The following is a 70,419-nucleotide window of genomic DNA, read 5'->3' as shown; positions in this document are numbered from 1 at the left end:
AATACGGCGATGGACGGGCAGAGGGGTGTGTGGGCATTGCCAGACACACACGACAGCTGGGCAGAGAGGCCGGGCGTGCGGGAGGGAAATACGGGGATGGACGGGCAGAGGGGTGTGTGGGCATTGCCAGACACACACGACAGCTGGGCAGAGAGGCCGGGTGTGCGGGAGGGAAATACGGCGATGGACGGGCAGGGGGGTGTGTGGACATTGCCAGACACACAGGACAGCTGGGCAGAGCGGTTCTCTGTGCCTTACATATTGAGTCTGTTCTGGTCTGGCTATGGATGGGCTGAAGAAGTGGGTCTGTCCCACGAAAGCTCATCACCTAATAAATTATTTTTTTCGTCTTTAAAGTGCTCCTGGGCTGCTGTTTGGTTTTGACCGTACATAGACGAGCACGGCTCTCTCTGTTACTAGAAAGGACGTGGAGGGGAAAGTCCCTCCCATCCAGGTGGGTGACCGGACATGGGAGGAAGAGTTGGGGGAGGCCGAGCAATACTGAGTGAGTGGCTCGTTCCAGGGCGGGGGGACTGCTGTCACCTGGGGGAAGCTGGTCTGAATTCAGGAGTCAGCTCAGACCCCAGCCTGCTGGGCCGGCAGCCCAGCCACAGGGGAAGGGGCTGGCTATGGAAAGGTGGGTGAGAAGTTCTGGGAGATGCTGCCCTGCTGCACCGGTGATGGGGCAAAACTTTCTGTCCCTCTCTCCTGCTTTGGGAACGTCCCCAGGGCTCAGTGTGGCGTTCCCCAGGCAGCCCCCTCGTTAGTTTAATTGGAGAAGGGGGAGGGTGAAGCTCGAGTTAGATAACGACATTCGAGAGCTGACTATAAATGCAGGCAGAGAGATGGGAGAGCTGCATCTCTGGGCAGAAGGACGGAGCTATGGAGCACATGCAGATCTCAGCTACAGGGGTGTAGAGACAGAACCAGCCTGGGTAAGTGAGAGAGATTCATGTCGGGCTGGACAGATAACAAGAGTCAAAAGCAAATTCAGTGCCCAGATTTGATCTAATCCTTCGTGAGGTAAATCTTTCATCTCCTCCACTGAGACTTTGCCTGACTGGCGGCTGAGTGAAAAGCAGAAATGGCCGGATCTGGGCTCAGGGCTGATCTGGCACATTCACAAAGGGGTGAGGGAAGTTTGTGCCTTTGCTCTGTCGGCGCGAAGGGGACGGCGCACTCCTGGGACTGTCAGCTCAGCAGACTGGTTTCTCAGTTCGGAGATCAGCGCAGGTCTACGCCCTCGGGGACTTTGTTTTTTGTTATTTTGCTGCCGTTTCTGCACTTCCTTTTTCTGTGGCTCAATTTCTCTCCTTTCTGGTGGTTTTTGGGCCTGTCCTTCACATTTCCTTTCACACCAATCTCCCAACCCTGGGGCACAAAGTGAGCCTCACGCGGCTAGAAAAGTGCTCCCGAATCTCCTTCTCTGCAGGTAAAACCCTGCAGCACAAAGGGTGTTTGGGCCGCGCCCCAAGAGCGATGTTTGCTCATTCCCAGGTTCATCACTCAGCTGGGGGAGAGGTGAACACGTCGGTGTGTCCAGAGTGACTCAGACCTACTGCAGGGCTGGGCCAAAAGAAGTTGATGAGGGTCAAGAAGGATAAGTGCAGCGTGCAGAAGAATCGCAAGTATTGTTGCAGGCTGGGGAGTGACTGGCTAAATAAGAGTGCGGCAGAAAAAGACCTGGGGGTGATAGGAGCAGAGAAGGAGCCGTGTGAGTCTACACACTGTCAAAACAAAATATCAGTCAAGTAGCACTTTAAAGACTCACAAAATAATGTATTAGGTGATGAGCTTTCGTGGGACAGACCCACTCTGGGGATTACAGTGGATGAGAGGCTGGATGTGAGTCAAGATCGTGCCCTTGCAGCCAAAAAGGCGAATGGCATCTTGGGGTGTATTAGGAGGAGCATTTCCAGCAGATCTAGAGAAGTTATTATTCCCCTCTGCTCGGCACTGGTGAGGCCACATCTGGAGTCTCGTGTCCATTTCTGGGCTCCCCAGCGTAGAAAGGATGTGGATGGATTGGAGAGGGTCCAGCGAAGGGCAACTGAAAATGACTGCGGGGCTGGAGCACATGAACCACGATGAGATGCTGAGGGATTTGGGCTTATTTAGTTTGCAGAAGAGAAGAGTGAGGGTGGATTTGACAGCAGCCTTCAGCTTCCTCACGGGGGCTTTAAAAAAGATGGAGAGAGGCTGTTCTCGGCAGTGGCAGATGACAGAACAAGGAGCAACGATCTGAAGTTGCAGAGGGGGAGGTGAAGGTTGGCTATTACGAAAGCTATTTCACCCGGGCGGTGGTGAAGCACTGGGCTGTGTTACCTCGAGAGCTGGTGGAATCTCCATCCCTAGAGGTTTTTAAGTCCCAGCTTGATGATGATGATTTAATTGGCTGGGATGATTTAGTTGGGTTTGGACATGCTTTGGGCAGAGGGCTGGACTCAATCACCTCCTGAGGTCTCTTCCAGTCCTAGGATTGTATGAGTGACTTGGCCGAGCTCTTCCTTAACCTGCGCCTTGTTGTAACAAAACCAAACAGCAGAAATGTGGCACTTTAAAGACTAACAAATTGATTTATCAGGTGATGAGTTTTTGTGGGACAGACCCACTGCTTGAGCTCTGCCTTGTTGTGAAATGGAGACTCAGATTCCCCAAGGTGACATTGTCAAAGAGAATTTGCAGGTGAGCTGGTGAGGACCAGGAATGTCTGTGCTCTGGGACGTTGAGTTCTGTGAGTTCTGAGTTGGAAAAAAGGAAAATGAATTATCACCATTTCCCACACAAGTAAAACTCCGGGGTAGCAGGGTTTTGGCCTCTACCTCAAAGCCCAGCTTCACTTCCTCTTCCTCACTCTGCAACAGAGGTCAGAACATCTGTCGCCCGACAGGATCTAGGAGCAGGCGTCTCACTCCCTTCCCAGGGGACTTCTGCTCCGAAATCAGTCTGACCCCATTGACAGTCTCTCTGCCGGGTTTTGCATTCAGAAGGAAATGCCTCGGGTAAAGCTGATTCCCCTTTTCAATCAGTAGTATTGTATTTTAATCAACCTGCTTTTGGTAGGATGGGCGGACTGGTACGGTCGTGTGGTCTGACCCGAATGGCAAATCAAAACAGCTCTAATAATAACGTACAGGGAGGAAGGGAAGTTAAGGGAAATTTTCTACCCTGTGCTGTGCAGGAGGTCAGATTAGAGAGGTTCTAATCAATCTCTCTGGTGCAAAACCCAATGAAATGTTGTTGTCTCTCTGTTTTCTTGTACTCTCCCATCGCTCTGTCTCCTCCATCGATTGTCTCTAGTTGTACCTGGAGACTGTTCAGCCTTCAGGGAAGGCAGGGTCTCCCAGTTCTGTGTTTGTGCAGTGCCTCGCGCAGAGGAGGTCTGGTTACTAGCGTCGATGTGTCCTGTGGCTGCTTGGCTCCACCACAATAACACCAAAGATAAATACAAGTAATAAACAGTACAGGTATTGTTATTGTATCAAAGGTTTGTAACCCAGAAATATTCACCAAAGCCAAAAGACACAGGTGTGACCCCTTAAAGAGAGCAAGGGACTCCTGTGTTGTAAGTCAAGCATTTGATTGAGGCATGGTCAACCCTTGAAAGAAGGGTGACCATAGCTACATGGGTCAGAGGTGGGCAAAATCCACATCCCTGACTAAGAGAACTATGCTGCAGAGCCCCAAAGAGTGGCCATCCCTGTGCTGATGGAAGAATGGTTCCCTCTACACATCACCTCTCACTTGGGGAGGTCGTATTTCTACACTCACAGAGAACTTTCTCCCGGCGTAGCTGGTGCCGTGCTGCTCGAGCCATGGCCAGGAACCTGCCCACTGCAGTTTCCATCGTGTAGACGTAGCGTCAGGCTTTGCAAAAGAGGGGAATAAGCAGCTTAGCACAGCGTGATTTTTTAATGGCAACAGATCATTTCAACCGCTGTTTTTAAACCTTTTCAATTGTTACCACCTGCAGTGTTCAATTTTGGAACGACCCTAGACATTGAGATTGGGAATCAAAGCAGCGTGACTGGTAAAACACCAACTGTGAACGAGGAAGTCCCAAGTAGCATTTGTCCTACTTCACCAAGCTGTAAGTTTCAGTTATCAGTGGAAATAGTTTTTCATCATTGTTCACGCATGTGGTGAAATGTACATTTATCATGTGCTGGGATTTCCTAATAAAAACACAAATTCTTGTGTGGGCAGAGGTGTCTACATTGGAAGGTGGGGGTAGGGTCCACAGTGCCCTAAAAGATTTGGAAGACTGGGCCAAAAGAAACCTGATGAGGTTCAGCATGGAGAAGTGCAGAGCCCTGCCCTTGGGATGGAAGAATCCCAAGCATTGTTACAGGCTGGGGACCGACTGGCTAAGTAGCAGTGCAGCAGAAAAGGACGTGGGGATTACAGTGGAAGAGAGGCTGGATGGGAGTCAACAGTGTGTCCTTGTAGCCAAGAAGGCTAACGGCACATTGGGGTGTATTAGGAGGAGCATTTCCATCAGATCTAGAGAAGTTATTATTCCCCTTCATTTGGCACTGGTGAGGTTTTAAGAGGAGGGCGAGAGGCTGCTCTCAGTAGTGACAGACGGCAGAACAAGGAGCAATGGTCCCAAGTTACAAGGACGTGGGGGGAAGGTGGAGGTTGGATATGAGGAAAAACTCTTTCCCTGGGTGGTGGTGAAGCACCGGAATGTGTTACCCAGAGAGGTGGTGGAATCTCCATCCCTCGAGGTTTAAAGTCCTGGCTTGACAAAGCCATGACTAGGGTGATTTAATTAGGGTTGATCCTGCCTTGGGCAGGGGGCTGGACTCGCTGAGCTCCTGAGGTCCCTTCCAGGCCTGGGATTCCGTGATTCAATGATTCTAACCCAGGGGTTCTTGAAATGGGTGGTTGGGAGCCGTCAGCCCCCACACAAGCCCTGCTTTGCCTCCAGTATTTATGGCTGGTTCATTATCTAAAAATGCCGGTGGTGGAGACGGGGGGAGGCAGGAGGAGGTTTGCTGTGGGAAAGGGGCTGCGAGTACCAACGCTGGAGAACGGATGTTCTAAGCCTCACAGTAAAAACCCTTACAAGTGCAATCACCCAGCACTTGGCTGGGACACTGGCAGGATGTGAAGCCAAACCCCAGAAAGTGGCTTTGTTCTTCCTCTTCTCCTACAACTGCTACTGATTTCCTGTCCCCCAAGTGGATGTGAGAGTAGCAGGCAGTGAAGTGAACAGCAAAGGTTGATCTTCTTTTTAGGACACTCATTTCAGTTTGGGTTTGATGGAAAATTGATTTTGTGACCAAATGAACTTTTTCAAGACAGGTGACTCGACTTCCCATGGAAATTGTACATCTTTGACAAACGGAAACACCATTTTGGCTTCAAAACAAAAAGCAGGCAAGTAGCACTTTAAAGACTCGCAAAATAGTTTATGAGGTGAGCTTTCGTGGGACAGACCCACTTCTTCAGACCAGAGCCAGACCAGAAGAGACTCAATATTTAAGACACATAGAACCAAAAACAGTAAGCAAGGAGGACAAATCAGAAAAAGATAATCAAGGTGAGGAAGTCAGAGAGTGGAGGGGTGGGGGGGAAGATCAAGAATTAGATTGAGCCAAGTATGCAGACGAGCCCCTGTAGTGACTCAGAAAGTTCCCATCACGATTTAAACCACATGTTAATGTCCCGAATTTGAATATAAAAGTCAGCTCGTCCACTTCTCTCTCTAAAACGGTGCAATAATGTCTCTTCAGTAACACACATACCTTGAGGTCATTGCCAGAATGCCCCATTGCATTAAAATGTTGACTAACTGGTTTGTGGATCTGGAGTGTCTTGATGTCTGTTTTGTGCCCATTGACCCTTTGTCTAAGGGAGTTAGAAGTCTGTCCAATATACAAAGCATCTGGGCACTGTTGACACACGATGGCATATATGATGTTACTAGGGGAGCATGAGAAAGTGCCCGTGATTCTGTGAGTAACCTGGTTAGGTCCAGTGATGGTGATTTGCTCACCTTGATTATCTTTTTCTGATTTGTCCTCCTTGCTGACTGTTTTTGGTTCTCTGTGCCTTAAATATTGAGTCTGTTCTGGTCTGGCTCTGGTCTGAAGAAGTGGGTCTGTCCCACGAAAGCTCACCTCATCAACTATTTTGCTAGTCTTTAAAGTGCTACTTGACTGCTTTTTGTTTTGATAGTGTACAGACGAGCACGGCTTCCTCTCTGTTGCCATTTTGGGTTAAAATTGAAAATTTCCAGTTTTGGGAGTTTCTGTTCCCATGAAAAGGGAAAGTGTGGTATGAACACACCCCCTGAATGCCCCCATTTATGTTCCTACACGACTGTTTTCTAGTGTGCCAAGACCACAAATCCCCTTGAGATTTCATCCCTTGGGGTCCTCTGAAAGCGCTGCCCAGCTCTGTTTGAATGGCTCAGGGACAGCTGGGTGAAGAGTGGGATACTAGGTTTGATTATTCAGAGAATCACGGAGTCAGAGAACCCTAGAGCTGGAAGGGACCTCAGGTGGTCATCGAGTCCAGCCCGCTGCCCAAAGCAGGACCAACCCCAACCAAACCATCCCAGCTGGGGCTTTTATTGGGATAAATTGACACAGACCCAGCAGTGGCTCATTTCATAGATCCCAGCCCAGTCGGGGGCAAACTGCAGTTGTCCAGATGCACCCGACCCGTCAGGGTCATTCCCTGGGGGCTGTGAGAGCTTTAGCTGAGGTTGGCCGTCCACACGCCTGGCTCCCAGATCTCCCACTGGCTGTGGTTGTTGGTTCTCAGCCAACGGGAGCTGCAGGAAGTGGCAGCCAGCACAACCCCAAGGCCCAAGCTGCCTCCCACAGCTCCCACTGGCTCAGGACGGTGAATCGTAGTCAGTGGGAGCTGCGGGGCCAGTCCTGTGGACAGTCAGCAACAGCAAAAGGCCTTGTGGCCCACCTATGGGTGTCCCTGAGGGGCTGTGTGCAGCCTACCAGCCACAGGTTGTCCACCGCTGGTTTAGCCTGAAGTCCTGCGTGACACTGGCCTTAGAACCTCCCCGGACCAATCCAGGCTGGCACGAGAGCAGGTGTGTGAGGGGGAAAACTCAACCTGGCTTTAAAAATGGCAGGTGATGGAGAACCCCCTGAGCCTCACTGTGAAAGACGTCCCCATTGCTCCGGGTTGGAATTTCTCTCGCTTCAGAATTCAGCTGTTGGACGGTGTCAGACGGGTTGAAACTCTCTCGTCCAGCAACTTCCCGCATCCGGCAGGACCATGGATGCTGCTGGGCCAGGGATCTCCAGCTGTGCGGGTTGCAGCAGAGCCCTGCTGCTGGCAAGGAGCCCCTGCTGGAATCCTACTCTGGGGAGCCTGGGGGACAGCCATGGGGTTAGGCAGCCAGGTCAGGGAGACCCACTGCTGGGAGCCTGGCTGGGGTTGGGGAGCCTTACTGTGGGGAATCCAGCCCCAGCTGGGAGCCCTGCCAGCAGCCCACAGCCCCGAGGACCCCTGGCTGGGGTGGGGAACCCCAGCAGCCCCATGGCACAGGGAGCTGGCTGGGGAAGGGATCCCCACCAGCAGCTCCACAGCTTCAGTGATCCTGGCTGGGGTTGTGAGGAACCATGAAGGAGTAGGGCCTCCCTCCAGGAAGGTTGGGAGCTTAACTTCCCTTTGTCCGGTAAATCCCCATGGTCGGGAACACTCTCATCCTGAGGGTGCCGGGTGAGGGAGGTACAACCTGTGGAGTAGATCACAGAGCCCATTATTATAGAGACCTGTTTCTCATATAGGCTACGTCTACACGTGCAGCCAACATCGAAATAGTCTATTTCGATGAATAACGTCTACACGTCCTCCAGGGCCGGCAACGTCGATGTTCAACTTCGACGTTGCTCAGCCCAACATCGAAATAGGCGCAGCGAGGGAACGTCTACACGTCAAAGTAGCACACATCGAAATAGGGATGCCAGGCACAGCTGCAGACAGGGTCACAGGGCGGACTCAACAGCCAGCCGCTCCCTTAAAGGGCCCCTCCCAGACACAGTTGCACTAAACAACACAAGATACACAGAGCCGACAACTGGTTGCAGACCCTGTGCCTGCAGCATAGATCCCCAGCTGCCGCAGAAGCAGCCAGAAGCCCTGGGCTAAGGGCTGCTGCCCACGGTGACCATAGAGCCCCGCAGGGGCTGGAGAGAGAGCGTCTCTCAACCCCCCAGCTGATGGCCGCCATGGAGGACCCGGCAATTTCGACGTTGCGGGACGCGGATCGTCTACACGGTCCCTACTTCGACATTGAACATCGAAGTAGGACGCTATTCCTATCTCCTCATGAGGTTAGCGACTTCGACGTCTCACCACCTAACGTCGAAGTTAACTTCGAAATAGCGCCCGACGCGTGTAGACGCGACGGACGCTATTTCGAAGTTGGTGCCGCTACTTCGAAGTAGCGTGCACGTGTAGACGCAGCTATAGACATTTAAACTTATTTCTCCCCACAATGCAGAGGAATTCAAAAAAAACTGTGGTAAGAAAGAGCTTAAAATGCTCTTTCTTTCTTTCTTCACAGACCCCCGGGCTCACGATGGAGCAGGAGAACCACACCCGAGTGCGGGAGTTCATCCTTGTGGGATTCCCAACCATCCGGGAGCTGCAGGTGCTGCTCTTTGTGGTGTTCCTCACCATGTACCTGCTGACCCTCCTGCAGAACATGGTCATCATCGCCCTGATCTGGACCAACCTCCACCTCCACAAGCCCATGTACTTCTTCCTCAGTCACCTCTCCTTCCTGGAGGCTTGGTACATCTCGGTCACCGTCCCAAAGCTGCTGGTGAATTTCCTGGTGGTGAATAAGAGCATCTCCTTCCTGGGCTGCATGGTCCAGCTCTACTTCTTCCTTGCCCTGGCGGGCACTGAATGTGCCCTCTTAGCTGTCATGGCCTATGACCGCTATGTGGCCATCTGTAACCCTCTTCAATACCCAACCATCATGAGCCACCGGCTGTGCCTGCAGCTGGCGGTGGGCTCCTGGCTGACCGGCTTCCTCATGTCCATACTGAAGGTCTTCTTCATCGCCCAGCTGTCGTACTGTGGCCCCAACGTCATCAACCACTTCTTCTGCGACATCTCCCCATTGCTCAACCTCTCCTGCTCTAACATGACAGTGGCAGAGATGGTGGACTTTGTCTTTGCCTTGATCATCCTCCTCATCCCCCTCTCTGTCACTGTCACCTCCTACATGTGCATCATCGGCACCATCCTGCGCATCCCCACCACCCAGGGCAGGAGGAAGGCCTTCTCCACCTGCACCTCCCACCTCACTGTGGTCATCATCTTCTTCTCAGCCACCCTCTTCATGTACGCCCGGCCCCAGAGGATCCAGTCTTTCGACCTCAACAAGCTCGTGTCCGTGGTGTACACCATTGCCACCCCGATGTTGAACCCCTTCATTTACTGCCTGAGGAACCAGGAGGTGAAGGGGGCACTAAGAAGGATGCTGGGTGTCAAGAGTGCTGACCCCAAGGTCTCCAGCAGTGACCACTAGGCTCCTGTAGATTCGTCAGATCCAGCGAGCACATTATCTGTAAGCCATTGGAAGGTGTCAAGGGCATTGCACAGCCTGAAAGGGGGAACCTGAAACTCGTGCAACCCACCATGTGCAATGAAGGCTGGACCTCTCCTTGGCTGACTCATCCAGAGGTACTTGCCATTATCTCTAGGTTAAATCTGAGATGGAAATGAACTGGGTGTGTCCCAGCTTCTCCAAAAGTTGATCCATGCTTGGAATTTGGATGAGTTACAGCATTTAACTCATGGTGGTCCACGCCAAAGCACATTTCTCCTTTTGGTTTGAGAACTGGGCCCCCCACACAGGCCCGTGCACTTTCAGAGGGGTGAATTACAACCATCTCTAATGTGTCCTTGATTTCTACAGCAGCTTTGGCTGAAGGAGCCATTTGGTGGGGTTGGCCTCTGATTGGGTGAGCATAACTCGTGTTATGGAAGTGTTCATGGCCAAGGCTCATGGAGAGGATTACCTCTCCTGCTCTGCCCTGGCCTTTCCCCTTGTAGCAGGCTCCTTCAGGCCACTCAGCATCTTCCCATTGGGCAGTAAGCTGAAGAACCTTGAATTCTTGGGAATAAAAGGCCTTTAGAGAATTACACTGCTACAGCTTTTGCTTAAGGTCAGAGTGTGGATGGCTATGAGGTAATTAACTGCACCTCGGCACTCTTGGAAGGTGAACGGTCTGTCCCGGGATGCTTCCATTGTATTGGCCTGTGTAGCCTTCAGGACCATGACTTGCTCATCTACGCTGAAGGACCATCCTCTGGAGTGTTTATCACACCAGGCCTTCTGCTCTGGTGGAGCATGCTGCAAGTTCTGTTGCAGGAGGGTTAAAGAGGCTCTAAAGGTATTTTGCAGATTGTGTACAAAATCCAAAATATTAGCTCCTGGCAGAGCGGTTCCTCATTGCAAAGGCCCAAAACCTCACAGCCTCCCTCGCAAGTTGAAGCCCAACCCCTTCTCCCCCAGGTGGCGTGGGGGGTGGGGCGGGAGCAGGGAACTGCGCATGGGACGCTGCCACCGAGTCCCTGCCACAACATGGGGCAACTTAACTGTAGACCCCAAATTAAAAAACATACTAAGAGACTGAAAAAAGAGCCACCAGGGGTTAACGCTCATGTAAAACAAGCCGTGAGGGATAAAAAGGCATCTTTCAAAAAGCGGAAGGCAAATCCTAGTGAGGTAAATAGAAAGGAACATAAACACTGCCAAGTTAAGTGTAAAAGTGAAATAAGAAAAGGCAAAAAAGATTTTGAGGAACAGCTCGCCCAAAACTCAAAAAGTAATAACACAATGTTTTTTAAATACATTAGAATCAGGAAGCCTGCTAAAAAACCAGTGGGTCCCCTAGATGATACAAATACAAAAGGAGCAATCAAGGATGCTGAAGCCATTGTGGACAGACTAAATGATTTCTCTGAGTCAGTCTTCACGGCTGAGGATGTTGGAGAGATTCCCAGACCTGCACCGTTTTTTGTGGGAAATAAAATTGAGGAACTGTCTGGCATTGAAGTGTTATTAGAGGAGGTTTTGGAACAAATGGATGATCTTAATATTAACAAATCACCGGGACAGGATGGCGTTCATCCAAGAGTTCTGAAAGAACTCAAATGCTAAATTGCAGAACTATTAACGCTAGTTTGTAACCTGTCCTTTGGATCAGCTTCCACGTTTAACGACTGGAAGACAGCTCATGTGACACCAATATTTAAAAAGGGCTCTGGAGGTGATCCTGGCAATTCTAGATCGTTAAGTCTAATGTCAGTTCTGGGCAAATTAGTTGAAACAATAGTAAAGAATAAAATTGTCAGACACCTAGAAGAACATAATTTGATGGGCAAAAGTCAACCTGGTTTCTGCAGAGGGAAATCACGTCTTACTCATGTGTTAGAGTTCTTGGAAGGGATTAACAAACATGCAGACAGGGGAGACCCAGTGGATGTAGCACACTTAGATTTCCAGAAAGCCTTTGACAAGGCTCTTGTGTAAATGAAGTTGTCCTGGGATAAGAGGGAAGGTCCTTTCCTGGACTGAGAACTGGTTAAAACCCAGGAAACAAAGGGTAGGTATAAATGGTGAATTTTGCGAATGGAGAGGGGGAACTAGTGGTGTCCCCCAAGGGTCAGTCCGAGGACCAGTCCTGTTCAATTCACTCATAAATGGTCTGGAGAAGGGGGTGAGCAGTGAGGTGGCTCAGCGTGCAGAGGACACGAAACTGTTCAAGATAGTCAAGACAAAGGCCGACTGTGAAGACCTTCAAAAAGATCTCATCAAACTGAGTGATTGGGCAAGAAAACGGCAAATGAAATTTCCTGTGGATAAGTGGAAGGTAACGCACACTGCAAAAAATAACCCCAGCTGTACCCACAATACGATGGGGGCTAATTTAGCGATGACTAATCAGGGAAGAGATCTGGGAGTTATCGTGGACAGTTCCTTGAAAACATCCAGACTGTGCAGAGGCCGTCAAAAAGGCAAATAGGGTGTTAGGTATTATTAAAAAAGGGATAGAAAATAAGACAAGGAGTATCTTACTGCCCCTACATACATCTATGGTCCGCCCACGTCTTGAATAGTGTGAACAGAGGTGTCTCCTCACCTCAAAAAAGATCTCCTGGCACTGGGAAAGGTTCAGAAAAGAGCAACTGAAATGATCAGGGGCTTGGAACAGGTCCCGTATCAGGAAAGGCGAGAAAGATTGGGACTTTTCGGTTTAGAAAAGAGGAGGCTGAGGGGGGACGTGATCGAGGCATATAACATTATGAGTGGTGCGGAGAGGGTGAATAAGGAAAGTTATTCACTTGTGCCCATAATACAAGAACTAGATAACACCAAATGAAATTAATGGGTAGCAGTTTTAAAACTAAGAAAAGAAAGTTCTTCACTCGGCGCATACTTAACCTGTGGAACTCCTCGCCAGAGCAGACTGTGCAGCCTGGGACTGTAACAGAATGTAAGAACGAGCGAGATAAATTCCTGGAGGTTAGGTCCATAAAAGGCTGTTAGCCAAGGGTAGGAATGGTGTCCCTGGCCTCTGATTGTCAGAAGCTGGAGAAAGATGGCAGGAGACAAACTGCATGATCATTGTCTTCGGTCCCCTCCTCTGGGACACCTGGCACTGGCCATGGTTGGCAGACAGGCTACTGGGTTGGATGGACCTTTGGTCTGACCCAGTGTGGCCGTTCTTATGTTCTTATCAACGAACCCTGGGACACCCGATTCTCTGTAACGGGATGTCTGCTGCTGCAGGCGTCTGGAGCTGTGAGGTGTGAGGGGTTCGGGGCAGGGTTCAGGCACAAGGCTCCCAGCCCCCCAAGCACAGCTGGGGCCAGTCTGTTCGGGTCCGTCTGGATCTCTCAAAGCAGAGGTAGACGAAACACCTGGAATGCAGCCACCTCTGGGGTGGCACAGAGGCGCTATATAACAGCACCCAGCAACGCCACAGTGTGCTGCAGCTTCGGGGTGAGAAAGACTCCATGGCTGGTGAATTGCAGGGTGGGGCCATTGCCTGAGGACAAGGGCTGAACCTCACCCCTGCTTTCCTCTCTCCGGATGGCATCTCCCAGCCGTAACCTCCTGGGGAGACAGATGGGAAAACAGGCCCAGACCTGGGGCAGAACCTCAGCCAAGGTCGCCCAGCGAGTCACGGCAGGGCAGGGCTGGGCTGGAAGCCGCTGTCCTGTCACTCAGCCACAGACCTTACCCACAGTACGATCCATCGCACACAGGTCTGTGCTGGGCCCGGAGTTCCCAGGGCAGCCGGCAGGGTCTGGCCCGCTCTGCATTCCCCACACCGGCAGCACGTAGCTCTCCCCCGCCCAGAGTCCCCGGCCGGCTCCGCTTTCTTGGGGCGAAGGGGCTGAGGGAGGGGAGGACGATCCAGGCGCAGGAGAGCAGCAGCCCCTGCGAGGAGCCCGAGGGACAGAGGTGTCAGCTAGTCCCTCCCATCCACGGTCTCCTGGCCCCAGGTGTCTGAGGAGGGAGCTGAACCTGCCCCAGGTGCTAAGACGGAGGCTGATCCTGCCCTGGGGCTGAGGCGGGGACTGAGCCTGCCCCAGCGAATATTCACATCCCCAACTGTTCCTGGCCTGTCTCTCCGACAGCTGGGATGGACGTCTGAGCATCCGATTTCAACCCCATTGCTCAGCCCAGGCCACCTGACCCCTTGGGCTGCTGTGGACAACAAGTCCCACATCTCTGAGATGTGTATTCGACGTCTGAGCCTGGTGTCTAGCCCAGCAGCCTGCCTCTGTGTGTGTGTGTGTGTGTGTGTGTGTGTGTGTCACACCCCCTAGTGTGACTCTCAGCGCTCAGACATTTCTAACACAGCTACAGAGCCAATGTGTGTAACTTCTCACACGCCTACGGCACCGACACACAAGTCACACCCAGCTTCAGGGCATCTCCAGCTTTCATCAGACCCCTCACTTGGCCCCCCAGCCCCAGGGTCGGTGCCGCTCTACACACCGGTGACAGAAATGGCTTCCACAGCCAGGGCACAGCTCCAGTCCCGACACAGAGGTGCCCCTGCCCGGCTGGGCTGGCGTGGCCCTTCTCCCAATTGCAGGAAGGCCCAGCCCCTGCATGAGCCCCGCAGCAGGATGAGGTTCCATCTCCACCATCAGGACACCCCAGAGCCTGTGGGATTCCCTGATACAGGACAGCCTGGGTGGGGAGAGGGGGCAGCGGGGAGTGGAAGGGGCTGGGGGCTGGCTGGGTAGCACCACAGTTATCCCTCTTCCTTGCAGCTCTCTGCTTGAGACCCGCTCCCCTGGCCCCTGGGAGCTTTCTCTTTTCTGAGCGAAAGGAGCCCAGGTCTGGCCGGCTCCCCCACAGCTCATGTTCTCTGCACCTTCCACCAGCCTTGGGCTCTTCTCCGCACCTGCTCCCCCTTCTCCACAGCCTTCTGCAAATGTGGGGACAGCCCTGGGCACAAGCCCCACGGAGGCTGCTCAGCGCAGAGCCTGGGGAAGGAATTGCTGCTCCTGGCTGGCTCCCAACACCCGGCAGTGCCGCCCACAAGCAGGTTGGCGCTTCTGGAAACAGTCTCACCCTGTTGACTCCTCTGGAGCTTGTGCTCCGCTCTGAGCCCAGATCCCTTTCTGCAGGACTCCTTCCTCGACAGCCACTTCCCCGGCTGGGTGTGACACGGATTGTCCCTTCCTTAGGGGAGCACTTTGCACTTGGCCTTATTCAGCTTCATCCCATCGACCTCAGGCCGTTTCTCCAGTGTGCCCAGATCATTCTGAATGACGACCCTGTTCTCCCTCCCAGCTTGGTATCACCTACAGACGTAAGCAGCGCACTCTCCATGCCCAGATCCACATCGCCGAAGATACTGAGCAGAGCCTGTCCCAAAACAGACCCCTGCAGAGCCCCCCTTGTTCTGCCCTTCCAGCAGGGCTGTGAACCATTAATAATGACTCTCTGAGAACGGCTGTACAGCCAGTTATGCACCCACCTTACAGCAGCCCCATCTCAGTTGTACGTGCCTAGTATATTGAGAAGAAGACATGCCAGACCTTATCAAATACCTTACTAGAATCTAGGCTTACTTCATCCACCCCATCTCCCTTGTCCACAAGCCTTGTTCCTGTCACAGAAAGCTATCCGACTGGTTGGCCATGATTTCTTCTCTGCAAATCCATGCTGGCTGTTACCCAGCCCCTTATTTTCTTCTTGATGGTTCCAGATGAATTCCTTAATTACTTGCTCCATTACCTTTCCTGGCACAGAAGTTAAACTGACTGGTCTGTAACTTCCTGGGTTGTTCTTATTTCCCTTTGTAGAGATGGGCACTTTATTTGCCTATTCCAGTCTCCTGGAATCTCTCCTGACTTCCAAGACTTTCAAAGGTGAAAGCTAAAGGCTCAGATACCTCCCCTTTCAGCTCCGCCAGTATTCTAGGAGGCATTTCATCAGGTCCTGGTGACTTGCAGACATTGAACATTTTTCGGTCATTTTTAACTTTTTTTTTTTTTATTTTGTCTTCTGATCTTGCCCCCTCCCAACGAGCTTTCACCATGTCAGGTATTTCTCCATCAGACTTTTTGATGAAGACCAGAACAATGAAGTCATTCAGCAGCTCTGCCACTTCCAAATTTCTTGATATTGTTCCTCCCTCCTCACAGAACAATGGGCCTAACCTGTGTTTGGTCTTCCTCTTGCTTCTAATATATTGCTGGTAGGCCTGGCAGTACAACTAGCCCCTTCTCGCCTCCTCCTGAACTAAGTATCACGACACGCTCACACCTCTCCCCGTCAGCATCCCACATGGTATCGTCAGGAGCAAAGGGGGTAGTCAGGAAAACAGCTTCTCACAGTCTGACCTGGGAAGGACACAGTTCACAGAGGTGAACCTTCAATGAAATATCTCTCCTTGGACGCTCTATTTTCTTTTGACATTTCCAATTTTCAAGTTTGAGAATCAGGACCAGACTTTCACTCAACGGAGTCCTTTGTTTTTTTTTTCTCAATGAATTACAAATCAGGGGAAACCGTTCTGCCTTTCGTATTTCAAAAAAACTTAGACACTTAAAATTCTGGGGTAATTTGGCAACAAGAGTTTCACTTCCCATTTTCCAGACAGGACAAAGTCTTTCAAAGGAACAAAAAAATTCAGAGTCATTGTGAGAAATTCAAAGAAATGTTTATGAATTTCCCTTCACTAGTGCCCCCCCACCCCAATTTTGACTAATTTCACTGCTCAGTCTCTAGTTTCTCCAGTGGTGAGAAAAGCTGCTTTTCTGTACAGTTTTTCTCAAGGCTCCTTTCACCTCTTTGTTCCTCAGAGTGTAAATTATGGGGTTCAGCACTGGAGAGACGATTGTGTTCAATAGGGAAATCAATAGGTCACTCTCTGTAGTGGAGCCAGTGTTGGGCACCAGGTAGGTGATGAGGTCCGTGACATAGGACACAGTCACCACGGTGAGGTGGGAGGAGCAGGTGGAGAAGGCTTTACGCCTTCCCTCCGCCGATGGCAGCTTGAGGATGGTGGAGATAATGCGGATGTAGGACAGGAGTGTCAACAGGAAAGGGCACAGGGCGAAAAGAACTGTCACCGCGAGACATACAGCCTCAATCTGCGACATGTCGGCACATGCCATGTTCAGCAGTGGTGGGAAGTCACAGAAGAAGTGGGGGATGCGGTTGGAGCCACACAAGGGCAGGCTGAAGATCCACATGGTCAGAGGAACTTCCACTGAGATTGCAGTAGCCCATGAAGCCCCCACAAGCAGAGCACACGCCCGGCCACTCATGATGGTTGTGTAGTGCAGGGGGTGACATATGGCCACGTAGCGGTCGTAGGCCATGGCTGCGAGGAGGCAGCATTGTGTGTGGGCCATAATGGCACTGACGTACATCCCCGCTGCACAAGCTGCAATGGAGATGGTCTTTTCCTCCACCAGGAGGTGAGCCAGCAGCTGAGGGACCACACTGCTGGTGAAGCAGATTTCCGAGGCAGACAGGTTCACCAGGAAGAAATACATGGGGGTGTGGAGGGAGGAGTTCAGCTTTATCAGCAGGATAACGAGCAGGTTCCCAATCAGGGTGAGCAGGTAGATGACCAGAAGCACCACAAAGAGAAGGAGTTGCAGTTCGTTAAGGTACGAGAACCCCACCAGGACAAACACATCGGAGATGGTCTGGTTCCCTCCAGGGTTGCTCTTGGAAGAGGTCATCTGTAGGGGGACAAAGAGACGAGGTCTGAAACACATCAGAAATGTGACTGCAAATTAAAACATTTGTCCTGGTTTCCTTCCTGTTGGGACCCTTCTGACTAACACCTGCTGAAATTTCTCTGTAAATAACAGCGACTGACCCAGCCTTGCTCAGGGCTTTAAGCAGAGTCAGGGACATTTGATTCGTGTGCTCAAGGGGTTGACTGTCTTCTTCTGGCTCTTTCAAGTCAGGTTTCTCTGGGCTCCTCATTGTCGTTGGAACTAGCTGTTCATTATTCACGACTGTCTGATGGAAGAGCCGCTTGTCTCTGTCTCTGTTTCCAGTCCATGTTGTCTGTTCGTTGCATTTCCAACAGCTTTCGATGGGGCCGTTCTGTGTGACTGGGATGGAGCTGGACCTGACGGGGGTCTAATTCCATCAGTGAATGTGGCGCTGTGTAAGTTGTGTCACTTCCATTGGGAAAGTGCATTTCCTGCTCTGCGTCTCTGCTGTCTCGCTGGTCTGAAAGGCGTGGTGAGAAGGAATGGTGCGGTAGGTTGAGCCCGTTGTTGTGTATCAGCCTGGTGCAGCCCAGGAGTGAAGGTAACAGCTGTGTATTTGAGGTACTCTTGTATGGGCACCCCCACCCTTGGGGGGCTCCCCATGGGCTGTGTAAGATATGTCAGTGGGGGTGCTGGCAGGGGTCTGAAGGCTGGGGGGAGGGAGTGTTGGGGTGTGGGAGGCTGGAGAGGAAGGGGTGGGTTGTGGAGGAGGATGGAGATGGGGAGCTGGGAGGGCTGGGGGACCAGGGCAGGGGGCAGAGGGTGCTGCAGTGAGGGCAGGGGGCCGCGGGGGAGGCCTAGTTGTGTGTGGTGGTGAAGGACACTGGATGGGGTTGCAGAAGTCAGGGGGCTGGGAGGACTCAGGGCAGGGGATGGGAAGTACTGGTTGGTTGCACACAAGGGAGATCATTATCGACAGGGAAGGGCCTATGTGGGCAGGGATGGGTCAGGCAGAGGGTTTGGGGGGTGGGAGGGTCGGGGGTGAGGGCAGGAGCTGGAGGTGCAGATGTCACAGCAGGGTTTGCTGTGGGGGATCTCAGGACAAAGGTGGAGGGGGATGGAGTGAGGTGAGGGGGGTCAGGACAGAGGGTTGCGGGTGCGTATGGGCAGGTGTTTGGGTGGGTTGTCATTGCCGGGGTGTGATGGAGTATGTGCAGGGTCCAGGAGTGTTGGGGCAGCTCAGGGCAGGGGTTGGAGGGAGCCAGATGGAGGGTGCAGTGTGGGGGTCAGTGCAGAGTCTGGGGGTGAAAGTGTAATCGCAGCCGATTTCCCCAAATACGATTTCTCAGACGAGGGCACATTCTCCTCTCACTCGTATGTTAATGATACGAATAATCACACCAGTGCCTGGATTCCCCTGCAGTGACACCTCACACCAGCAAACGGACACTGTGGACCCGAAACACGCTGGAAACCGTTTTCCGATGGAGAAGCCCCCTGGAATCTGAAAGCAGTGGGGGACTTTGGCCTTTTTGCCCTGCACAGCGTTATTCTTCCTTCAGTGTTAGTGAACGACCCAAATCATTCCTGCCTCCCTCACAGCCAGTTCTGCAATACGTTGGTTTGTGTCGACATAAGAGACGAGACCCAGGGCCAGCTCCTCACATGGTGTAAATCGTAACAACGCCAGGGGTGTAAAAGGAGCTGCACTGAGGACAAGGAGCAATGGGCTTAAACTGCAGCAAGGGAGGTTTACGTTGGACATTAGGAAAAAACTTACCCGCTGTCAGGGTGGTTAAACGCTGGAATAAATTACCTAGAGGGGCTGTGGAATCTCCATCCCTGGGGATGTTTAAGAGCAGGTTAGACAGACATCTATCAGGGACGGTCTGTGCAGTGCAGTGCAGGGGACTGGTCGGAACAACCTCTCGAGGTCCCTCCCAGTTCTAATGTTCTAAAAAATGGAAACTGGGACAAATTACAAAGAATGAACACAGGCAAATAACACAGGAATGCAGGAGTAAAATTAGAAGGGCTAAGGCACAAAATGAGCTCCAACTAGCTACAGGCATAAAGGGTAACAAGAAGGCCTTTTACAAATATATTAGAAACAAGAGGAAGACCAAGGACAGGGTAGGGCCATTGCTCAGTGAGGAGGGAGAAACAGTAATGGGGAACTTGGAAATGGCAGAGATGCTTAATGACTTCTTTGTTTCGGTCTTCACAGAGAAATCTGAAGGAATGCCTGACATAGTGAATGCTGGTGGAAAAGGGGTAGAGTTAGTTTTTGAAATAAAAAAAGAACAAGTTAAAAACCATTTGGAAAAATTAGATGTCTGCAAGTCACCAGGGCCTGATGAAATGCATCCTAGAATCCTCAAGGAGCTGATAGAAGAGGTAGCTGAGCCGTTAGCTCTCATTTTTGGAAAGTCATGGGAGACAGGAGAGATTCCGGAAGACTGGAAGAGGGCAAATGTAGTGCCCATCTACAAAAAGGGGAATAAGAAGAACCCAGGAAATTACAGGCCAGTCAGCTTAACTTCTGTGCCAGGAAAGGTAATGGAGCAGGTAGTTAAGGAAGTCATCCGCAAGCACTTGGAAGGCACTAAAGTGACAGGGAACAGCCAGCATGGTTTTGTAAAAAACAAATCACGTCAAAACCAACCTGATAGCTTTTTTGACACGATAACGAGACTCGTAGATAAGGGAGAAGCAGTGGATGTGGTATACCTAGACTTTAGTAAAGCATTTGATACTGTCTCGCATAATATTCTTATCGACAAACTAGGCAAGTCCAACTTGAATCGCGCTGCAATAAGGTGGGTGCATAACTGGCTGGCTAATCGCACCCAGAGAGTAGTTGTTAATGGTGCTCAATCCAGCTGGAAAAGCATAACAAGTGGGGTTCTGCAGGGGTCTGTTTTGAGACCAGTTCTGTTCAATATCTTCATTACTGATTTGGATATTGGCATAGAAAGTACGCTTATTAAGTCTGCAGATGATACCAAGCTGGGAGGGGTTGCAACTACCTTGGAGGATAGGGTCATAATTCAGAATGATCTAGATAAATTGGAGAAATGGTCTGAAGTAAACAGGATGAAGTTTAATAAAGATAAATGTAAGGTGCTGCATTTAGGAAGGAATAATCTGTTTCACACATACAGAATGGGAAAAGACTGTCTAGGAAGGAGTACAGCAGAAAGGGACCTAGGGGTTCTAGTAGATCACAAGTTAAATATGAGTCAACAGTGTGATGCTGTTGCAAAAAAAGCAAACATGGTTCTGGGATGCATTAGCAGGTGTGTTGTGGACAAGACACGAGAAATCATTCTACCACTCTACTCTGTGCTGGTTAGGCCTCAGCTGGAATATTGTGTCCAGTTCTGGGCACCCCAATTCAAGAAAGATGTGGAGAAATTAGAGAAGGTCCAAAGAAGAGCAACTAGAATGATAAAAGGTCTGGAGAACATGACTTATGAAGAAAGGCTGAAAGAACTGGGCTTGTTTAGCTTGGAAAAAAGAAGATTGAGGGGGGACATGATAGCGGTTTTCAGATATCTTAAAGGGTGTCATAAGGAGGAGGGAGAAAACGTGTTCTTCTTGGCCTCTGAGGAGAGAACAAGAGGCAATGGACTTAAACTGCAGCAAGGGAAGTTTAGGTTGGACATTAGGAAAAAGTTCCTAACTGTCAGGGTGGTCAAGTACTGGAGTAAGTTGCCAAGGGAGGTTGTGGAATCTCCCTCGCTGGAGATATTTAAGAACAGATTAGATAGATGTCTATCAGGGATGATGTAGATAGTGGTCGGTCCTGCCATCGGGGCAGGGGACTGGACTCGATGGCCTCTCGAGGCCCCTTCCGGTCCTAGTGTTCTATGATTCTATGATTCTATGATAATCCTATGAGTCTCTGAGTTACACCACTTGTGAAGCTTTCTCCTATGATGGTAACACAAGGAATTTTACAAGAAAGATCCTACGATGGCGGAGACATTTCCTACACGTTTTACTTCAGGCTCATTTGTTGAAAAGGAACTTCATAATCACTGATGTGACCATAAAGTGACAGTTGAATTAAAAATGAGACACAACAAATGGATTTTGCCTGCGCTTAACTTCCTCACTATGGGGCTCTCACAGGACTGCAGCAAATAACAGTGAGCTCGTAAGTGGGAACCAGCGTGACAGAAGAGACACACTGAGTGGGAACGCCCAGAACTGGAGACTGTTCTTCTGACTCTCAATGACACACGCTCTCCAAGAGAACAAAGAGAGAACATGAAATCACAGGAGCAAAGGAAAGGGTGGGGCTGAGCTACGCCCAGTGCACATCACAGAACCTTTTCAAACAGCTGTGAGCGATATTTTCTAAACATACAAAAACGGTGAGAATTCTTGTGTCTGTCCTAAGAGCTCTTTTGAGGAACCTTCACTGACATTACGAAGGACTTTCCTCAGCACGACCATGGCACTAAATGCAGAGCTGGCCGAGAAATGGAATTGGCATCCTGTGAGAAATGCCAGTGTGTGTTTTCACCCTCAATCAATATGAAAAGTTGAAGCAGCAAAAACACAAATTTCAGTTTGCAAGAGTCTGTATGAACTCAAACATCCAACACAAAATGTTTTCTCAGTGTTTACTGATGGAAAATATCCATAGAGATTAATTCTTTTTCCAGAATGGATTTTGGTTTCTGTTTTTATTTCTTAGTTGACATTTGGACAGGCTCTAAATAAATGGAATTATTTAACTCTTTGGCCTTATTTAGTTTGCAGAAGAAAAGAGTGAGGGGGGGATTTGATAGCAGTCTTCAACTTGCTGAAGAGGGGCTCAAAAGAGGGTGGAGAGAGGCTGTTTTCAGTAGTGACAGACAGGAGAACAAGGAACAAGAGTCTTAAGTTACAGTGGGGGAAGTCTAGGTTGCATATTAGGAAAAACTATTTCCCCAGCAGGGTGGGAAGCACAGAAATGTGTCACCTAGAGAGTTGATGGAACCTCTATATCAAGAAGTTTTTAAGTCGCCCCTTCACAAAGTCCTGGCTGGGATGATTTAGTTGGGGGTGATCCTGCTTTAGGCAGGGACCTGGACTCAATGACTTCCTGGGTTCTTTTCCAGCCCTGGCATTCTACGATTTACTCATCACTGAGAATAAGGTCAGGTGAGATTCCTGTCATTGAAAGCTCAGTGGTAATTTCTGTGCTCTTCAGGTCACCCAGACAGTCCCTTTAGAAACAGGAGACCATGCAATAAATTAACAAAGCCCCATTGTTCAACGAAAGGGCTCAGATAAATTCAGCTAAGAGAGCCCACCTCTGAATTAGTGGGCTTCACCTGTGGAGCATGTGCCATGGTCGTATTCCGGAGTGGATATTCTCATGAGAAGAGATCAGATGGAGCCCACCCAGCCGACTGTGCTCAAATTCATAAACAGCACACAGCTTACGAAACAACAGCTACACTCAAGAGTGAGTTGATAATGAGGAGGAGGAGGAGGAGGAGGAGGAGGAAGGATGGGGAGCAGAGTGGAGAAAAGACGAGAGATGTGAGAAGAAAAAACACCAACAACACAACAACAAAAAGAATTAGGCATGGGGAGGGAGGGGGAGGTGTGGGGCTCATCTGTCACTCTGCTGGGCACTGTGGAATGAGGGGACCAGAACTTCACGTAGTGCCAATGACCCCCACGCCCTGAAATCCAGCGTTTGGCCTCACCCCAGATGGTTACATTAGATAAATTCTGAATGCAAGACAGGCAGACAGACAGACAGACAGACAGACACTCAGGTTCTCCACACACATATATGGAAAATTCAGATGAAGGAAGCAGTGAGGTGATTTGGCTCCCGTTGCAGAGTGGGGCACAACACTGAGGGTTGCAGTGGGAGGATGGCTGGGGGCTGAAGGCTCCTTTTCTCTACCTTGTTCAGGATGGGCAGTTCCATCTCCCAGCTGCTGCTGGTGCTGGACGTGCTGAAGGAAACAGGTGTGTTTATTACATTCACTGGCTTCTGGGACCAAGTCCCTCAGGCCAAATTTCTTGCCATATTCCCCAGAGGAAAACAACACTGCCTCAGGCTGCAACAAACAAAAGTCACTGAGAGAATCGGTTTGTAGGAAGTTGTATCATCGTCATCGTCATCTTCACCTGTATTTTCTAAATTAAAATCATTCTGAGATTCGCTCTCCTGGTAAATTATTTGACCTGTTTTGCCTACAAGGAGGACTCATTTTTCCCAGGAAGACACCCCAGAGTCGGGGCAGGGACAACCCTCAGGGCTCACGGCTGCAGTTTCCTGATGCTCCGACTCTTGTCTCAGAGCCATGATGAGAGCCCAGGAGCTCTGACTCCCACCTGCTCTAACCATTACACCCCACTCCTCTGCCAGAGACGAGAACAGAACCCAGGAGTCCTCACTGCCCAGACCCACTGCCCAGACCACAGGACCGGATTCCCACTGACCCCAGGGGCAACCAGGGCCACCGCTGCTAGGACCCAGGTCTTGGATGGGGTAGAGCAATGAAGGCCCACGTCCCCCCTGCCACCACACGCTGGAAAGGGAGGGAACCGGTGGCTTTAAGCCCCACTGTGCGCCCCTGAGTCTGGGGAGAGTGACTGAGGCAGAGATTGTCCAAGTGACCTAGGTGGTTTGGGCACCTGTTATTAACAGGAAATGGAAGCGGGTGCTCAAATCCCCTGAGCAGCTCTGAACTGGCACCTGAGATGTGTGCGGAGCTGCTGCCGCTCTCGGGGCCAGGCGGGGATCTGGGCTCAGATTCTCCTGACTCCTGCGGCTCCATCCCGCGAGCTGGGCGGATTGACTCAGATGGGGCAGCGAGTGGTCCGGTGGCACCTGAGAGACTGACAGCGACGAACTCAGTGGGCAGAACCCATTTCCCAGCTCAGACGAGCCCCACGGGGGTTTTGCTCCGAAAGCTGCTCACGTGTGTGTGCGCAGGGCTGATTTCCTACGGGCGGGGGCAGCGCTCACACCCCGAACCGCCCCCCTGCCAGAACTCACACCCCAAACCGCCCCCCCAATCCCCACCAGAACTCATGCCCCATTCCACCCCCCCATCCCCCACCCCCCACCAGAACTCCTGCCACAAACCGCCTCCCTGCCCCCCACCGGAACTCACACCCCAAACCGCCCCCCCGACTCCCACGTGGCTTCACCCCTCCACAGCCCCACCCCTCGCTCTAAATTAATGTGCCCCCAGTGTGTGTGCGTGTGCGTGTGCGTGTGCATGTGCGTGTGAACGTGTGTGTCTGTATGTAAGCACGGATGTGTTTATGTCTATATGTGTCTCTGCGTGTGTGTGTGTGTTGGTGTCTGTGTGGCTCATCTCTTCCCCCCGGCCCCAATCTGCGCCCCCCCACCGGCTTTACTCGCCCCCAGCCCTATAACTCCCGGAGCGGCTGGTGCAGCCAGGGGAAAAGCGCCGCGCCAGGCGGGGGCCGGACTCGTGGGGCGGGAGAGGGGCTGTGGGTGTGGCTCCGCTTAGCTCCGCCCCCCACTGGCCCCCGCCCCCACGGCCGTGCTGTGAAGGGGTGTGTCTGTGTGTCTGTCTGTGTGTGTCTGTGTCTCTGTGTGTGTGTCTGTGTGTATGTGTGTGTGTCTGTGTGTGTGTGTGTGTGTCTGTGTCTGTGTGTGTGTCTCTGCACACCGCAGGCTCCCCCAGGGGCAGACCCCTCCTGCTCGGGGAGGTCAGAGCTGGGCTGGGCAGAGCAGAGCAGAGCAGAGCAGAGTGCTGGGTTCTCCTGCAGGCTCCCTGCCTCCTGGGGGCAGCGCCGCCTGGCGCCAGCTCCGCCGCTCGGCTGGTGCCGCCTGGTCCCTCCAGACTCCCTCTCCCAGCGCTGGGTTTCCCTCCCTGGGACGCAGGCGCAGGCGGCAGTTCTGCCCCCCCACCCCCCAGCCCTACTGGCCGGGCTGGGCCGGGGCTGGGTCCTTCCCCCCGGCCAGGCTGCGCCCACCCGCCTGCTCCTTCCAGCCCCTCCGCGTCCGCAGGCGCCAGCTCCGCTCTGGGCCGCACCGGCCTGGGCTCCTCAGCGCTGGGGCAGGTTTCCCTGGGTGTGGGCACAGCCCCCCACCCCGCCCCGCCCCAGCCCCTCGCTCACAGGGCCGGGGCACCTTGGCCAGGCAGAGCTGGAGTCTCTGCATCTCGCGGCAGGGACACGCTCCGGCCGCCCCCGGCAGTGGGACCTGGCTCCGGCCGGCTCAGCCACATCCTCCCCAGTGGCTTCACTCTACCTTCCTAGCAGTGGAGAAGGTGGAGCGGGTCCAGAGAAGAGCAATAAGGGTGACGAAAGGCCCAGAGGACAAGAGCTGTGAGGGGAGACTGAGAGAACTGGGCTGGGTTAGTGTGGAGAAGATGAGGCTGAGAAGGGACATTACAGGGGTTTCCAAGTACCCAGGAGAGTGTTACAAGGAGGAAGGAGAAAAATTGTTCTCCTGGGCCTCTGAGGGCAGGACAAGGAGCAATGGGCTGAACCTGCCCCAAGGGAGGTTGAGGTTGGACATTAGACAAAACTCCCCACCTGGCCGGGTGGTCAAACACTGGAATAAATTGCCCAGGGGCTGTGGAATCTCCATCCCTGGGGATGTCTCAGGGCAGGTCAGACACACACCTGTCAGGATGATACAGACGGTGCTGGGCCCTGCCGTGGGGGCAGGGGACTGGATTCAGTGACCTCTCGAGGTCCCTTCCAGTCCCAGTGTTCTCTGATTCTGTGATTCGCAGTGTGGCCAGCGCCTCTGGGACACACTGAGATCAACTCTCAATCTGCTGCGCTGCAGTTTGAACCCGCAGCCTCTTGTCCTGCCCTCTGGGGCAAGAGAGCCACTTTTAGAGACAATGAAATGGAGCACACGATGGAGTGGGACATGGCCACCCACAAAGAGGGAAACCCATCAAACAGGACGTTGCTCTCTGGTTACTGGTCACAAACCCCCATGACTCTGGGCTTCACTGCTGCAGAGCTTCTGTGTCAGTCAATGAACAGTGACCAGTTTTTCAGTGTTCTGGACGGGTCTAACTGGGACACTTTTAAGCTCTGAGCAGGGCAGGCTGGAGGTCCCAGGAGACGGGGGCGTTGGCAGCCATCACAGTGACACGTCCCTTGTGTTTTTCTCCCCAAAGTCTCTTTCTTTGAGGCTCACAGAAGGGAGCGGTGGGCACAAAATCGGGGTCACTGACTTCTGGGTCAACGTGTCTGTGATTGACTGAGCGTGCTCTTACCAGAGCCTGTGTTACACCAGGAGGGGTTTTTATTGGGACTGATTCAGTCGTTCTGTGTCTGCTTTGAACCTTCTCCCCTCGGCACTTGTTGTTCTCGGTTATCGTGACACCTGATGAACTCTCACTCACGTCCCATAGTTACATTCACCGCACAGGACATTTTGTGGTCCACACGCTCCCACTCGACTCTGTCCCGTGGGTTTGGTATCCCGTGTGGGATGACGTCTGGGCGTGGGGTGGAGAGATCTGGGGGGCTGGGTGGGAGAGCTCTGCACAGCTCTATCGATGACGTCTATTCACTGAGAAATGCTGTTCTGGGCCAGTTTTATGCAAACCAAAGAGCCTGTTTCGTTTTGCTTTGACCTCCAGACATTTTGACCAATGCGAGGAGGAGGCCAGCAGAGGAGAAGCCTTTCTGATGGTCTTTCCCGTAGACATTACAGCTCTGCTCTAAATGCTGGGAGACATTCAGTTGTTCCCAGCGCTAAGCACACGGGATACACCCCCGCCGGCCATGTCAAATGCACTCAGCCAACCATTCCCCAGGCTGTGTTAACCTTTCCCCTTCGGCTCAGAGAGAGACGAGGTCACCAGCTGATACCGCTGGGACCTAAATTGATCTTCTCTTGTTTGCGAGGGCGCCTGGGGAGTTTTCCACCCGCTGCGGCAGTTTGCCTCTGGGAATTCCTTTGCGACAAAGCCCTGTTCCATGACAGGCAGGAGACGGCCAACAGTTCGGGTCACTCCCAGTTCCTGTTGTAACCAGGTTTTGATGGTCTGCGAGTCCAGTCGCTCCCACGTGAAAGAACCTCGACTCTGTCTGCAAGTGGTTAAGTCCTCAACTCCACTGACCATTGGCAACACAAGCTCTCTGCCTAGGCCCACACGGGCCTCCCTGTCACTCTGCCCGTTACTGTGCTGCACACCCTCTGTGTTTCCTTGTCTTACATACACACACACACACACACACGGGCGCACTCCCTCTGTGTTTCCTTGTCTCACACACACACACACTGTGCTGCATACTCTCTGTCTTTCGTTGCCTCACACACACACACTCACACACATTGTGTCTGTGCTGGAGGGCAGGGCACTCTCTATGTTTCCTAGTCTCACACACACACACTGTGTGCACACTCTCTGTGTTTCCTTGTCTCACACACACACACACACACACACACACTGTGCCGCACACCCTCTTTGTTTCCTTATCTCTCTCTCTCTCTCACACACACACACACACTGTGCTGCACACGCTCTGTGTTTCTTTGTCTCACACACACACACACACACTGTGCCACACACTCCTGTGTTTTCTTGTCTCACACACACACACACACACACACACACACTGTGCCACACACTCTCTGTGTTTTCTTGTCTCACACACACACACTGTGGCGCACACTCTCTGTGTTTCCTGGTCTCACACACACACACACACACACACACACACTCACACACACACACTGTGTCTGTGCTGGCGGGCAGGGCAGGGCAGGGCAGGGCAGGGCGCTGCGCTAGACAGACCTTCAGGCTGGCCCAGCGTGGCCAAACTTCCCTTCTCCCCCCCAGGCCATTCCCTGTGCTCTCCGTCGGCGCCAGGTTCCCCGGGGGTACCTGGAACTGGGCTCCACGGCCCCTCTGGTGCCCGAGGGTGGGCTGCCTCTCCCGCCGGGCTGCTGTGGGGAGCTCCCAGGCGGGCACACACCCAGCTGCAGCGACACACAGGTTCTCGGCGCACACCCGGCGTAACCCACGCCTGGCCCAGCGCCAGCCCCTGCCTAGGGACGGCGCCTGCCCCTCCCGGCCCTGCTCAAAGCGCCGACCCCTGTGCACTGGGGCCCAGCTCTGCCTCTCCCTGTCTGTGGCGAGGAGCAGCCCAGGCGCGTGAGCAGCCGGGACGCTGCCCGAGAGATCAGACTGAGGTGACACGGCTGAGGGGACGCTGCACACACAAGCCGGGTGCAAACCCCCAAGAGGCGCAGGGAGCGCCAGGCCCCGGGGAGATGGGCTGTGGATTAGCAGGTCTCCCCCGCCCGAGGAGATCCGGCACCTGGCAGAAGGGCCAGGCACGAGCTGCAGCTGGTTTGCGCTGTGGGTGTCTCAGGTGCCCACAGACAGGCTGAAATCCCCTCGGGGGGTCCGGCCCGGCCCCACTCAAGCCTTTTGTCTCAGCTCTGCCCAGGAGTCCTCTCGTGTGGGCCGCGAAGAGGAGCTGAGGAGCTGAGTCCCTCCCTTTGAGAGCTTCAGCGCAGGGCAGGGACACTGTTCCCAGCCGTGGGGCTCAGACCGGCGGGGAACCCGATTTCCTCACCCGGCGCCCGGAGTTCTGGGGTCTCCTCACCCGCCCGTGCAGACTCCCAGCTGCTGTTATTTCCAGGCGCTGGGGGGTTCCCGGGAAGGCTCACCCAGGGTACAAGTGTTTCTCAGGCCCATCGTGTTCCCAAAGGCTCGTTACCCTGAATGGCTCCTTCCTAATGAGCTGTCAAAACACAACATCCTCCCTTGTGGGCCTGAGCAGGGGAGCTGGGCTGGGCTGGGCTGCAGCCTCCCAGGAAACCAGCCGGCCTGGAGCACCCGACAGACTGGTCGTGTTCCTGATTTGCATAACGAGCTTTCCTGGGTCAGACCCACTTCTTCAGCCTGTCAGCTCCGGGGCAGACAGCCAGGCCCAGGCTGTGGGCAGTGGGAGGAGGAGGGGAAGCAGAGGGAGACACCTGTCACTCAGGGGCCCAGGAGAAGAGGTGAATTCAGAGAGGTGGGACGGGGCCGTTCCTGCCAGTATCAAAGCTGGGAAATGGCCCTGGTAACGCGTCCCAGAGCTGAGAGCTTTGTTCAGCCCCAGGGGAAATGTGCCCAACGTGGAAACGAATTCCCATCCCGACGTCTCCCTCCCTCATCTCGTGGCAGAATTATTTGTTTAACAATTAATCGCAATTGTCGATGTGGTTAAAATATGAGTCGGGATGAGGTGAGGAGGGGACCCGGCCCCAGGTCTTGTGGGAGGTTGGAAGGACCACAGGGGTCGGGGCTGGGCTGTGGTGCTTGGCCCAACCTGGGGTGCGCCTGGGAGAGGATATGGGGGTTGGGGTGATGCGCTGGCCAGGCCTGGCCCCAGCTTCCAGGGCAATAAGGAGGAGCTGTGGGGGCTGACTCTGCACTCAGCCGGGGGCTGGGGGTGTAGGCCCAGCCGAGGGAGAGCTGGGGGACCAGGGTGGGACCTTGCAGGGGGCCAGGGCTGGGCTGTGCTCTGAATTCCAGGGGCGGGGGTGGGAGTGAGGAGGCTGGGACTGGGCCACAGCCTAATGACAAGGGCCATGGGGCCCTGGCCTGGTCCCCTGCTGTGGGGCGCTCTGGGGCTGAGCAGCAGCCTGAGCTGGGCATGGAGATGGGGCAGAGCTCCCCTGCCCGGCCCAGGGAAAGTGCCAAAGCTGCCAAAGGGCCACTCGCGTTTTATCAACATTTAGACAGTCGCAACCACTGGGGAATCGGGGACTTGAACACACATGAGTATTTCGGTGGACTCTAAACTTTGTCAACCCTCATGTACCCCCAGGGGATGGGCTGCTCGGAGCTGGGCCCTGTGGGTATTCGGTGAAAGCAGCGTTAGCTGTGTCATGTCACCTGATACTGCGGCTCGTGAGTTGCAGTGAGTTTTCAGTGGCATGGGCCAAGCTGTTCCCGGATGTAACCCCCCTCTTGTCAGTGTGGTGACCCCAGGGTGTTCAGAAAAGCCTTTTGTGTGACTTCACACACAGAGATACACATCTCACAGCGCTGGAAGGGGCCTGTGGAGGCCATGGAGTCTGGTCCCTGCCCTCCGAGCCAGACCAAGGGCCAGTCTTTCTTTTTCTGCCCCAGATCCCTAGACAGCCCCTCAAGGATTGAGCTCACACCCCTGGGTTTAGCAGCCAGGGCTCAAACCACCGACCTCTCGCTCCCCATTCATGTCACTGGATTTTACAGTTCTTATAGTTCCATAGTATCTACTCGGCTCACTGGATGGACACGAGGGATTGTCCATGCTCGTCTGCGCCAGAATGAAAACTTCAGTTTGATTGTATCACAGAGGGAGCCGTGTTACTCTGTATTGCCGAGAGCAACAAGAAGTCCTGGGGCACCTTATAGACTAACAGATATTTTGGAGCATAAGCTTTGGTGGGCAAAGACCCACTTCATCAGGTGCACGAGTCAGTGAGTTTGATTGTGGAGTTGGTCTGGGTCCTTCTGGTGTCTCTTTGCCTCCACCTGGGACTTACATTCCAAGCCAGGGCAGTGCAGGGCTAATGACACCGGGTCATTAAACTGTGGTGATCCTGCATTCAGAGGGAACACTTGCCCAATGGGCTGAATAAATCACACAATCCCTTCAAAGGTGCTGGAGAGCCCAATTAATGCACCTGGAGGTCCCAGGAGGGTGTAGCTGGCTACATTAAAGCAGAGCTCCTGTGGCGGGTGGGTGGGCGGGTGGGGTAATACAAAGGAAGCCCCTCAGGACAGGAGGAAGGAAGAATAGTGAGAGAGAGGTGGCCCTGTTAGCCTGTATTCTACCAAAACAAACCAGCAGTCGTGTGGCACTTTAAAGACTAACAGAATAACTTATTAGGTGACAAGCTCTCGTGGGACAGCGTCTGAGTGGCTAGAATTGCTGATTGTATCTCGCAGGGAGGGAGAGGTCGAGCTCGAATGGGACTTGGCCTGGTCTCCTGAGATGGGAGCTCCATCAGAGATGCCAGGAACAAGGAAGTTTCCAGAGGGAGGTTCTACACTGGGCTTGTCCCTGGAGGTTGAATCGGGGCTGAAGAGACTCCTGAGTCTTGCCTGGGGGAGAAGGATTCCAGGGAACGTCCCGGAGGGCCGGTGACTTTGGAGGAGGTGGGCCTCTGCCAGGACATAAAAAGGCCGAGGTGGAAGCTGCTCTGGTAGGTGAGGGAGTGATTCTCCCAGCACGTGAGAGAAGGGACGTAGAGCTAGTTAAGCTCTGGCCCATGGAGGGCAGAACAATCTCTGTTCTGTTCTACTCTTTGTTTTACCTCCCCAGTGATGGGAAAGACTCTCCTGGCTGGAGGCCAGGACATACGAAGAGTGGACAGGTAACAGCCCTGTGTTGCACGTCCTTGAGCGACAGAGGAGAGGCCGTAAGCGGCCACGCATGCTGGTGAGCCCCTCTTCTGTAGTTCCCCTTTGTACAATGGCCCTGCCCCCTGAGGCCAACCCACTGCTCAGTCTGAACTCCAGAGGTGTGGAAGTGTCTCACAACCAATCACCTGGCTGGTGCATCAGCTGTGTCTGCCCTGCAGGGCCAGTCTGCACTGGGAGGAGATCCCGCCATTGAGGGATGTGAAAAACTTCATGTGCTGAGGGTCACGGTTAGATCAGCCCAACTCCAGGCGTAGCTGCAGCTGGACCAGCAGAAGAATTATTCCATTAAACCCCACAGTTGTCTGCATCCACACAGAAGCCACCCCTTGTAAATCAACCCACGCCGTGTCGTGTTTGTGGGGTTGGGGTGCCAAGTTGGGAGCAATGGTAGGGATGGGTGCTGCTGACACCCCCATTGGGGTAGCCCAGTGGACAGAGTCGGTGCTCCCCTGGGGTGAAGCCCTTGGTCAGGGCCTCGCCAATGCATGCAGCCCCCATGGTGCATGGCTGCTGGTAGGCCTGGCCCAGCCATTCAGACTCGGACTACCACAAGGGCGGAAAGAAATCCCCCTTTGTCTCACACAAAGTGTCCAACACACAGCATGCTGCCATGATGAGCAGGGTTTTGTGCTCCCCAAGGTCCAAGTGGGAGAGGAGGGATTGGAAGTGTCCCTGGAGGCACCTCCACACCCCAGTTCTGCGGGGATTCCAGCCGGACTGGTCTATCACTGGAGCGAGGTGGGCTGTGAGAGAATGGGGTTGGGGGGGTGAGGGAACGTCCTTGGCCTCCTTTGAGGTGGATCGGGCCCTTCCTTGCGATGTGGGTTCTTGGATTCTCCCAGTTTTGAGACACTCTCTCTGGACGCCCCTTCTGGTTCCCCCATTAAGTGCTGTCAGTTCTGGTTTTGCCCCTGGTCCCCCCATCTGGCCCTGCGCACTCCCACCTCTCTCTGGTACTGGGGTTCCCATCTGGGATGTACACGCTAATATGTCCAGGGACACCCTTTAGGAACTGGTCCATCTGCACTGGGAGGGGCAATGTGTGCAGGTGTCAGTCTTCTCTCCGGAGATCCACGTTCTCCGGCTCTGAGCCGCCGTGTGGGCGTGTCTGGGAAACATCAAGTTCTGCTGCTACCTGAGGGCTGTGAAACAGCAATGGGCCTGCTTGGGAGTGAGACCCATCACCCGTCTGGCCTCTTGCTTCAGCCGTTCATAATCATTTATGGCATCGTCAGACATGCCAGCTGCCGCTCCTCAGCTGTGTCTGCAATTGCATTCCGCTTTTGAAAGAGGTATGCAAATGAGGTTAATTGAAATGCAAATGAGATACAAATTTGCATATGTGACATCTCATTTGCATATTCTTAGTTCAAAACAGCTTCTTTCGAAGGAAGAAGACCAGTGCAGACACTGCTCTTTCGAGAGGAAACCCCATCTTCGAAAGAATCCTTCTTCCCATAAAATAAGGATATGCAAATGAGGTGGTCTATATGCAAATGCAAACCTCATTTTCATTTTTTATTTCCTTCATTTGCATCCCTCTTTCAGAAGAGGGATGTAAATGTAGACACAGCCCTAGTGAGGGACCAGTGATCTGAGATCTTGATTCTACCATGTGCTCATCGGTGGGGAGGTTGTGCCACTGGCCGGCCCTCACAAAATGCAGGAAGAAATCCTGTACTTTATCCCCCACCTGGTAACTGGGGAATGCCTCGAGGTGGTGAGCAGAGCTCGGAGCAGGGCTGTTAGGTGGTGTCCCTGGAGCATCCTGCCTTTGAGCTTTCTCCAGCTGAACTGTGGCCTCTGCTTCTGCTCGGGTGCATTTTACCTCTTCACACCTCGGCTGCAGGAAGCACTCCGTCGCCTCCTTTGCTGGAGGTCTGCCTCCCTCACGACATTCTCCCACCCTGAGAACAACGATAAATGAATAACAACCAATACAAATGATAACCTCATTGTGTCTGACGTAATAGTTCCCTTCTATTTACATATCTGTATGCCCAGAACTTCTTGTGGCCTGGATTCCTCAAGCCCTGTTCAGGATTTTAACGTCTCTGTCTCCCACCTCTGGTCACACAAAAGAAAACCATTCAGCAGGTGATTGCTTCAGGTAAGAAGGAACCAATCCCCTTCTCATTGGCTCACCTGACGCTCACCGGGTTTGCCCCTTTCCAAGCGTTCATTCATGACCAATGGTTTCTGGAAGCAGCCAGCTGAAGAACAACACTTCTCAGAGCCCCTTTGACCTCCTTGTTCCTGAGGCAGTAGATGACAGGGTTGAGCAAGGGAGTCAGGACGATGTAGAAGACAGAGAAGATTTTGTGGAGGACCTTTGGAGTGTTGGCTGCTGGAACCATGAAGACGGTGATCACAGTCACATAGAAAATGACCAGCACGATGAGGTGGGAGGAGCAGGTGGAAAAGGCCTTTTGCCTCCCGGTGGCAGACGGGATTCTCAGGATGGCGGCAATGATAAAAATGTAGGACGTCAGGGTGAGCAGAAAGGGCACAAATACCCCTATGACAGCCACGACAGCTGTCACCATTTCCACAGTGCTGGTGTCATCACAGGACAGCTTTATCATAGATGAATAATCACAAAAGAAATGGTCTATTTCTTTGGACCCACAGAACGTTAATTGCCAGAAGAAACTGTTTGCAATGGCGCAGAGCAGAAAGCTGCTTATCCAGCACCCTCCCGCTATCTGGCAACAAAGCTGGCCATTCATCAGAGCAGCGTAACGGAGGGGACGGCATATCGCTAAATACCGATCGTAAGACATGGCCGAGAGCATCACGGTTTCTGTAGTTGACAAGCCACCATAGATAACCAATTGCCCGACGCAAACCTTGGCAGAGATGGTTCTGTCCCTAGACAGGAGACTGGCCAGCAGCGGAGGCAGGAAGGCGGAGGTGTAACAGACCTCCAGGAAGGACAAGTGCCCCAGGAAGTAGTACATGGGGGTGTGAAGGTGGTGGTCAGCTATAACTAACACGATGGTGAGGCTGTTCCCAGCCACAGTTGCAATGTAGATGAGTAGAAAGAGCAGGAAGACAAGAGGCTGCAGCTCAGGGCCATTCCCGAATCCTAAGATGATGAATTCCGCGATGGGCGTTTGATTTCTTCCTTTTATTTTCTCCATTCGATGCACCTGGAAAAAGACAACCATGAAACACTGCTGGAGTGCACACGCTCAGGCTGTGCGGCTGCAGGGGCTGTAACCTCCCACCACAACGTCTCTCCCCTGCAAGAATGAAACTGTCAGTAATCCAAGGGAGACTCGTGTCATTGGGAGGTTGAGCGTCCCATCTAGTTGGACCAAGAGCATTGGAACCACATGGAATGACATAAATCTGCCTTGTAGCTCCCCCAGCCTCCCGTGCACTGGAAATACAGAGGGAAGGCTGGGATTCTCGCACACCTTTATCACACCTGGGCCAGAGCAGGAACTGGAGAAGACAGAACCAAAACGTTGGCTTGGTAATGAGAACTATTGACAGATCAAACACGCCTGTGCCAGGAGGGACTCGCACAGAAGCGCAGGCAGCATCGTGGCACAGACACCTGTGCACGTGTCTGGGATCTCCTGCAGAACTGGGCTCAGCGTGTTACGAGTGCTGCCAGGGCTGCGCTGTCCCAGAGCTCAGCTTGTCTTTGGCTCAACTGCAGCCGCGAATTTCACCTCCCAAATGAAGCAGCGACGTCCCCGTGCGACTAGAGAGGCTGTGGTTTGTATGGAAGTCTCACCCGGCTGCTCTCCGCCCTGCTCTGTATATTGGAGAGACTTTGTCCGTCTCTGAGGGTGTTTGTCTGTCGGTCAGAGCTGCTTGCTGATCACAGCTGCAGCGCGATAATTGCATCAGCTTCGTTTGATTTCCACAAGCACAACTCAGATCAGAATCTAACCGCAAACTAAGACATAGAAACAAAATCAAAATGAAATTTTCTCCAGAGAGAAATCAGAGGCCGTGTTTCTCCAAAAGGGAGGATGCGCCTTGAGAAAAACAAAATAAAAAATTCCCTCGCGGAAAGAGGAAGAGAGAAACAGGAAGAAGGAAATAAAACAAAGGGACAGAGAATGAAACTGTGCCAGTGTGTGTCAGAAAGAGATTGCTATTTCTCCGAACACTGTGAACAACAAACTAGATACCTGTTTAAAGAGACGTAGCCGATCTGTAATATTAAAGCAAAGGTGTCAGAGCCAGGAAGTCTGAAATCTCCCTGCTTTTTCCCTTAGATATTTCTGGATAAGTCCTTATCTTCTGACCTCGATATCTGCTGACTTATAAAGCCCCTGCGAACTCTGGCTTTACTGGGAGTGGCAATGAAGTATTGACATGGGTGCATGATAATTATACGACAGAAAAAGTAGAAATCCAGAAAGAAGCAAACAGAGAGAAGAAAGACAATTGTCTTTGTTGGGAAAACAAATGACAAGCAATGAAACGTGTGGTGGCTGGAAAGGGGTCCTGTCCCTAGTCACGGTTTGCCCATCGCTGGGAAGGGTGACAGGCGATGGGTCACCTGAAGATCACCTGTTCTGTTCATTCCCTCGGGGGGCACCTGGCACTGGCCACTGCCGGAAGACAGGCCACTGAGCTAGAGGGACCTTGGGTCTGACCCAGTGTGCTCTAAATCTGAGAGCCGTGTGTTGCTCCTTCCTTTGCATGTTTTGCTATAAACTGTTCAACTGCCTCTTCCTTCCCGCGGGGTTGGACAAGCAGTGATGGTCTCTGGGACGTGGCGCATGCGGGAGCAGCTCTTTCCCTTTTCTAAGCCTGATCACTCCATTGTCACTGTGCTGTGTCACCTTTCCCATCGATCACCTCGTGCCAGCTGCACCCTCGTCCCCATCCGTCCTGCAGACACTCTGGGGTAAGATCACAGGCTTTGCACGACACTTCCTCGTGTTCCCTGGTCTCAGGAGATGGAGCTCTGCATTCCTGCTTGTCTGGCTGGGCTTTACTGCTCACCCTGGGGTACGTGGTTATCATTCCCTTGCATGGAAAAGAACTGCTTCCAAACTGCGCGTACCAGAGACCTAACCATTGTTCACCCACAAGACAAAGCAACAGCAAAAAGGAATGTCTCATTTCAATGGAAAGCAACGCAGAGAGAACTTCTCATCTCAGACAAAATCTCTGGGCATGTCACATTAGATGAGCACATCTAGGATGTGGATCTGGATTTGCTGGAGCAGTTTCAGAGGAGGGCAACAAAAATGATTTAGGGTCTGGAGCACAAGACCTATGAGGAGAGGCTGAGGGATTTGGGCTTGTTTAGTTTACAGAAGGGAAGACTTAGGGGTGATTTAATAGCAGCCTTCAAATTCCTGAAGGGGAGCTCTAAAGAGCAGGGTCAGAAACTGTTCTGAGTGGTGTCAGATGGCAGAACAAGGGGTCATGGTCTGAAGCTGAAGCAGGAGAGGTGTAGGTTAGATATTAGGAAAAACTACTTCCCCAGGCGGGTGGTGAAGCATTGGAATGTGTTGCCGAGAGAGGTGGTGGGTTCTCCATCCCTTGAGGTTTTTAAGTCCTGGCTGGACAAGGTCCTGGCTGGGATGACTTGGCGGGGGGTTGATCCTGCTTGAAGCAGGGGGCTGGACTAGACGACCTCCTGAGGTCCCTTCCAGCCCTGGGATTCTGTGACTCTGTGATGTGCTGGAACACTGGACAAGGGACCAGTGTCGATGCCATTTAACAGAAAGAGGAAAATTGAAATACTCTCCAGTAAACCATTTCTGGGGTGAATCTCCCAGTTCACTGGATTTCTGCACCTTTCGGGGCACATGCAGGCTGGGAAGAGCCCCGGAACTGCCGCAGGAACAAACCTCCTGGCTGCTTGTTGACACTGGCTGTGGTTTTAAAGGCATCAATCACAGGCACCCGACTGCCTTTGCATGTGCCTGGCAGGGGGCACCTCACCTCCCTCTGCTCCTCTGAAATCTCCACTGTGGTGCCGCAGGGTCTCACTGGCCCCCGCCCTCTGCCCACTGCAAAGGGAGAGGGGCCGCGTCTCCCAAGGGATGAGGCTGCGTCCCCTCCAAGCTGCACAGCTGCCTGGCCGCGCAGCAGGGAAGGGCGTCTACACGCCCAGGAGGGGATCCGCACAGGGGCTTGTTGTCAGGGTCCCTGCAGCTGCATCGCTCCTGGCCCCAGCCGGTGAGTCCTGCCCCGCAGCTCCCAGCACCTCCTGTGTGCAGTGGGGAGCCAGCGGCAGAACAGAGGGGCACTGACCCTGCCTCCTTCTCTCCATGTGCCCATCTCCACCACGTGTGTGTGCGCGGGGGGGACTCACCCAGCTGCAGTTACACACACATTCTCTGAGCATGCGGGGCACCAACCAAGCATGGACAAGCTCCAGCCCCTGCCAAGGAACTGCGACAGCACTGCCCGGCCCTGCTCGCAGCACCGACACCACAGGAACTTGGGACCAGTGTGATGGGGTTCTGGGGTCCCCCAGGCTCTGCACCCTGTCCGCAGGCAGGAGAGTCTTTCACTTAGCAGGAGAACAGCGGGTTTATTAGCCGACAGGACACAGCATCGTACAGAGGAGTCAGTGCAGCAGGCAGGGACAGCCAGTCCAATTCATGTTGGGGAGAGGAGGCCCCGAGGGGCCCCCAGAGATGGGGCCTGGCCCCCTCCTTGTTCTCTCTCTCCCTCAGCCCAGACTCACTGCTTCCAACTCCCAGTTCCAATTCAAACCCCTCAGGCTCCACCTCCTCCTTTGTCTGCAGTACAAAGGTGTTACCTGGTCGTCAAGGTTACCCTCAGCAGGAGCCCCACACCCTCTGTGAGCCACTCACACACACACAGGTATCCCCCACTTCATCACATCTCTCCCCCCTTCCAGACCGAACTGAGCGGGGTCATTCAACTGGTGACCTGGGGAAGTTCGGGGCTCTCCCCTTGTGACAGGGCATTGGCTGTACCCTCTGTTCTCCCCTCGATGTGCACCACCTCCACATCATAGTCCTGCTGGGGGAGGCTCCAAGTCAGGAGCTTGGTCTTGGCCCTTTTCATGTGATGCAGCCGGGCAAGTTCCTTTAGTTCCCTTGGGTTGGTTGGTCTCGCTGCAGCACCAACAGATCAAACAGGTCTTTTGTGGTCTGGGTCCTGCCCCATCTGACCACCAGTCCATACAGCTGCTCCAGCCAATGTCTGGAATTCAGTTACAGTCCAGTAACGGAAGGTACAAATGCTTCCATCCTTGGCATTTAGCCAGACCACCACAATGGCTGTGTGCCTCAGTTTCCCCTTCCATGCCACACAATAGGTTTGGAATGTTCCTTCTCATGTCAGAGGTTGCAAGACTAGTTACAGGGAACAATGGTGACATTTCAGAGTTACAGACTCCTTTAGCATACAATTTATGCTTCTACATCAATGTCATCATGTCACATGGCTCTTTTTAAACATTCAGTGCATGGTACATCTACAGCTTTTGGTAGCAGCACCCCTTGGTTACAGCAGTCAGCGTGAGTAACAGAACAAACCCATTGCAACTGTACATTTACGTTGCTCTTTGGTAGACCACAACTTTTGTGTGACCTCCTTGAGAATCTGGTATTTTGGGGATAAATGGCTGAGGCCTTTCTTAGCACCATCAAGTTCTAATCTTCTCTCTTGCCCCCTGGGGTGGAAATTTGATCTCTCTGGCTGTGCCCTCTCTTCTAACAAGAGCTGGGCCATTGATGATCTCAGGGAGATGGCCCCCCCCCACCAGTCTGGAAATTTGCAAACCAAACTGCTTTCTGAGAGTTGTTTTGTGAGTCCCAGACGCAGAATCCACATGAAGGAATCCCTGTTTATCCCTTACTGGCCCACCAGGCCCAAAGCTCCTTTGTCCTTCCACCTCCAACTACTGCCTCCCCATGGAATCAGAAGTGGAGTCCAGTATAAGAATATAAGTGTTTCCACCATCTGGAGATGGGGAATTGCTGGTGCTCTCCTGCATCCTACAGAGACTGACTGTGCAGCTGTTTTATTTGGTTCTCGCAGGGCTGCTCACATTCCCTGATAGTTTTCACTTTACTTGCACCAACTTCCAATTCCTGAGAAACTTTTACACTGCCTGCTTTGGACCCTTCCAGAGCACAGCCAGTGGTTTCACACTCAGGCAGGTCCTGGCCATCAGGAGCTGAAACAAACTTCTCCCCAGGCAAAGGGTTGCTCTGGTGCTTACAGACAAGCACCTTTCCTGTTCATTCTCCTCCACCTCACTCCCATTTTCTGCAGTCCCCACAGACGGGTCAGGAAAAGTTTCAGGGAAATTCTCTTCCTCAAGAGCTCCCCCAAACAACAACTCACCCCTGTCTGGCTCCACAGGGGCACTGCTCCCTTGAGCCACAACCAGCTCCTGGGTTTCACCTACGCCCAGGATCACTTCTGGCCCATTAGGCAGATTCCCACGTAATCCCCCTCCAGGCAGACAGCCAGTACCACCGGACAGAAGGTTAGGATCCCTTTCCTCCCTTCTGCTACCAGCTCCTTTATCTTCATCAGTCAGCGTAACTTCATTGCCCGTCTGTTCTTGTGTCCTGGCGAGAGGATGACTCTGGTAGGACAGAGTCCTCTCACCCCCTCCCAGTAACACCTCAGCATCAGGCAAAGAACAAGTACCAGAATCGTCTGGTCTCTGGGATTCCCTGATGATACTAACTGGATCAGACCGAGTTAAAGCATCATCCCCCCTGAGAGACTCAGAGGCAGGCCCACTTCCCATCTGGGCTTCAGCTGCCCTCAGATCCAGCTTTGGGATCTTGGCTCCATCTTGAGCCCTTACAGGCTCAGGCAAAGGATTCACTTCCCCAGAAGCAGAAGCACTTTTCTTGCACCAAGGACCAGTGTCCTTAGCAGGGATACCACTGCCCCATCCTGGAGCCATTTCCTCTGCTCCAGCCCCCATGGGTGGATTTAGAGACACACCTGGAATGCTCTTTTCTGGTGGATCCTTCTCCAGCCACCCCAGGCTGGGGAATCTTCCTCAGACAATGGGCTAGTTTCCTCATTGGCATCTTTTCCAAACGCAGGCTCTGCTCTCTCCCCAGGCTGCTGCTGCTGTTCAACACAGACAGACAATGGGAGACACTCTCTCCTTTGTCCCAGCCCCCCGGCTGGTCTCCACACACACACAGAAGGTGAAGCAGCTTCTCTCACAGACAACTTGCCATTCCCAGTGGATCAGCTGCTTTTCTGCACAGACACACAGGCACCTTCCTCGGCCCAGGCCTGGAAAACTTTTCGCAGGTCTGTCTTGGCCACTAGTAGATGATGGGCTGCAATCGCTCCTTCCCTCCTTGAGCTGCGGCAGGCCACTCAGTTCAGAGCTCCAGGCAGTCCAGGGTTCCCTGCCCCAATCCGGGCTCACCTCTGCAGGATTTTCCTTAACCCTCAGCTCTGCCACTGCACATCCACGCTGCCTTGTTCAGCTTCTTTAATCTCGATTCGGTTTCCAGGTGCTGCCACTTCACAGCGGAGTTGCTCAGCGTGGTTGCAGGCTCTCAGGCTGATGCCCTCTGCACCCCACGATTCCTGGAAGAATCCCTTCAGTGTGCCAGGCTCCTTGCGGGTCACAAGCTGCCCGGGGTTAGGCCGTAGGCCCCTCCGCCCTCTGGGACCGACTCCAACAGACTCCCAGCGGAACCCCTTCTTCAGTGTGACACCCGCTCTCAGGGACCATGAGCACCCTGTCTTGGGAAGAACTCATTCAGCGTCAGCCTCCTCAGGGGTCACTTGTTCCTGGAGGTTGGGCTCTTGGCCCCTCCACCTTCTGGGACCGACTCCAACAGATTCCCAGGAGTAACCCCTCCTCGGGTGTGACACCCCCTCTCGAGGACCACGACCGCAGTTGCTTGGGTTTGGCCGCAGGCCCCTCCGCCTTGGGGAACTGCACCTCACTGCCCTTCAGCACACCTGGGTCTCGCAGGCCCCACTTCTTCCGGGGCCCCGGTCACTTACTGCTGGATGCTCCATCCTCGGGGTGCAGAACATCCCACTTCTGACACCAGTGTGATGGGGTTCTGGGGTCCCCCAGGCTCTGCACCCTGTCCGCAGGCAGGAGAGTCTTTCACTTAGCAGGAGAACAGCAGGTTTATTAGCCAACAGGACACAGCATCGTACAGAGGAGTCAGTGCAGCAGGCAGGGACAGCCAGTCCAATTCATGTTGGGGAGAGGAGGCCCCGAGGGGCCCCCAGAGATGGGGCCTGGCCCCCTCCTTGTTCTCTCTCTCCCTCAGCCCAGACTCACTGCTTCCAACTCCCAGTTCCAATTCAAACCCCTCAGGCTCCACCTCCTCCTTTGTCTGCAGTACAAAGGTGTTACCTGGTCGTCAAGGTTACCCTCAGCAGGAGCCCCACACCCTCTGTGAGCCACTCACACACACACAGGTATCCCCCACTTCATCACAACCAGCTTTGCCTCTGCCTCCGCGTGCAGAGGAATAGCCACAGGGGTGTAACCAGGCCAGGATTCTGCCCTCGCTAGTCCCTGGAAAGGCACACGGGCATAGTAACAATGAGGGAGCCCTGCTCGTCTATACAGTATCAAAACAAAAAGCTGTCAGGTCGCGCTTTAAAGATGAGCAAAATAGTTAATTAGGTGCCAACAATGCCCAGATGCTGTACACATTGGCCAGACTTCTAACTCCCTTAGGCAAAGGGTTAGTGGGCACAAAACAGACATGAAAACACTCCAGATCAACAAACCAGTTAGTCAACATTTTAATGGAATGGGGCGTTCTGTCAATGACCTAAAGGTATGTGTGTCACTGAAAAAAAGCTTTCGCAGTGCTACTCAAAGGGGAGCAGCCGAGCTGGCTTTTATATTCACATTCGGCACATTAACATGTGGTTTGAACTGGGATGGGAATTTTCTGAGTCACTACAGGGGCTTGTCTGCATATTTGGCTTAATCTAATTCTTGACCTTCCCCCCACCCCTCCACTCTCTGATTTGCTCACCTTGATCATTTTTTTTCTGATTTCTCCTCCTTGATTACTGTTTTTGGGTCACTGTGCCTTACACGTTGAGTCTGTTCTGGTCTGGCTGTGGGCTGAAGAAGTGGGTCTGTCCCACGAAAGCTCACCTCATTAATTATTTTGCAAGTCTTTAAAGTGCTACCTGACTGCTTTGTGTTTTGGCAAACCCACGAGACGAGACACCCAGCAGAACGCCCTGGTTAGATGGATTAGGGATTGGCCGGTTCTCACCCTGACTGCTGATACCGAGGAACTGGCAGAATCCCGAGGCACGAGCTGCAGTTGGTTTGCGGTTTGGGTTTCTCAGGTGCCCACAGACAGGCTGAAGTCCCGTTAGTCAGGTCCAGCCCTTCCCCCAGTCAAGCCGTTTTTCTCAGCTCTTTCCAGCAGCGCTCTCGTGTGGGCTGTGAAGAGGAGCTGAGGAGCTGAGTCCCTCCCTTTTAGAGCTTCAGCGCAGGGCAGGAACGCTTTGTTTCCACTCTTGATTCTCAGAGCGGTGGGGGGAAAAACACCGATTTCCTAACACGGCGCCCAGAGTTCTGGGATCTCCTCACCCGCCCTTGGAGACTCCCAGCTGCTGTTATTTACAGGCTCTGGGGAGTTCCCTGGAAGGCTCCCCCAGGGGACAGAAGTTTTTCTAAGGCCCATCATGTTCCCGAAAGGCTCATTATCCTCAATAAACCCTTCGAGAGAACAAGACCAAAAGCTGCTTCTCTGGTGGGTCTCCAGTGTGTGAGTCGGCAGCTTCACAAAACACAAGCCGCCCTGTGGCACCTCACAGACCAGCAGTGTTGTGGGTCAGAGAATGAGCTGGGGTCGGTAAGACCCACTTGTTCAGCGTTTCAGCTTTGCAGCGGACAGCACAAACCCAGGGCTGCTGTGGGGAGGCAGCGGAGGGGAAGGAGGTGAACATGGTGGGAGTCTCTTGTCCCTAACAGGCCCAGTGGAGGACGTCAGTCGTGTGAAGTGGGATGGGGCCATTCCTGCGGATCTGAAAGGTGGGGGAATTGCCCTTGTGAGGCGTAAGGGGATTGGCTGCGGCTACTCTGCAGCCCTAGTCCGAACTGGCTGTTTGCAAATCTCTCCTGTGGCAATCCCACGCCCACACGTTTCCCTTTGGGAAGGCAGCGCCCACACCTACTGGACGCGAACTCGCGGTTAAGGCCACCCGGAAGCAGTTCAGGCAGGGCCTCGAGGCAGCAGTTTCTTCCCATGGCTGCTGCTTGGGACCATCTGTGGCTCATGCTTAAAAGGACCCCCCTGGGCAGACCGGCCTCAGCTTTCCCTGCTCGCTTGCCCACCTCTCCGAGGCACACGAAAACATCGCCAGTGAGGGCTCCGGGTGCCCTGCCCCAGGACACCACATCACTCTGTGCCACAGAGCCAGAGCCGGCCCCGGCTGGGCTCCACCGTCTGCCACTACTGTGCTGGGCCAGGGAGCACTTTCCCCAGGCTGACTCCCACGCCCCGCAGCAAACCCGCCCTGTGCCTGTCAGGTGTCAGAGGGGCAGCCGTGTTAGTCTGGATCTGCAAAAGCAGCGAGGGGTCCTGTGGCACCTCACAGACGAACAGGAATGGATGAGCGTGAGCTTTCGTGGGCAAAGACCCACTTCGCCCTGTGCCGGTGTGTCAGACCCTATCCAGGGACCTGCGGGAGCTGAAACACCAGTTTGAAGCTGCCCACCAGGGAGCAGACCCCATACCCTGCCGCCGATGGCATCCAGACACCAGTGCGTGCTGGGGCACCAAGTCACCCTGGAGTGCTGGGGACACCAGCAGCGGCTTCACAACTTCCAGAGAGAGGCGCGATGGCCAGCTGCAGTCCCAGCTCCAGGGGGGTGAGGTGATGCTGGGTGGGCTAACTCAGGCCACAGGCCCAGGGTGGGTGGGCCATGGGCCCAGCCCAGAGGTGAACCAGAGGATGAAAGCCTCCTTCCCCAAGCTCTGCAAATGGCTCACTCCTCCCTATAGCGATGGGACACACCCCTGAGGTCGCCATCCCCATCCAGAAGTGCGTCGCCATCGCCCTGGGAAGCTCACCATGGCAGACAGCTACCGGTGCATGGAGAGCCAGTTTGGTGTGGGGAAGTTGACCGTTGGGGTACAGCTCATGTGGGTAGGGTGCTCCCAGGCCACCAGCACACAACAGGGCAGATATGGGATGGGCGTCCCTGCAGAACTGGGGGTGGTGATACCAGCCCCTGCTGCGGGGTGGGGCTCCCTCCATCTTGCCCCTGCTAAGCCCAGCAAGACCTGGGGGTGAGTGTGGGGGGCTGACCTATTGAAGGGGGAGGGGGTGAATGTCAGGGGACTGGCAGGTGCCCTGGTACCCTGGTGAGTCCTGCCTCATCCCTCCACCTGCAGGTGGTCAGGGCCATAAACAGCAACCTGCTGCACAGAGTCAGCCGCCTTGGCAGATGTGGACGCCATCAGTGGGGGATGTGGTGTTCTGGGCTTCCCCAGCTGTGTGGGGGTTGTACTGACAGACACACGTCCCCATCCATGCCCCAGACCACCAAGCGTTCAGCTACACCAGGTGCAAAAGATACTTCTGGGGAGGGAGCCCTGCAGGCCATGACCACTGACCACTGACCACCTAAATTTCAGGTGGTTGGGGAAGGCACGTGATGCCACATCTTCAGGAGCTCCAGCCTGTTCCAGAAGCTGCATGGTGGGATCTTCTTCCCTGCTGGCTCCATCAGGGTCAGGGATATAGACACGTCCATCTGCCTGGTGTGCGAACATGACCCACCTCTGCTGCCAAGGCTCATGAAGCCCAATACAGACCACCTTGACCCCTCACTGCAGAAGTTCAATACCAGGCTGGTCAGAGCCCATACGGCTGTCGAGGAGCCTTCGGCCACCTGAAGGGATGTTTCCCACGTCTCCTCAAACACCTGCACCTCAGGGAGTGCTGCCTCCCACAGGTGGTGGCTGCATGCTGTGTGCTGCAGGACTTGTGTGACTGGAGGGAAGGTTGAGGCCTCCTGGCCTGTGTGGGAGGCCCGGGCTTAGCAGCTGGCCAGGATCTGTGGGCAGCTGTGCACGGCGGCCATCTGTGAGGTCCATCAAGGGGTCACGCACATCCCGGAAGCCCTGAGGGGGAGCTTCACCCTGTGCGAGCAGTGACACACTCCGCTGGGCCTCCCCACTGGGGGTTCAGCTACACCGCTCCTCACCATGCCCCTGCCCTGCTGCCCCCACCACTCAATAAACAGATGTTTTGTGACAAGGAGCCGTGTCTTTATTTACAAGGGGGTCATGGAAACTGCACCAGCTCCAACGGGTCAGATTGCCTCAGATGTGGGGCCTCAGTGTCTCCAGCGGCAGGAGGGTGCGCAGGGGGACGCACTCTTGGGCTGCCAGACTGCAGTGGGTGCTGGAATAGGATGGAACTGGCATCCCTGGAGATCAGGGGGAGGAGGGTGAGCTGGTCCATGTGGGGTGGGGTCAGGGCTGTGCCGCTGGGACCTGGAATGTCCTTGGAATGGGGTCAGTGCTGCAGTTCCTGGGGAGAAGGGCTGGGCCAGGCTGTCGTCTGCAGCTCCACCCTGACCTCTTGGAAGGGAGGAGCCTGTTCACAGTTTGTGGGTAGGGTGGGCTTGTTGGTGGGAGGGGTGGGCCGGTCCCCAGGTTGAAGTGCAGGGGTGGGGAACCTCAGCCCCAGGTTTTGGATGCCCGGCTCCAGCCAGAGGTCCAGATGGGGAGAACATGGGGTCAGGGCTGGGCTGTGGTGCTCTGCCCAGGGCCAAGGGTAAGCCATGGGGAGCCTTTTCTGGCCCTGGCCCCAACTCTGGTGGGAGAGGGGGGCAATATGGGGGCAGGACCAAGCCAATGGATGGGCCCCACCCCAATGTGAGCCGTGGGACTGTCCCAGCTCCGGGGTGAACAGCTTCAGCTCTGGGTTGAGGGGGTGGCCCTGGCTCTGTAGTCGGGGCAGGGGATTGTGAGGGCCGGGCTTGGGCCGTGGTGCTGGGCATGGCTGAGGGGTGAGCCAGGAAGAGGCGCGATGGCCAGCTGCAGTCCCAGCCCCAGGGGGTGAGGTGATGCTGGGTGAGCTAACTCAGGCCACAGGCCCAGGGTGGGTGGCCCATGGGCCCAGCCCAGAGGTGAACCAAAGGCTCCAGGGGAGCTGCCCACAGATCTGGGGGAGGGGGAGCCATAGGGGCTGGGTAATGGCCTGAGCCTGGACCCAGGGAAAGGGGGGAGGGGCAGCAATGCCATCACCTCTGGGGTCGGGGCCACGGGGGCAGGGCTGGGGCGCAGCCATGAGCTCCCCAGAACTCCTGAGTGGGGAGAGGTTGCCACTCCAGCCAGCCCCACCTCTGGGGAGGGCTGTGACGGCTGGGGCTGGCCCCATGGCAGCCCCTCCCTGCCTTGCGCTCCAGCCCTCCTCCTGACGCTGGGGCTGGCTGCCCCCTGGAGCACCACGCGGCTGGGGCCAACCGCTCTCCCTCGGAGCTGGGCTGGGGGACCTGGGATGGCCTCAGTTCTGCTGCCCCCTGGGGATGGGCCTGCCCCCGGCTCACCTCACTGGTGTGGGGTCTGGCCCCACTGCAGCCTGGACTCTTCAGGTGGGGGATAAGGATGCTGCGTGATCCACCGCCCCCCCACCCCCCAGGGGTCTAACCAGCAGGTGCCAGACGAGAAAGGGGGTGGGGATCTGCCAAGCCTGTGAGCCCTGCACAAGTGTGATGGGTCTGTGCAGAAAATGTTTCGTCCCTTGAGTTAAATATACGAATCACAAAGCAGCTCTTGGCCCAAAGGAAGCTGCTGCCAGAGACCTCAGCTGTACCCCCTGCGTCTGTGCAGCGCGGGCAGCCCGGCCTCGGGGCAGAGCGGGTGGGTGGGGGCGCTCGGGGGGCAGCTCTCAGCCTGGATTCTCAGGCTGTAGGTGATGAGATCGACCGGGGAGCCCAGACTGTGTGGAAGACGGAGAGCAGGAGCTTTAGGGTGTCGCGTTCGGGTAGGACGTGAACAGCCACTTGGAGCCCCCAGAAATCTGGACCCACCCTGGGGGGAGAGGAGCAGGGAGAAAAGGCCTTTGCTTCCCTCCCGCTGCTGAGATTCTGGGGGTGCGGCCTCGTCCAGCACTCAACACAGCAGGGAAGAGAAGGAGGGGGAGTTAGACAAGGGGCAAGGTGGTTTGGCTTTTCTTTATTTCAGAGGAAGGGAAGTCAGTGGAGGAGGTTTAATGAGTGATGGGGATAAACTTTAGCAGCTTCGGCCTCCTTTGTTCTCCTGTGCAACCAGGGCGTTGTAGCAGGACGTTAGGTGAGGTGAGTGGGTTGCTCCACAAAAATCCTTTCCCACGTGATTCAATGCACATCCCCGTCCCTGGAACGACCAGAGGTACCTGAGCACATCCACATGGAACTACAGAAAAGCAACGGAGAGTCAGACACCAGATGTTTTGGAACATGTTGGGTCAGGCCCAGCCATGGTGTCACCGCCCTGCAAAGAGGGGAGTTAAACCAGGGAGTTTGTCCCATGTATCCCATGGGGGTGGATGGTTTTAATGAGGCCCTCTGGGAATTAATTAACAGCAACATTAATTGTGTTGTGTCCCAATGAAAACTCACTGCAACTTGCTCTGTTTTCAGGGGACATGACACAATTAATGTTGCTGTTAATTAATTCCCAGAGGGCCTCATTAAACCCATCCACCCCCCATGGGATACATGAGGGATGGCAAAGTTTAGTCCACTGAAATAGTTTGTTGTGTGTGGAAATCCCAGATTACCCAGTTACTGCAGACGGGTTTGCTCAAGGGCTGGGAACGTTCCCCTGGGCTTTACTGAGATGGATCCAGGGGCTTTTGCTGCTGTCTCAGTGCTGACAAAGGATGAATGGCAATTTGGTGGCTTTGGCACCTTTCCCACTGCACAGTGAGAAATACCCTGACTACGGCTCCAGGCCTAAGACCTGTGTGAGGTCAATGGGTGGAGAATTCTCGACTTCCAGTGGAGTCCGACCTGTTCCTCATCGTTCCTCCGTTTAACACCCAATAAGTTTCCACTGAGTAGGAATGAACATATGTAGAGTAGCTGGGGGAATTTCTGTGCATAGAGTGACTCGTCAGCTAACGAACACCACCAAAGGCCGTGCTAGTTAAACACTCCAGCGTATTCATTAATATCTGTCCTCTTCTGTGGAGAGACATTCGTGGTTCTTTCCAGCTGAGATTTTCCAACAAACCCTGTGGAATGAGAAGCTGAAGGGGCATTGAGACGTCATTCGGCGTCGCACTTGGAAATCCCACTCCAAGTGAATGGCTGGTGAAACAGTGCATTGCCAGAGGGCAAGGACAGGGGGTTGCTCTCTCCTGCGTGATCTTTGCCTGGACTCCTACAGTCTGAGGACAAGACGGGGCTGTGAGGTGATCCCGTCTGGAGAATCTCAGCTGGCGGTGCCTGAACCCACCCCAGCAAGCTGAGCTGCGGACGAGGACGCTTTGCGGGGAGATAACACGTCTCTCTGGGGTGTGTTACAGGAGCGTTCGCAGCTCCCAAGGCCAGAAAGGACAATTTCCACGGTGGGGCTGGATCCCGTACAGAGCACTGGCCAGAGAACGTCCCCCAGATGATTCCCTTTCGCCGTGGCTGCGCTCGGCCCTGCATTTCGGCAGGGGGATGCGAATGAGCCACTTCGGCACATGCACATGCAGGGAAAAACACACATACATACTTACACACAGACACACACACTCACACACACACACCCCTGTGCTCCCAGCACGGCCGTGGGGGTGGGGCCTAGAGGGGGCGGGGCTGCGTGGAGCCACACCCACGATCCCTCCCCTACCCCACGTATCTGGCCCCAGCCCAGAGCCGGGTGTGGCCCTTCCTCCCCCGCCTGCACCAACGGCTGCACCAACCAACCACCCCGGCTGCACCAACGGCTCCAGGAGCTGCAGGGATGGGGGGATGAAACCACACAGGTGCGGGGGGTGCGGTTTGGGCCATGAGTTCCGGTCGGAGGTGGGGGGGTGGTTTGGGGCGTGAGTTCCATCGGGGGGGTGGGGGCGGTGTGTGGCGTAAGTTCTGGCGGGGAACAGTTGGGGCGTGAGTGCTTCCCCTGCCCCAAAGAAATCATGGGGCGGGGGGTGGTTTGAGGCGTGAGTTCCGGTGTGGGGGGCAGTGTGGGACGTGAGCGCTGCCCCCGCCCCTAGGAAATCAGCCCTGCGCACACACTCACATGAGCAGCTTTTGAAGCAAAACCCCCGTGGGGCTCGTCTCAGCTGGGAAACAGGTTCTGCCCACTGAGTTCGTCGCTGTCAGTCTCTCAGGTGCCACCGGACCACTCGCTGCCCCGTCTGAGTCCTTCCGCCCAGCTCGCAGGATGGAGCCGCAGGAGTCAGGAGAATCTGAGCCCAGATCCCCACCCGGCCCCGAGAGCGGCAGCAGCTCCACACACATCTCAGGTGCCAGCTCAGAGCTGTCTCGGGGATTTGAGCACCCGCTTCCATTTCCTGTTAATAACAGGTGCCCAAACCACCTAGGTCACTTGGACAATCTCTGCCTCAGTCACTCTCCCCAGATTCAGGGGCGCACAGTGGGGCTTAAAGCCACCGGTTCCCTCCCTCCCCAGCGTGTGGTGACAGGGGGGACGTGGGCCTTCATCGCTCCACCCTGTCCAAGGCCAGGGCCCTAGCAGGGGTGGCCCTGGCAACCCCTGTGGTCAGTGGGAATCTGGCCCTGTGATGTGGGCAGTGGGTCTGGCAGTGAGGACTCCTGGGTTCTGCTCTCATCTCTGGCAGAGCAGTGGGGTGTAATGGTTAGAGCAGGTGGGAGTGGGAGTCAGAGCTCCTGGGCTCTCAGCACGGCTCTGAGACAAGAGTCTGAGCATCAGGGAACTGCAGCCATGAGCCCTGGGGGTTGTCCCTGCTGCGACTCTGGCGTGTCTTCCTGGGACAAATGAGTCCTCCTTGTAGGCAAAACAGGTCAAATAATTTACCAGGAGAGCGAATCTCAGAATGATTTTAATTCAGAAAATACAGGTGAAGATGAGGATGACGATGATGCAACTTCGTATGAACCGATTCTCTGAGTGACTTTTGTTTGTTGCAGCCTGAGGCAGTGTTGTTTTCCTCTGGGGAATACGGCAAGAAATTTGGCCTGAGGGACTTGGTCCCAGAAGCCAGTGAATGTAATAAACACACCTGTTTCCTTCAGCACGTCCAGCACCAGCAGCAGCTGGGAGATGGACCTGCCCATCCTGCACAAGGTAGGGAAAAGGAGCATTCAGCCCCCAGCCATCCTCCCACTGCAGCCCTCGGTGTTGTGCCCCACTCTGCAACGGGAGCCAAATCACCTCACTGGTTCCTTCATCTGAATTTTCCTTATGTGTGTGGAGAACCTGAGTGTCTGTCTGTCTGTCTGTCTGAACCTTTCCTTCAGAATTTACCTAATGTAGCTCTCTTGGGTGAGGCCAAGCGCTGGATTTCAGGGCGTGGGGGTCACTGGCACTAGGTGAAGTTCTGCTCCCCTCATTCCACAGCCCAGCAGAGTGACAGATGAGCCCCACACCTCCTCCCCCCAACGCCTCATTCTTTTTGTTGTTGTGCTGTTGGTGTTTCTTCTTCTCACAGGTCTCGTCTTTTCTCCACTCTGCTCCCCAGACTTCCTCCTCCTCCTCCTCCTCACCACCGTTATTACCCACTGACTCTGAGTGTAACTGTTGTTTCGTAAGTTGAACAGTAACAGAGAGACGGCCGTGTTAGTCTAAATCCCATCAGAACAAAAAAGCAGTCCGGTAGCGCTAATAAATTATTTTGTTAGTCTTTAAAGTGCTACTGTGCTGCTTTTTTGTTTTGTTTCGTAAGGTGTGTGCTGGTTATGAATTTGAGAACAGTCGTTTGAGTGGGCTCCATCTGATCTCTTCTCATGAGAATATCCACTCCTGAATATGACCACGGCACACGCTCCACAGGTGAAGCCCAATAATTTAGAGGTGGTCTCTCTCAGCTAAATTTATCTGAGCCCTTTCGTTACACAATAGCTGTGTCTACACGTGCATGCTACTTCGAAGTAGTGGCACCAACTTCGAAATAGCGCCCGTCGCGGCTACACGCGTCGGGCGCTATTTCGAAGTTAACTTTGACGTTAGGCGGCGAGACGTCAAAGTCGCTAACCTCATGAGGGGATCGGAATAGCGCCCTACTTCGACGTTCAACGTCGAAGTAGGGACCGTGTAGTCGTTGCGCGTCCCACAACGTCGAAATTGCTGGGTCCTCCATGGCGGCCATCAGCTGGGGGGTTGAGAGATGCTCTCTCTCCAGCCCCTGCGGGGCTCTATGGTCACCGTGGGCAGCAGCCCTTAGCCCACGGCTTCTGGCTGCTTCTGCGGCAGCTGGGGATCTATGCTGCAGGCACAGGGTCTGCAACCAGTTGTCAGCTCTGTGTATCTTGTGTTGTTTAGTGCAACTGTGTCTGGGAGGGGCCCTTTAAGGGAGCGGCTTGCTGTTGAGTCTGCCCTGTCACCCTGTCTGCAGCTGTGCCTGGCACCCTTATTTCGATGTGTGCTACTTTGGCGTGCAGACGTACCCTCGCAGCGCCTATTTCGATGTGCTGCCGCGCAACGTCGAAGTTGAACATCGACGTTGTCAGCCCTGGAGGACATGTAGACGTTATTCATCGAAATAGCCTATTTCGATGTTGCTACATCGAAATAAGCTATTTCGATGTTGGCTGCACGTGTAGACGTAGCCAATGTGTGCTTTGTTAATTTATTGCATGGTCTCCTGTTTCTAAAGGGACTGTCTAGGTGAGCTGAAGAGCACTGAAATTACCACTGAGCTTTCAATGACAGGAATCTTCCGGGCCTTATTCTCAGTGGTGAGTAAATCGTAGAATGCCAGGGCTGGAAGAGAACCCAGGAAGTCATTGAGTCCAGCCCCCTGCCAAAAGTAGGATCACCACAACTAAATCATCCCAGCCAGGACTTTGTCAAGCTGGGACTAAAGAACTTCTTGATATGGAGGTTCCATCGACGCTCTAGGAAATGCATTTCTGGGCTTCCCCACCCTGATTCCTAATATTCAACCTAGACTCCTTGTTCTACCATCTGTCACTACTGAGAACAGCCTCTCTCCACCCTCTTTAGAGCCCCTCTTCAGGAAGTTGAAGGCTGCTATCAAATCCCCCCTCACTATTCCCTTCTGTAAACTAAATAAGCCCAAATAATGAAATAATTCCGTCCAAATGGCAGCCAAGACATAAAAACATAAACCAAAATCCATTCTGGAAAAAGAAGTAATCTATGTGGATGTTTTCCATACATAAACACTGAGAAAACATTTTGTGTTGGACGTTTGAGTTCATATGGACTCTTGTGAACTGTAATTTGGGTTTTTGCTGCTTCAACTTTTCATATTGATTCAGTGTGAAAACACACACTGGCATTTCCCACAGGATGCAAATTCCATTTCTCAGCCAGCTCTGCATTTAGTGCCATGGTCGTGCTGAGGAAAGTCCTTCGTAATGTCAGTGAAGGTTCCCCAAAGGAGCTCTTTAGAGAGACACAAGAATTCTCACCGCTTCTGTATGTTTAGAAAATATCATTCACAGCTGTTTGAAAAGGTTCTGTGATGTGCACTGGGCGTAGCTCAGCCCCACCCTTTCCTTTGCTCCTGTGATTTCATGTTCTCTCTTTGTTCTCTTGGAGAGCGTGTGTCATTGAGAGTCAGAAGAACACAGTCTCCAGTTCTGGGCGTTCCCACTCAGTGTGTCTCTTCTGTCACTCTGGTTCCCACTTATGAGCTCACTATTATTTGCTGCAGTCCTGTGAGAGCCCCATACTGAGGAAGTTAAGGGCAGGCAAAATCCACTTGCTGTGTCTCGTTTTTAATTCAACTCTGTCATTTCACGGTCACACCTGCGATTATGAAGTTCCTTTTCAACTAATGAGCCTTAAGTAAAATGTGTAGGAAATGTCTCCTGCATCGTAGGATCTTTCTTGTAAAATTGCTTGTGTTGCCATCATAGGAGAAAGCTTCAGAACTGGTGTAACTCAGAGACTCCCAGGATTATAGACCATCAGAACTGGGAGGGACCTTGAGAGGTCGTTGCGTCCAGTCCCCTGCACTGCACAGACCGTCCCTGATAGATATCTGTCTAACCTGCTCTTAAACATCCCCAGGGATGGAGATTCCACAGCCCCTCTTGGCAATTTACTCCAGCGTTTAACCACCCTGACAGCTGGGTAATTTTTCCCAATGTCCAACCTAAACCTCCCTTGCTTCAGTTCAAACCCATTGCTCCTTGTCCTCAGTACAGCTCCTTTTGCACCCCTGGCGTTGTTACAATTGACACCATGTAAGGAGCTGGACCTGGGTCTCGTCTCTCATGTTGACACAAACCAATGTATTGCAGAACTGGCTGTGAGGGAGGCAGGAATGATTTGGGTCGTTCACTAACACTGAAGGAAGAATAACGCTGTGCAGGGCAAAAAGGCCAAAGTCCCCCACTGCTTTCAGATTCCAGGGGGCTTCTCCATCGGAAAATGGTTTCCAGTGTGTTTCGGCTCCGCAGTGTCCGTTTGCTGGTGTGAGGTGTCACTGCAGGGGAATCCGGGCACTGGTGTGATTATTTGTATCATTAACATACGAGTGAGAGGAGAATGTGCCCTCGTTTGATAAATCGTATTTGGGAACTCGGCTGCGGTGACACTTTCACCCGCAGACTCTGCACTGACCCCCACACCGCGCCCTTCATCTGGCACCCTCCACCCACTGCCCTGAGCTTCCCCAACCCTCCTGGACCCTGCACATACTCCATCACACCCCGGCAAGGACCCCCCCACCCAAACACCTGCCCTAACGCCCCCCCAACCCTCTGTCCTGAGCCCCCTCCCCTCACTCCATCCCCCTCCACCTTTGCCCTGAGACCCCCACAGCAAACCCTGCTGTGACATCTGCACCTCCAGCTCCTGCCCTCATCCCCGACCCTCCCACCCCCCAAACTCTCTGCCTGATCCATCCCTGCCCTCACAGGCCCTTCCCTGTCGATAACCATCTCCCTGGTGTACAACCACCCAGCACATCCCACCTCCGGCCCTGAGTCCCCCCAACTCCCTGACTTCTGCACCCCCATCTCCTGCCCTTAACCACCACACACAACTAGGACTCCCCTGTGGCTCCCTGCCCGCACTGCAGCACCTCTGCCCTCAGCCCTGGTCCCCCAGCCCTCCCAGCTCCCCGTCTCCATCCTCCTCCACAACCCACCTCTTCCTCTCCACCCTCCCATGCCCCAACACTCCTTCACCTCCAGCCTTCAGACCCCTGCCTCCACCCCCACTGACATGTCTTACACAGCCCATGGGGAGCCCCCCAAGGGCCAGGAATGGCCATACAAGAGTACCTAAAACACGCAGCCATTACCTTCACTCCCAGGCTGCATCAGGGTGATCCACAGCAACGGGCTCAACCTACCGCACCATTCCTTCTCACCACGCCTTTCAGACCAGCGAGACAGCAGAGACGCAGAGCAGGAAATGCACTTTCCCACTGGAAGTGACACAACTTACACAGCGCCACAATCACTGAGGGAATTAGACCCCCGTCAGGTCCAGCTCCATCCCATTCACACAGAACGGCCCCATCGAGAGCTGTTGGAAATGCAACAAACACAACACGGACTGGAAACCCAGAGACAGAGACAAGCGGCTCTTCCATCAGACGGAAGTGAATAATGAAGAGCTAGTTCCAATGACAGTGAGGAGCCCAGAGAAACCTGACTTCAAAGAGACAGAACTAGACAGTCAACCCCTCGAGCACATGAACCAAATGTCCCTGACTCTGCTTCAAGCCCTGAGCAAGGCCGGGTCAGTTGCTGTTATTTACAGAGAAATTTCCGCAGGTGTTAGTCAGAAGGGTCCCAACAGGAAGGAAACCAGGACAAATGTTTTAATTTGCAGTCACATTTCTGATGTGCATCAGACCTGGTCTCTTTGTCCCCCTACAGATGACCTATTCCGAGGGCGACCCTGGAGTGAACCAGACCATCTCCGATGTGTTTGTCCTGGTGGGGTTCTTGTACCTTAATGAGCTGCAAATCCTTCTGTTTGTGGTGCTTCTGGTCATCTACCTGCTCACCCTGATGGGGAACCTGCTCGTTATCCTGCTGATAAAGCTGAACTCCTCCCTCCACACCCCCATGTATTTCTTCCTGGTGAACCTGTCTGCCTCGGAAATCTGCTTCACCAGCAGTGTGGTCCCCCAGCTGCTGGCCCACCTCCTGGTGGAGGAAAAGACCATCTCCATTGCAGCTTGTGCAGCGGGGAGGTACGTTTTCTCCATCATGGGCCTCACGGAATGCTGCCTCCTCGTAGCCATGGCCTACGACCGCTACGTGGCCATATGTCACCCCCTGCACTACACAACCATCATGAGCAACCAGGTGTGTGCTCTGCTCGCGGGGGCTGCATGGGCTATTAGCTTCTTGGTGGAAGTTCCTCTGAACACGTGGCTCTTCAACCTGCCCTTCTGTGGCTCCAACCGCATCCCCCACTTCTTCTGCGACATCCTACCAGTGTTGAAAATAGCATGTGCCGACACATCGCAGATTAAAGCTGTAGGTCCCATGGTGTCAGTTCTGTTCAACCTGTGCCCTTTCCTATTGATACTCCTGTCCTACATCCGCATTATCTCCACCATCCTCAAGCTGCCATCGGCGGAGGGAAGGCGTAAAGCCTTCTCCACCTGCTCCTCCCACCTCACTGTGGTGACTGTGTTCTATGGAACGGCCCTCATCACCTACCTGGTGCCCAACACTGGCTCCACTACAGAGAGTGACCTATTCATTTCCCTATTGAACATCGTCGTTTCACCAGTGTTGAACCCCATAATTTACACTCTGAGGAACAAAGAGGTGAAAGGAGCCTTGAGAAAAACTGTACAGAAGAACAGCTTTTCTCACCACTGGAGAAACTAGAGAACGAAAAGTCAAGTTAGTCAAAATTGGGTGGTGGGGGTCCTGGTGAAGGGAAATTCATAAACATTTTATTGAATTTTCACAGCGACTCTCAATATTTTTGTTCTTTTCCTCTAGGGAAAATGGGAGAGAAACTTTTGTTGCAATATTAGCCCAAAATTTCAAATGTCTACGTTTTTGTATCTTAGTCTGTACCTTCCTAAACAGAACGTCCTGTGGCACCTAATAGACTAAGAGGTGCCAGAGGACTTTTCATTTTATATATATATGTTAAATATGAAAGGCAGAACAGGTTCCCCAGATTTATAATTCACTGGGGGACAAAATCCCCAAAGGAACAGAAAAGCCGTCAAGCAGCACTTTAGAGACTTACAAAATAATTTCTTAGGTGAGGTTTTGTGGGACAGACCCACTTCTTCAGCCCAGAGCCAGACCAGAACAGCTGGTACACCTCTGCCAGCCACGTCCTTCCCAGGTCAGATTTTGTGCAAATCTTTCCCTTCCTGCCCCTTGCTCCTGATGATGCCATGTGGGATGCTGACAGGGAGAGGTGTGAGGGTGTCCCGACACTGAGGTCATGTGCTTCAGAAGGAGGCAAAAAGGGGTTGACTGTCCGAGCAGATCCACCGGCAATGTATGAGAAGCAAGAGGACGGCCAAGCACAGGGTGGGCCCATTGCTCAGTGAGGAGGGAGGAACAATATCAAGAACACTGGAAATGACACTGTGCCAAGAAAGAAACCAGAGCAAGTAATTCAGGAATTTACCTGCAAACATCTGAAAGACAATAAGGGGCTGGGGAACAGAGCATGGATTAGAGAAGTGCAAGTCATGTCCAACCAATCGGACGGCTTTCTGTGACAGGATAACAAGGCTGTGAACAATGGAGAAAGGGTGGATGTGATGTACCTAGATTTTAGGAAGGCATTTGATATGGTCGAGCATGTCCTTCTTATCAATAAACAAGGCGAATGCAACTGAGATGGGGCTGCTGTAAGGTGGGTGCATAACTGGCTGTACAGCCGTTCTCAGAGAGTCGTTATTGATGGGTCACAGCCCTGCTGGAAGGGCAGAAGAAGGGGGGCTCTGCAGGGGTCTGTTTTGGGACAGGCTCTGTTCAGTATCTTCGGCGATGTGGATCTCGGCGTGGAGAGTGCGCTGCTTACGTCTGTAGGTGATACCAAGCTGGGAGGGAGAACAGGGTCGTAATTCAGAATGATCTGGGCACACTGGAGAAACGGCCTGAGGTCAATGGGGTGAAGCTGAATAAGGCCAAGTGCAAAGTGCTCCCCTGAGGAAGGCCCAATCCGTGTCACACCCAGCCGGGGAAGTGGCTGTCGAGGGAGGAGTCCTGCAGAAAGGGATCTGGGCTCAGAGCGGAGCACAAGCTCCAGAGGAGTCAACAGGGTGAGACTGTTGCCAGAAGCGCCAACCTGCTTGTGGGCGGCACTGCCGGGTGTTGGGAGCCAGCCAGGAGCAGCAATTTCTTCCCCCCGCTCTGCGCTGAGCAGCCTCCGTGGGGCTTGTGCCCAGGGCTGGCCCCACATTTGCAGAAGGCTGTGGAGAAGGGGGAGCAGGTGCGGAGAAGAGCACAAGGCTGGTGGAAGGGGCAGAGAACATGAGCTGTGGGGGAGCCGGCCAGACTGTAGCCAGACAGAGTCTCCCCCTTACAAGCCAGCTTGCTCGTTGCCCCCCCCCCCCACTGAGGAGCACACAGGGCACGGAAACGGCTGCTGACAGCACAGTCTTTGCTGCCCTCATTGAGGCCCAGATATGCTGGCTTATCGTGACCCTGAGAAGCAGAAAGTACAGCTAGAAGGCTAACAGGCCAGACTGTCAACATGAGGGGGGGGGACCCTCAGAAATCACCCCAGCTGGCATTGATCAATATGATGCACACACACAATCACCCAGAAGGGGACGTGCCCCGCCCGCACAAAAGAATGTCCTGTACTCCTAAATTGTTTATCTCGTCTTACAAGTGCAAACTAAGTAGAAATGCCCTTGTAACAAACTGGCGTCACAAAGACAGACCAGTATGATCTGGCACCATAGATAAGAAAGAGAATATGTAACCCAAAAGGGGTATAAAAGATGAGTCCAGCAGAACTCTAATTTTGAGTGCATTCAACCAACTTCCTGCTGGTCGGGTCAGGTGATTGCCTCCCGAGGTCCACAACTGGGGACGCCCAACCTCGTATTCTTCTTTCCGCAGAATTGAGTGACCGATCCAGCTTGGCTACGCTGGTATCGAGAGACGCAGAGAGGGTAAGATACACCCATGCTAGGTCTCTGACTTTTTTTTGTGCACAGCTAAAGAATTAGAGCTCTGTAACTAGATGTCATTGTGCCAAGATATCATTGTGTTAGATGGTAACAGATATCTTTGTATTGGATCGTAAGGTAACTTGTTAACACCTGTACTTTGCTAGCATATAAGAAGTAAACAATAGCCTTTTGTAACCGCACGCTTATAACTGTAGCTTAATAAACTTGTAACTAGTTAAGCTCTGAGCCTAATCATTTTGTTAACCCTTTTGTCACTGCAACACAGCCGGCACAACAAAAGAACTTTAACCGTTTGGTTACTACAGCCTGGCGGTGGGTGAGTGTGCTAGGAGCTGCCTGCTCTAACAGTAAAAAACTGGGTTGCTTAGGACCCAGGGGAGTACCTCACCGCACATTACCTGGCCACCGGCTAACAAAGACTAAAGGAGAAATTGCTGTCGGCGAAGCAAATCACAATCCTCAGCTCAATGGAGAAACAGAATACAGAAGAGTTATTTACTTCTTCCCATGGCACAAGGACTAGCCGGTGACCAAATGACATCAGCACGAATCAGATTTACAACAACCCAAAGAAGTGTTTTTTCACGTGGCACAAAGTCAGCCTGAGGAAAGTTCCTAAAGTTACTAACGACGCCTCTTGTGGGCAAATCCCCAGAGCTCCACAGCAACAACTTTTGTGATCGTTCCTCGAAAAGCTCCAGGGGATTTCAGCGTCTCGTCACGCCCAGCACCAGGCTTAGTGAACACTTAACGGGGAGATTTATGAGGCTCTCACCTCTTTGGAACTGGGTTGTCTTCGTCTGCTGGCCAGGACGGCAATGATCAGCTCGGACGCCCCAGGACGCCCTCGATGGTTGGGAGGCAGCCGGCTCTGAGCTCACAGCCACGGCCAGTCGCAGCAGGTACGGACTTTTCCTTCGCACAGTGTGCGGTGCGACGGTGGGGACTGGTTATTAGCATTAAGATGAGAGCTGCTCAGGGCTGCACTGCTCAGGAAAGAACAGCCTTAGCCGGGGAGGTAGCATCTGGCACTCACAGAGCGAGTGCTCCTCCAAAGGGATCTCCAGATGTTACCTGGAGTTCCCAGAGCAGTCTCAGCAGATAGGGGAAGGACAAACCACGGATGCTTTGCTCCCAGGATGGTCCAAGGTCTTTGTGCCTCTGGCTCTCCCACATCAGGTCTGCAGGACTCAGCTAAGAGATGCCGGGGCAAGGTGGTGGTGTGAATGAAACCGAGAAAGAGCGATGGGAGGTATCTGGGGCTGCAGATGAAACCAGAGTGAGATTGCCCGGGCGGCTGCTTGCTTGTCGAGAAGGTTACCCGTCTGTAGCTGTCTCGTAGCTTTACTCTGGAATTGCAAAGCCCCAGAATTTCAGTGGGAGCCGGACACTGAACACCCTTTGTCTGCTGGGACCTGCCAGCCCCCAGTGTCCAAAAGCCACCTGTCCAACAAGGGCTGAGGAGCATCCTGTACTATCCCTGTGAGTGTCTCTCTGCTGCTCATAGGCTGGCACCTGGATGGAGCTTTAGGGGTCTCCTCCAGCAGCTGACCCAACAGCTGTGGGTGCTTAGCTCAGCCCAGAGGTGCTCAGGCTTTTACATCCAGCTGTCTGCAGCTGAGTCCTTGGGCGTGGCTTCAGCCTCCACTCCTGAGAAGCTGCAGTGAGTTCGGCAGCCTCTGAGGTTAACAGGAAAGTGGTGAGCAATGTCCTGTCCGCTTTCACTGCCTTTGTGCCAAGGAGATCCACCTCCTCGCCCTTGTACCTGAGTGCTTCACGGTCGTCAGGGGAATGGCCCTCAGAGCCTTCCTAGCAAGGCAGGGAGCTGCAGCATCGCCCTGTTTCACAAAGGGAAAGTGAGTCGCAGTCCGTGGTTCTTAAAGGGCCCTGGAGAGGTCAGGAGTGAGAGGATCGAGGGGAATTGGTCATCTACCTCATTATTCTCCTTGGAAGAGCACACACCAGGAGGGGGGGTGAATTGTTTATGGGCACAAAAGGCTCCAGCTACACTACAGTTGCGTAGACAAAACTGGGGTTTTGTTGGGTGTCGTTGACAAACCCTGTGAAGCGTCTATGTACAAAATGTGTTAAAAAGCCTTGTAGATGCTCTGGGGGCGGGGGAGGGGGGCGGTTTGTTGACAGATCGGATTGAAAGATCGAGCTGCTTTCACGTGCAGACACAATCTGTGGGTAGAAGTTTTGTCAGGACACCTCTTCCAGCAGTAACTGCTGTCAACAGGTGATTCTAGTGTCGACGTAGCCAAGTTGTCTCTGGTGGGACAAAAACTGTATCTTGGTCTCTGCAGCCCAAGGTCAGTGGCTTTCCCACAAAACCGTTCTCCTGAGTTTCTCACAGCAACTTCACCCTCTTCTCTGGAGCTGACATTTTTCTACAGAAACAATTGACTGTGCAAGTACGAAATTCTGTCAACAAATTGTGGATGACAAGATCTGTCTTTAGTCATTTTTTTATAAAAGTGATCTGAAATGTTAAGAGCAAAATATTTCTTTCATGGAATCCTGGGTCAAAATTTTCAATCTTTACATTTTCAAGTAGCCAAAAAATGAAATAAAATTAATCTTAAAAATTAAAATTATTTTCTCAACTTCTCATTCATTTTTCTCCCCTTTCTTTCCTCACCCCTCTTATTTTTCGAATGAGCAAACTTAAAACCAGGAGAAAATGCCTGGGAGTGTCTGGAGAGTATCCAAAAAAATAAAAATAAAAAACCCCTTCAATTCAGGTCTTTTTTCCAAAGACTGAATCAAAAGCAATACGTCGTTAATAATGGGAAGATTTTGCTAAAAGATTTTGCTCAAGAGTTTCAAAATTTTCACGGACATTAAGCGTCTACATCCTCTGGGTGTTTTAAATATTTTCTCCATCTTAAAAAGGTTTCCAGCGTGTTTCGGCTCCCCAATGTCCGTTTGCTGGTGTGAGGTGTCACTGCAGGGGAATCCGGGCACTGGTGTGATTATTCGTATCATTAACAAACGAGTGAGGGGAGAATGTGCCCTCGTTTGAGAAATCGTATTTGGGAACTTGGCTGCGGTGACACTTTCACCCCCAGACTCTGCACCGACCCCCACACCGCACCCTCCGTCTGGCACCCTCCACCCCCTGCCCTGAGCTGCCCCGACCCTCTTGGACCCTGCACATACTCCATCACACCTCAGCAAGGACCCCTCCAACCCAAACACCTGCCCTAACGCCCCCACAAACCCTCTGTCCTGAGCCCCCTCCCCTTACTCCATCCTCCTCCCCCTTTGCCCTGAGATCCCCCACAGCAAACCCTGCTGTGACATCTGCACCTCCAGCTCCTGCCCTCACCCCCGACCCTCCCACCCCCGAAACCCTCTGCCCTGACCCCTCCCTGCCCTCACAGGCTCTTCCCTGTCGGTAATCATCTCCCTGGTGTACAACCACCCAGCACTTCCCACCCCCTGCCCTGTGTCCCCCCAACCCCCTGACTTCTGCACCCCCATCCCCTGCCCTTAACCACCACATGCAATAAGGCCTCCCCCACAGCCCCCTGCCCTCACTGCAGCACCCTCTGCCCCCTGCCCTGGTCGCCCAATCCTTCCATCTTCTGCTCCTCCTCCTCCACCACCCATCTCTACCGCTCCACTGTCCCAAGCCCCAAGAGTCCCTCGTCCCCAGCCTTCAGCAACCCACCTCCACCCCCCTGACATATCTTACACAGCCCATGGGGAGCCCCCCAAGTGCTGGGGGTGCCCATACAAGTGTACGTAGAAGACATAGCTGTTACTATCACCCCTGGGCTGCGCCAGGCTCATCTACAACAATGGACTCAACCTACCGCACCATTCCTTCTCACCACGCCTTTCAGCCCAGCGAGACAGCAGAGAGTCAGAGCAGGAAATGCACTTTCCCACTGGAAGTGACACAACTTACACAGCGCCACATTCACTGAGGGAATTAGACCCCCGTCACGTCCAGCTCCATCCCATTCACACAGAACGGCCCAATAAAGAGCTGTTGGAAATGCAACAAACACAACATGGACTGGAAACACAGAGACAGAGACAAGCGGCCCTTCCATCAGATGAAAATGAAGAACTCTGGGAAACTCACCTTCATATGGACAGGAGAAGACAGTGAAAATCTTAACCTAGTGACAGGGAGGAGCCCAGAGAAACCTGACTTCAAGGAGACAGAACCAGACAGACAACCCCTTGAGTGCACAAACCAAATGTCCCTGACTCTACTGAAAGCCCTGAGCAAGGCCGGGTCAGTTGCTGTTATTTACAGAGACATTTCCGCAGGTGTTAGTCAGAAGGGTCCCAACAGGAAGGAAAACAGGACAAATGTTTTAATTTGCAGTCACATTTCTGATCTGCCTCAGCCCCGGTCTCTTTATCCCCCTGCAGATGACGTCTTCTGAGGGTGACCTTGGAGGGAACCAGACCATCGTCGATGTGTTCATCCTGGTGGGGTTCTCGTACCTTAACGAGCTGCAAATCCTTCTGTTTGTGCTGCTTCTGGTCATCTACCTGCTCACCCTGATGGGGAACCTACTCATTATCCTGCTGATAAAGCTGAGCCCCTCCCTCCACACCCCCATGTATTTCTTCCTGGTGAACCTATCTGCATCGGAAATCTGCTTCACCAGCAGTGTGGTCCCTCAGCTGCTGGCTCACCTCCTGGTGGAGGAAAAGACCATCTCCATTGCAGCTTGTGCAGCGGGGACGTACGTCAATGCCCTCATGGGCCTCACAGAATGCTGGCTCCTCGCAGCCATGGCCTACGACCGCTACGTGGCCATATGTCACCCCCTGCACTACACAACCATCATGAGCGGCCGGGCATGTGCTCTGCTCGCGGGGGCTTCATGGGCTGCTGGCATCTCGGTGGGAGTTCCTCTGAACATGTGGCTTTTCAGCCTGCCATTCTGTGGCTCCAACTGCATCCTCCACTTCTTCTGTGATGCTCCACCATTGTTGAAAATGGCATGTGCCGACACATCAATGATTAAGGCTGTAGGCCGTATGGTGGCAGTTCTGTTCAACCTGGGCCCTTTCCTGTTGATACTCCTGTCCTACATCCGCATTATCTCCACCATCCTCAAGCTGCCATCGGCGGAGGGAAGGCGTAAAGCTTTCTCCACCTGCTTCTCCCACCTCACCGTGGTGACTGTGTTCTATGGAACGGCCCTCATCACCTACCTGGTACCCAACACTGGCTCCACTACAGAGAGTGACCTATTGATTTCCCTATTGAACATAATTGTCTCACCAGTGTTGAACCCCATAATTTACACTTTGAGGAACAAAGAGGTGAAAGGAGCCTTGAGAAAAACTTTACAGAAGAGCAGCTTTTCTCACCACTGGAGAAACTAGAGACTGAGAATTCGAGTGAGTCAAAATTGGGTGGTGGGGGTCCTGGTGAAGGGAAATTTATAAATATTTTACTGAATTTCTCACAACGGCTCTCAATATTTTTTTCGTTTCCTCTCAGGAAAATGGAAGAGAAACTTTTGTTGACAAATTACCCCAAAATTTTAAATTTCTACTCTCTTTTTGCATGTGAGAGGTATCCGTCTTAGTCTGTACCTTCAAAACCAAGACGTCCTGTGGCACCTTATCGACTATCTTCTCTTTTTATATGTTTTTTACATTTGAAAGGCAGAATGATTTCCCCGCATTTATAATTCATTGGGGAAAAAAACCCCAAAGGAACAGATTTAATCAAAGTATCTTCCTGATTTTTGACCTTCAGAATTGGAGATGTGAAAGGAAAACAAAGCTTCCAAGGAGAGGCGTTTCATTCCAGGTCCACCTCCGCCGGCCGTGTCCTTCCCAGGTCAGACTGTGCAAAGCTCTTTTCCTTACCACCCCTTTCTTCAGACAATGCCCTGTGGGATGCTGACAGGGAGAGGTGTGAGGGAGTCCTGAAACTGAGGTTGTGTGAGGCAGAAGGAGGCGAAGAGATGTTGGTTGTACCGTCAGGCCAGCCAGCAATACATGAGAAGCAAGAGAAAGGCCAAGCGCAGGGTAGGCCTGTTGCTCAGTGAGGAGCGAGGAACAACATCAGGAACACTGGAAATGACAAAGCTGGTTCAGGACCTCTTTGTTCTGGTCTTCACCAAGACGTCTGATGGAGAAATGCCGGACGTGGTGAGTCCTAGTGGGGAGGGGGTGAGATCAGAAGATAAAATGAAAAAGGAACACGTGAAAAATTACTTAGGGAAGTTAGATGTCTGTGAGTCACGAGGACCTGTTGAAATCCCTCTTAGAATAGTCACGGAGCTGATAGAGGAAGTATCTGAGCCTTTAGCTGTCATCTTTGGAAAGTCAGGAGAGATTCCAGGAGACTGGAAAAGAGGAAATAAAGTGCCCATCTCTACAAAGGGAAATAAGAACAACCCAGGAAATTACAGACCAGTCAGTTTAACTTCTGTGCCAGGAAAGATAATGGAGCAAGTAATTAAGGAATCGATCTGCAAACATCTTAAAGAAGAAAAGGAGCTGGGTAACAGCCAGCATGGATGTGTAAAGTACAAATCATGTCCAGCCAATCGGATAGCTTTCTGCCATGAGATAACAAGGCTTGTGGAGAAGGGGAGGATGTGGTGTACCTGTGTTTTAGTAAGGCATTTAGTAAGGCAAATAAAACTGAGATGTGGCTGCTGTAAGGTGGGTGCGTAACTGGCTATACAGCCGTTCTCAGAGAGTCGCTATTAATGGGTCACAGCCCTGCTGGAAGGGCAGAACAAGGGGGGCTCTGCAGGGGTCTGTTTTGGGACAGGCTCTGCTCAGTATCTTCGGCGATGTGGATCTGGGCGTGGAGAGTGCGCTGCTTACGTCTGCTTACGTCTGTAGGTGATACCAAGCTGGGAGGGAGAACAGGGTCGTAACTCAGAATGATCTGGGCACACTGGAGAAACGGCCTGAGGTCAATGGGGTGATGCTGAATAAGGCCAAGTGCAAAGTGCTCCCCTGAGGAAGGGCCAATCCGTGTCACACCCAGCCGGGGAAGTGGCTGTCGAGGGAGGAGACCTGCAGAAAGGGATCTGGGCTCAGAGCGGAGCACAAGCTCCAGAGGAGTCAACAGGGTGAGACTGTTGCCAGAAGCGCCAACCTGCTTGTGGGCGGCACTGCCGGGTGTTGGGAGCCAGCCAGGAGCAGCAATTCCTTCCCCCCGCTCTGCAGGAGATGGGGGAGGGCAGAGAGGGGCTGGGGGAGGGGCAGAGCCAGAGGTGGTGCTCGGCAGCACTCGGGACGGGCACTGCCCCTTGGGCTCCTGCCAACATTTCAATTGCTAAATGGGAGGTCCCCATGTGCCCCTCTGGGGGCCACCTGCACCCCTTCCCCGCCCCCTCAGGCAGCAGGGCTGGGACATGGGGCAGGATGGGGATGGGTGCTGGGGAGGCAGAGCTGAGAGAGGAACTCGGGTCAGGGGCAGAGAGGAGCTCGATTTAGGGGGCAGATGGCGCCGTGGGGCTGAGGGTGATGTGGGGCAGGAGGTGCTATGGGGCAGAAGGCGCCGTGGGGCAGGGCTGGGGGAACTCGGCCGGCTCTGGAGCAGGTTCCCATCCCCACAGAGTCTCTGCGCCCCAGGGCCGACATCGCAGCCGGGGTGTTCTGCCGCCGGGGCCCTGAGGTCGGTGGCACCGGAGAAGTCCCCGCCCGCCATGGGGAGAAGGGCCACGCCAGCCCAGCCGGGCAGGGGCACCTCTGTGCCAGGACTGGAGCTGTGCCCTGGCTGTGGAAGCCATTTCTGTCACCGGTGTGTAGAGCGGCACCGACCCTGGGGCTGGGGGGCCAAGTGAGGGGTCTGATGAAAACTGGAGATGCCCTGAAGCTGTGTGTGACTTGTGTGTCGGTGCCGTGGTCATGTGAGAAGTTACACAGATTGGCTCTGTAGCTGTGTTAGAAATGTCTGAGTGTTGAGAGTCACACTAGGAGGTGTGACACACACGCGCGCGCACACACACACACACACACACAGAACCAGGCTGCTGGGCTAGACACCAGGCTCAGGCGTCGAATACACATCTCAGGGATGTGGGGCTTGTCGTCGACACCAGCCCAAGGGGTCAGGTGGCCTGGGCTGAGCAATGGGGTTGAAATCGGATGCCCAGATGTCCATCCCAGCTGCCATGTGACTGGACTGGGCCGTGCTGGGGAAACCAGCCACCGAGGGCAGTTTCCCACAGCGGCTCACCGGGGTCGGGTGACTCTGTGCCTCCAGTGCCTGTGGGAAGGAGAAAGGACGTTTCCCTCCCCGTGGAAAGCTGTCAGATGCCCTGGCGGTGACCACCTCGCTCCCAGTTTGGGTTCCGGTTCCAGTATTCCAGCGCCCAGTTCTCCAGCCTGCAGGAACTAAGCCAGTGTCCCCAGGGCTCCCGCCCCGTGGGGGGTGTTCAGAGACTTTCAGGACATCAGCACAGGACGTGGCTGGCTGCATCAGTGGCCGTGGGGGACGTCTGGAATGCGCCACCTGCACTCACTCTCTGCCCGGGTCTGTCTGTCGGTGTTAACACACCTGTACACGTGGATGCTGAAGGCCAGGCCCAGCGTGCTGGTTGGGTGAGAGCCAAGCCTGGATTGACCTGGGGCTGCGGCTGGACCCTTTGGGGCCGGAAGAAGCTGGGTGCAGCTGGTGACCCAGGTTTCAATGACCTCTCCCCCGAGCAGGGGCTGTCGGTCGGGTGGGTGGAGCAGCTGGAGAATCTGGGGGTTTGCCTGTGGGGCTTGTGGCTGCCGGAGGGGCTGGCAGAGGTACTTTTGTGGAACAAGCCGGCTGCTCCGCTGTCCCTCCACACCTCCCTCCTGTGTAACTAATTCACTTCCCGCAGGTCTCGGCCTCCACCAAGACCTGTCCGACCCGACACCCGCTGAGTGGGTCTGTCCAGCTGAGAGCCCAGGCAGCTGACAAGGGATCTGAGGGGCGTTTAGCAAAGGGCAAAAGGTGCAGAAACACGTGGCTGGAGGAGTGGGATTCCCCCATTCCCACTTTCCACCCGCTGCTGGCGCTGTGCAGTGGGGTCGCTCCGCCTGCGGGTCTGGGGACTCGCCTGGTTCCCGTTCCCATGGCAGGACCTGCTGTCAGGGCAGTTCAGTCCCTAGAGCGAAGGGAGCAGCCACAGTTCTGCTCTGTAAAACCAGATCAATGGTTTCGTTCCTTCTAAACACTTCCTGTCCCACACTGGGTTTGTTCTAACAGTACCAGAGAGAAAGCCGTGCTCGTCTATTTAATGGCAATATTTAATGGTAACTTTAATGGTAGGCTTTGGGTGTACAAACTTCTCAAATGCCTCTGCAAAATATCCTGATACTGCCTGAGTCCATCACTTCTGCCTGTCTTCCTGCTCTTTCCAAATGGGCGATAAGCTCATTCTCACAGGCTGTGTCTATGAGACAGCCTCACCTGAAAACAGGCTGTATCAGCATGTGGCTCTGTCTCACTGGTGCCACATGCTAAAATAAAGCCCTATGTCAAGGCATCCCTGTACTCCTCCTGCAATAACGTGTTCAGGGATGTCGGAATAGCACGTCCGCTCCCTCCAAAAGCGTTTCAAGCCAATGAATGCGCTTCTTAGACCTGGGCAGCTTTTTTGGTATATGTGTCAGGCCTGCCCCCCACTCTGACACTCTGATGGCAGAAATTGGGGTCCCACAAAACCTTACAAAATAACTTTCCTGCAATGCTCTTCTTAAAAAAAAAACAAAAAAAACCCACTCCCCAATGTCACAGATGTCCTGTCCCTGGGCTGTAGCTGCCACCACCTAAGTGGAAAGAAAAATCCCTTAACCCAGGAAGACGCACTTGGGATGGCTTCACGTGGGGGTTCCTCTCATTCTCAACCTTCCTTTCAGAGAGAGTTTACAAAGAAACAAGAAGGCTAATGACATACTGGGCTCTTTATTAGGGACAATGCCAGCAGATCTACGGAAGAGATTATTCCCCTTTATTTGACACTGGTGACGCCACATCTAATATATTGTGTCTAATTCTGGGTCCCCTCCCATTACAAAAAGTATGTGGGCACACTCCAGACAGTCTGGCAGAGGGCAACCAAAATGATCAGGGGGCTGGAGCACATGATTTACGGGGCAATGCTGTGGGATTTGGATTTATTTAGTCTTCAGAAGAGACGACTGAGGGGACGATTGATAGCACCCTTCAAATACTTGAAGTTGGAGTATAAAGAGGATGGCAAGAGGGTGTTTTCAGCGGAGACAGATGACAGAACATGAAGCAATGGTCTCAAATTGTAATGTTGGAGGTGTAGGTTGGCTATTAGGAAAAAAAAAACGCTATTTCCCTCGGAGGCTGGTGAAGCACTGGAATGTGTTACCTAGAGAGGTGGTGGAATCTCCTTCCCTAGAGGTCTTTAAGTTCTGGCTGAAAAAGCCCTGGGTGGGATGATTTAGTCACAGAATCATAGACTCCTAGGGCTGTAGGGGACATCAGGAGGTCATCTAGTCCAGTCCTGTTCTGACCAACGCAGATTAAATTATCCCAGCCAGGACTTTGTCAAGCTGGGACTTAAAAACCTCTAGGGATGGAGATTTCACCACCTTTCTAGGCAATACATCACAGTGGTTCCCCACCCTCCTGGTGAAACAGTTTTCCTAATGTCTAACATGCACCTCCCACTCTTGTCCCTTGTTCTGCCATCTCACTACTGAGAACAGCCTCTCTCCATCTTCTTTCGAGCCCCCTTCAGGAAGCTGAAGGCTGCTGCCAAATCCCCCCTCACTCTTCTCTTCTGCAACTTAAATAAACCCAGATCCCTCAGCCTCTTCTCATACGTCACGTGTTCCAGTCCCCTCATCATTTCGGTTGCTCTCTGTGGGACCTGCTCCAATGTATCCACATCCTTTCTATACTGTGGGGCCAGAACTGGATGCAATACTCCAGATGTGGACTCACCCTACCCTCTTCCCTGAGCTTAGTCTCACCTGCAAATGTGCTGAGGGTGCAATCCGTTCCCTCTTACAGACCATTAGTAAGGATGGTGAAAACTATCAGCCCCAGAACTGACCCGTGGCACAATCCACTAGAAACCGACCACCAAACAGACATTGAGCCATTTATCGCTACCTTTTGGGCCTGACCACCCAGCCAGCTTTCTCTCTACCTTACAGTCCCTGTATCCAATCCATACGTCCTTAACTTATGCACAAGAATTTTGTTCGTCAGGGTTGGTCCTGCTTGGAGCAGGGGCCTGGTCTTCATGAATTCCTGATTTCTCATCCAGCTCTAGTAGTCTATGACTCTATTGTTCTTCTGAATATTCTACAACAACTGAAAAAGCAGGTCTTTGCCCACAAAAACTTATGCTCCAAAATATCTGTTCATGTACAAGGTGCCACACGACTTCTTATTGTTCTCGAAGCTACAGACCAACACGGCTCCCTCTCTGATATTTTTCTCCTGTTCTTTTAAACCCAACTCACGGCCCTTTCAGAGTGGAAGAGTTGGTCCATGGCAGTCAAAGTCATAGCCTGGGCTTTCTGTCTCTTTACATGAGAAAATGTCCCTTCTGTGCTTCTGAATGGTCTACACCAGGGCTGAACAGAGCAGAGCACAGCTTTTGAGAAATGTTAGGCTGAGGCAAGAGGCAGGGATCACTCGTGCAATGGATAAGTGAGTGACAGGGAC

The 70,419-nt window shown here is 53.4% G+C and overlaps 3 protein-coding genes across 3 annotated transcripts; 2 read left to right on the top strand and 1 right to left on the bottom strand.

The window, feature by feature from the left end:
* The first annotated feature begins 8,560 nt into the window (after positions 1 to 8,560).
* On the top strand, positions 8,561 to 9,520 carry LOC142004972 (olfactory receptor 6B1-like). Its single transcript, XM_074982645.1, has one exon. The coding sequence runs from the start codon at positions 8,561 to 8,563 to the stop codon at positions 9,518 to 9,520; it is 960 nt and encodes a 319-aa protein (XP_074838746.1).
* Positions 9,521 to 33,769: 24,249 nt separating this feature from the next.
* Positions 33,770 to 34,729, bottom strand: LOC142004971 (olfactory receptor 2G6-like). Its single transcript, XM_074982644.1, has one exon. The coding sequence runs from the start codon at positions 34,727 to 34,729 to the stop codon at positions 33,770 to 33,772; it is 960 nt and encodes a 319-aa protein (XP_074838745.1).
* Positions 34,730 to 55,662: 20,933 nt separating this feature from the next.
* On the top strand, positions 55,663 to 63,190 carry LOC142004970 (olfactory receptor 10A4-like). The gene is made up of 2 exons (XM_074982643.1): positions 55,663 to 56,353; positions 63,177 to 63,190. The coding sequence occupies exons 1-2, from the start codon at positions 55,663 to 55,665 to the stop codon at positions 63,188 to 63,190; spliced, it is 705 nt and encodes a 234-aa protein (XP_074838744.1).
* The last annotated feature ends 7,229 nt before the right edge of the window (positions 63,191 to 70,419 follow it).

The sequence above is a fragment of the Carettochelys insculpta genome, chromosome 32 (assembly GCF_033958435.1).
Source record: "Carettochelys insculpta isolate YL-2023 chromosome 32, ASM3395843v1, whole genome shotgun sequence".
Lineage (NCBI taxonomy): Eukaryota > Metazoa > Chordata > Testudines > Carettochelyidae > Carettochelys > Carettochelys insculpta.
Note: the sequence above shows the minus strand (reverse complement) of the source record. Positions and strands in the feature narration are given on the sequence as shown.

Excerpts from the sequence above, each read along its gene's own strand:
- LOC142004970 (XM_074982643.1), top strand. The coding sequence starts at position 55,663 with ATGGGGAACCTGCTCGTTATCCTGCTGATAAAGCTGAACTCCTCCCTC.
- LOC142004971 (XM_074982644.1), bottom strand. The coding sequence starts at position 34,729 with ATGGAGAAAATAAAAGGAAGAAATCAAACGCCCATCGCGGAATTCATC.
- LOC142004972 (XM_074982645.1), top strand. The coding sequence starts at position 8,561 with ATGGAGCAGGAGAACCACACCCGAGTGCGGGAGTTCATCCTTGTGGGA.